Source organism: Poecilia latipinna, unplaced genomic scaffold (genome assembly GCF_001443285.1).
Source record: "Poecilia latipinna isolate Pla-1442-1.1 unplaced genomic scaffold, P_latipinna-1.0 Scaffold152, whole genome shotgun sequence".
In the NCBI taxonomy this organism is placed as follows: Eukaryota; Metazoa; Chordata; class Actinopteri; order Cyprinodontiformes; family Poeciliidae; genus Poecilia; species Poecilia latipinna.
The window spans coordinates 53,707-115,897 of NW_015112768.1; the positions used below are offsets into that span (position 1 = coordinate 53,707).

Consider the following 62,191-nt stretch of genomic DNA (forward strand, 5'->3'; position numbering starts at 1 on the left):
AAAAAAACAACAATAAATTAACATGTTACAAGGTTTGCCGCAATTGTGCCACACTATAAATTTGAGATGTTGGAGTAAACAAGTGATATGTTTAGAGTTTTCATGTTAACTAACATGACCTTTGATTTTATCACTGACCTTTGTGCTATGCTTTTTAGTCTTTATGATTCTGCTTCTTTAGTTTGCGGACCTCTGAGACCATCATAGTTCGGCTGATGCAGATATTAACTTAAACACACAGGTGAAATCTTTATTGCTAATTCGGTGTCTGTTTTTATTATCAGTTGGTTTCACTGGATTTTTTTAAGCTATCACAGTAGATGTTGCTGGATACATTTGTGCCTGTTTTATTTGTAATTTTTTTTTAAAAACTATTTATTTTTTTACTTTACAAAAATATACATTGTGTGGTGTTAGTCTTGCATAGAAAATCCTGCAGATGTCATTGAGGTTTGTGACTGAAATGCAAGAAAATCAACAGGTAGACTACTTTTGCAAAGTAATGGAGAGATGAAGGAAATGATGTACCTCAACTTTTAAAACTCTCAAAAGTGAGGTCATACTTTAAGCATAATGCACAGAAGCAGCTTACTAACACAATATTTAAGATACATTTTATTCATCTATTTATTTTATTAGATGTATTATTAAATATTTATTTAGCCAGATAAAAACCCATTGAAATCAAAATATCTTTCACAAGGATGACCTGTCAAGAAAGGCAACAGGACACGTCGTATAAAACAAGACAAAATAGACCCCAGCAACAACTTAAGGTTTAAAAACAGTAACAACTCAAAATAAAAAAAATAAAATAAAAAAAAGAAACGATACTGTTGAAAGGATTTGCGTTGTTGTTTTTTTAAAAATGGAATACAGAGCGTTCTGTGAAACAAGTTCTGTCAGTTTCAGCTCAGACTGCAGAAATACTCTTTCTCTCCCTTTTCTGTTCGCACACGAGGAACAGAGATGCAAACTGCCATTATACCTTAAGGCATAACATGATATCAAGTTTGCATACCTAACAATAAATAGGGGAAGTTGGTTTTAGGAATCATTAATACCCTAACTGTTAGAGCTACTTCTGTCTTTTTTTTTTCTTTCTTTCTTTCTTTTTTTTTTTTTTTAAAAAAAGCCCCTCCGCTTTGAACTCTCGTATCCAGAAGCGACACCTCGACACAGCGATCACAAGTGGGCGGGACTTCCGGTGAGCGGACCCGGAAGATTCAGATACAAGTTTCGCTGTTGCTCCCTGCATCCATATGCTCGCTACTTTAAACGTATTAATGTAATTTAGACGTTTTTTTTACTCTGTAGTATTAGCAACAATGTTATCTTTAGACTTCCTAGACGACGTCCGTCGCATGAATAAGCGGCAGGTAGGTATCGCAGCCAGTTTCCGCTCATGTAACGTCTGCCTCTTTGTACGATGACATACCTCAGAGCTAACCACAACTAGCCGCTTCATAATTTCGCTCCAGACTGAGTTTCCGTTATTAACCATCTGCAAAGTTAATTGTTTTCTGTATATGTGTGTTTTAAATTATTTATTTTTAATGTTGCATAAAGCAAATTTCCACATCGAGAGTAAATAACACTCCTAACTACACTATAACGGGCAATTTCCCCTGGTTGTGACACAATACTGTCGATATGGTAGCCAGATGAGGTTCCTAACAAATCTTGTATAAATTAAACTGCCGTTCCGGTTACTGCTTTAGTCATTTGATTGCAGATATTTGTAGATATTGTATATAAAGACTATCTGTTTCACCCTTGTGACTGTTCTCCCCATTGAATGAGATATTTTTGCTTCCAGCTGTATTACCAGGTGCTGAACTTTGGTATGATTGTGTCTTCTGCTCTGATGATCTGGAAAGGACTGATGGTTGTCACAGGCAGCGAAAGCCCTATTGTTGTTGTTCTCAGGTAAATTTAGCATCATTATTTAACAATGTTCAAAGTTAGGCTGCATCACATTTTCACTCCCTGCTTTTCAAATTGAACTCCTAACCATCTGTTTCTAAGGGTGGGGCATCCTTATTGCAAAAATTAGATCAGGTGTGTTATCAGCTATTATACACCAATTATAAGACAAGTGATGTTGTTCCTGCCTGCACCATCCCCTCAAAAGCAGAAACCCTCAAAATATAATTTATTTTCTATTTTGTCATTGTTGTTGAGGATTATTGCTGAAGTTTGAGTCTTACAAAATTATGCTTGATTTACCAGAAGTTTTTTAATTTAAAAAAATGGTAAGAAAAGGTGTTCAACTTCATATATGTCAAAAAATAACTAAACAAATCCATTGAACGTGTTTTTAATTAGCCCACAACGATGTGGTTTCCAGCAAGAATTGAAGCTCTTACCTAAACAAACTGCATTTTAGCTGTTCACATTGAAAGCTGCAGAATATATTCTTTTATCATTTTTAAATTTAAATGTTACACTCTGAAATTACAAACTTTCCCTTTTTGTCTAATGAAAGGACTGTCAAAACCTAATTAAAATGTATTTTAACCACTAAAAACATTTAAACTGACGAGGATTAGTGTTGTGCAAAAATAATAATAAAACAAGAATTCTCACTTTAATGTCAGAGTTCTGAGATCTAACTTATTTTCTCAGAATTTTGACTTTAAGTGGCCACATAAAAAAAAATACAAAGCACTTTATTGCTATGTGAAACTAAGAAATGCTATCTTTGTTATGCAGGAGAACCAGACACTTAGTTCTCCTGCACAACCTTTGCAGATTACAACAAAATTGAACAATGATAACAAAATTACACAATGAAAATCCATCCAACTGTCCAAGTATATCATTGGAAAGCAGAGTTTAAGTATATGCTACCTGAAATACTATAAACATCCAGATAGTTCATACTTATTCTGATATTAAACACATTAGAATTGGGATTTGAAATGTGATATTTGGTGTTACTGTTGATTATTTTTGCAACATGAGCATAACAAAGATAGCATTTCTTAGTTTCACATATTTTACTATCACAGCAAAAATTATAATGTATAGTTTGATGCATGGCAATGCATTTTATTGTTTTCCATCTTTGTCAGCAATCAGTCAGCATGATATGTCTAATCAGAATAAAGTGTCGCATAACCTTAAAGAACCACTGTAATGTCTGGTGTGATGCATTGTGATAGACTAATCTGGCATTTAATAAATGTGATGGGAATACAGACTGATCATCGATATAAGTATAGGAAAACAACACCTAAAATTTGCTATTTTGGAAGTGTACCAATTTGTACTTTTGCTAGCAAATTGGAAATGCATAAGTGAAGACCCATATATTTTAAGATGTATTGAAACACATTTAGTTTTGACTACATTTGACATTTAAATTTTTCCTGAAGATACATAAAAATGATCTGGGCTAATAAATGTTTACATTTCACATACAGGCATACTAAATCATGCATGTTGGCGTAGCTGGAGAGATATCACGTCTTTGTGGAATATTCTAATCATAACGTAGGGCAATAACATTTAGAAATTAGTTTCAGTCTCATGTGTGAAAACGGAGCCAACATCCTCTCAGTTATAACCTGCAGTACTTAAAATTACACCAATACCTTAAACAGTTTTCTTAGGCAGTTGGTGCAGTTGCTGCTTTATTTTTTCCTCTAATATGACTGTAGAGTATTATGTGGATGGATGTGTTGTATCTCTGTTGTATGTGTACATAGCGAACATTGGAGAGACATTGCTTAATGAAAGTATCATTTACATGTGTAGTTTTATGCATAAAATGTCATTTAAAATAAAATGACATGGATCAGCATGCAACCCACACTAAAAGATCAATTCATTGATTTAAAAAAAAAAGCTAGAATTTCTTTACTTATGAATCAATACTGTACACTATAATGAAAATATTTTATTCTGACTAGTATAGACATTTACTTTGTGGTAAACGTAATCATTCTAATCACTTTTTTTTTATCTTGTTTAATTTCAGTGGGAGTATGGAGCCGGCTTTTCACAGAGGCGACCTGTTATTTTTGACAAATCGAGTGGAGGACCCCATCAGAGTTGGAGAGATTGTTGTCTTCAGAATAGAAGGCAGAGAGATCCCAATAGTACACAGAGTGCTAAAGATCCATGAAAAGTATGAATTCATGTTTTGGTGTAATAACTTTTGAGATTCTTTTTATCAGAATTTTCAATTTATAGCCATCAGAATGACTCTCATTTCACACCAGCCATGAATTGAGGTGGAGAAAAACACATTTTGAATTCTCTTTCTGAACATTAAGCTGGTGTTTTGTTCACAGACAAAATGGAGACATAAAGTTCTTGACCAAAGGAGACAACAATGCAGTGGATGATAGAGGGCTGTACAAGCAGGGCCAACATTGGCTGGAGAAAAAAGATGTGGTGGGACGAGCCAGGGGGTGAGTGGTCGTTTTAGAAAAAATAACTTGTGATTTAAAGTAGGTTTGTTCTTTAAAAATCACAAATTCTATCAGCTATTGATTTATGACAGAACAGTTCATAGTTCTGATAATGACTAAATATTTTAGACTTACCTGCTTTCTTGTTTTACTTTGATTGCTTGTTCAAAAAAAAAGGAACCATTACAACAAAAAAAGTAGTTTGTTAATTAATAAATGTATCTTGTCATAATCATCACCGTATCCTTTAAAAGAGAACACACATTAGGAGCACAATGGTGCGTTGTTAAAGGATGTGTTTAACAAACAATAGATGCTTCATGCCCAAATGAACAGAGACAGAACAGATTGTTAGACTTGAGCCATTGGTCATTTTATTAGTGTGTACATTTGGGTGGATGTGTAAGCAGAGCTGCATAATGGCTTCCAGGACAAAGTTAAAATTCTCCAGCCAATTATTGGCTGGGGAGTTAAAATTAAGCTGACTGAGCAGTCAACCACCTGGACACACAGATTGGTAATATTGTGTCATGTGTAGTAGGTGCTGAGCAAAAAAAACAAAAAGGTGACTTTGTTTTCAGGCTTTCTTTTAAATCTATTGGTATACTTTAAACAGAATTGGGTCTCTCAGTTCAGAGGTGGTGTGCTCCTAAACTGTCCTCTGCAGCAGAGTTTAGAAGCCTGCAAAGCAGTGTGCTGAAAAAGATTGTCCTTCATTCTTTATCATAAGACTGAATAAAGCAATTGTAAACAAATATACAGGATAACGTGGGATTTAACAAGTAAGGTTAGCAGTGCAACACAGTATTTTGCAATGTTCTACACTATAAAATAGATGGGTTAAGCTGGGGTCACACTACATTACTTTTTTTTTTTTTTTTACCTGAATTTGATCCCCAATTAGTTTGAACTTCTTGAGGTGGATCTGGATGTTATTTGTTACTGTACAACATCATGGATATAAATGCAAAACAGCACTAGGCATAATACAAACCAGATGGTATCCCATTTCTTAACCAGCCTTTGTCTCAAGTCAGCCAATGTGATTGTGTTGGTCTTACTAGTGCAAACAGATTGCATACAATGATCCTATAAGTGATCAATGAGACCGAGGCCAGAACTACAGGCAAGCCGTTCTATCCTCCTCACCCTGAATGGTGGAACTAGTTTCTGATAAACACGCTTTGTGGGGCGAACACTGACATTTTGGAGGATGGGGTTTGGGATTGCCACTCCTTCTAGAATCTCATCTCGATATTTCTTTCCATTGAGACTGTCTGCAACCTTTTTTTTTTCTTCCAGTGAGGGACATACTGCCCTACTTCATCACGCTGCCTCCGAGAATAACTGTTTGCGATTAACAGATAGGATTTGGTAAATGGTTTTTGTGGGCACAATACACACACTGACCCGTGCTGTTCAACCCACAAATACATTTTCCTTACATATGTTGCACAAGTCACGGGGAAGTAAACAAGCTTTCCAATGGTGTGAGGTTTATAACCAAGAAGCATCGCTGCAACAAGACAGTATTTCACCAAACAAAAATGTTCTTACATTTTGTTCCAAGTATATATTTTCACATGGAAACCCAGATGGCAGAGCATTATCCCAATTGGCCCTGATATCGTGATCATTATTGCTTTCTTTAGTTTTAACAAGTTATGTCCAAGCCATCTTGTTAAGATTATAACATGAGGAAAAGTTGTTTTATGCTAGAATGGAAATCTAATAGGATAAATGTAGAATTTGAAGTTTTATGTCATCCCATTTGACATAATGCTTAGTGCAGTAAATAAACTAAGATGTTTGCACGCTGGGGTGACTGTGGATCAGTCAGTTGAGTGGTGAGCTTGTAGTTTTAATTTCAGCTTCTTCTACATGTGGAAGACCCTGGGCAAGGCACTTAACCCAACGTTTCCTTCTGATTGGTTTATGAATATGTTTTCCATTCAGTGAATGTTGATCTAGAGTAAAAGCCTGTTGAGTGATTGGCATGAATAGAAGAGTGTGATACAAATTCAGTCCATGTTTAAGACATTAGTACGATTGCCTAACAGCGTTTTTATCATTTCCAGGTTTGTGCCATATATTGGAATTGTCACCATCCTCATGAACGATTACCCCAAGTTCAAAGTAAGTTCACTGTTCCTTTAAATAAGTTACAGCTAATTGCTTTCTTTAGTTTTAATCGTAATTATACAACACATTGTGTCTGAGAATTTGCTGTGTTTGTTTCCTGCAGTATGCTGTTCTCTTCATGTTGGGTCTTTTTGTCTTGGTCCACCGGGAGTGAGGCGCTGAAGCTTCAGCACTGATGATGGATAAACTACGTCCAGAAAACCTCAGTCATGCCTTTCAAAATACATTTGCTTTTCGTTGTCAAACCCAGCTTGATATATTTTTTTTTGTACCATTTGTTCAAGCATTTTGTAGAAATGTGAATAGAGTGTTTACATTTTCAAAAGTCCAAGCTTTAAAAGTATTTTTGTGAGGGAATTCACTAGGATTAACTTTCAAGTCGATTTAGTATGTGGTCTTCAGATTGTTAAATTGCATTCTTTAAGTTAAATTTAAATTAGCTTTTGTTAATTTCCTCATTTGTTGCTTCTGGAAATATGGAAGTGTTAAAATATATTAAATTGAATATAAAATCTGTTTAGCATTCACTTTGGATTACACAACCTGTCTTATTTCATTTGGCCCTTCACAAATGGATCATTTTCTATTAATGTAAAGAGTTCATTCTTGTGGGGAGACAAAAAAAGAATTCACTTCAGTTTGTAGAATTGTAAGAAAATATGTTTAGCCAACCTTTTTACAACCCTATATTGGAAATGAAATTTGTGTCTGTCGTTGTTGAGAGACTTGAATAAAAACAAACATTTTAAAGCTTTTTGGCAAATTTATAATTGATTATATATGGTTATAGTTCCCACTCATAAATATTAAAATTTTATGTAATATTCACATTTAAAACATCTAATTTAGTTAAATATGACTAAATTGTATAAAAGGTAACTGTCAGATTCTGGCAGATTCTCCATGTGCATGCGTGGGTTTTCCCCGGGTTCTCCGGTTTCCTCCCACAGTCCAAAAACATGTCAGGTTAATTGGCCTCTCCAAATTGCCCCTAGGTGTGTGTGTGTGCATGGTTGTTTGTCTCTGTGTTGCCCTGCGACAGACTGGCGACCTGTCCAGGGTGTACCCCGCCTCTCGCCCGGAACGTTAGCTGGAGATAGGCACCAGCAACCCTCCCGACCCCACTAAGGGACCAGGGTGTACAGAAGATGGATGGATGGATGGATATTGTTTGTTTTTTTTTACGTTGCCATCAACACCATCCTACCCACAATCCTTAGAGACAAGCTGAAGTACACAGAAGTGGCCTGTGTATGGAACATGTTTAAAAAGCAAGCATCAAAGCATTACACAAAAGAAATGGATGTTGAAATACAGATAGCACAGATATAAAAGATTTACATACTTTGAACTGTTCATTTGTCAGATTCTTTGATTAAACGTTGCTGTAAAACAACTTTTTTCAGTCTTAATGTAAATGAAGAAAGAGTTTCTGCACATCAGAGGTTTTTGGATAGTTTTTGTTCCAGAATTGAGGAGTAAAAAGAAGTACACGTTGTCTGAACTTGTATAGTTTCGGTCCTGGAAAACCTGACAGATCTCAATGGTTTGTACTTACCAGACACATCTTTGGGCCCAAGATCATGAAGTGCTTTATAGACCAATATGAGAATTTCAAAATCACTTTTGTCAAGCACCATCCCTACCATAAGACTCAGTGGTGCCATGACCTGGCTGTGAGGGTGCATTTCTTCAGTAGGGACAGGGAAGCTCACCAGGGATAATGATAAAATTGAGGGTTTTAAATAAAGGGGAATCCTGGAATAATACCTATTAGAGGTTGCAAAACACTTTAAACTTTAAAATTAGGACAATCTTTACAAGTTCACTTTAACATTATTTCCTTCCTTGTGTTGATCTACCACATATAATTGAAATTATTGGTTGCAACAATAAAAAAATAATTTAAAAAAAGACATTTAGGGGGAGTTTTGCAGTGCTCTGTTTCTAATCATGTTTCGAAATCAGCCTTACATACTTCGAAACAAAAAGTAGATTTTCCAAATTCAGTGTTAATTCAGACTCTGTTGGTGCCTTATTTGTAAACCAAAGCTGTTTTTAGTAGCTATAAACCAATTGTTTTGTATGAGGGGGGGGAAGGGGGAGGAGGAAATGAAGAATTATTTTTGGCACCAATGGAGCCCAATAGCTTTGAACCTGGCCAGCCACTACCTTAAGGCAAGTGTTGCGCCTTGGTTCATTTAACTTCTGAGCTTGGGCAGTGTGATGCTGTGATGTTCAGACAGTCTTCTAATTAGACTGACATTCAGCTCTGCAGAATTTACCAAATCTCAATATGCGTGTTAATGTCAAAGGTTATTAAAAGAGCAAGACAGAAGCTGCTGCTCCTCCACAAGACTTTAGCACCCTGAAGTGACGAAGAGGCCATCTGTCCTATCAGCTCTAAATTAGCGGTGAGAATCAGCGGGTTCTCCTGTCCTCGGAGGACTGATGACGAGCGCAGTAGCAAGCCTCGACTGGCCAAATGTCACGCGGCTTATTGCAAAAAGGGCCAAACTGGGCCCCTGGATGATGGGATCTGGCCAGTCGGTTTTGTTCCTCCGTGACGCACCCAAAGCCGCAAAACGGAACATTTATGGGACTGGTCCTGGAAATGGAGTTAAATGTTAAGTTTTCTGAGAAACCGAATGGAGTTTCATTTGCTGTGCCATAATGATGAAAATGAAGATTTGAATATAATATCTGATCCTGGGTAATGAATATACGTTTTACTTTTGAACTCAACAACTGAGATGAATACATTTATTCAAATACACCTGGAAGTGAGAAAGTTAAGTCTAAAACATTTTTGATGCTTTGCTTTTTGTTTTATAAAATGCTTCACGTTGCCACTTCGTTTGATGCTTAAATTACGCACAAGCATCACAATGAATTGGCTGATGTCATCTTCATTTACGCAGCCTAGTGAATGAAAAGTAAACGCAGCCCATCAGGAGAGCCCACCCCGTCCAGGAGACCCTATAAAAGCAGGACGAGTCTGCAGCGATCCAACACTAACAAAGAGCCACTTGGAAAAAAAAAATTGCGCTCAGGAGGACAGATCCGGAGTTCGGGTTAAAATGAGAGGACTCACGCTGACTAATGTTTGCCACTGTGGTTTCTTCACATATCTCGTTTTTATGTCTTTGAGCGCAGGAGACAGTATCTCTCTGACTGATGGGAGGGGTAAAGTTCCGAAATTCAAAGTGACTCCAAAAGGCAATCTTTGGGCAACAGGTAAGAAACTATTTCTTTTGAATGTTGACCTTCCGGTAAAGTCCTATGACATCAGGGTTTTAAACCTTTACGCATAAATAAAATCATGTTCTCTATAGGTTTTTCCTTTCCATTTTTCTCTCAAAATGAAATTAAGCAGATTAATTTAGTTTGTTGTTGTTGTTGTTGTTGTTGTTTTGGTTTTGCAGGGCATTTCATGGGAAAGAAAAGTGTGATGGACACCCCTTTGCTACGCTCACCCGAGGACCAGGGTGGGAACGCGGTGGACGTCAGCTTCCCGGCTGAGCAGACCTCGCTTTTCCAAGAGTTTCTGCGGGTGGCGTTGAAGGCGCAGATGGACACAGAAGAGAGCCGTTTGAAAGATCAGGTGAGCACAGAGGACTCTGTCTTCGCTACCTTATTTTTTTTTTTTAATGCACATATTTTTCAGTTTTCTTCATCTTAAATCTAACGTGATGTTTTTCAGGAAGCGGAGCTGCTGGCGAAAATCTTAGTAAACTGATGCGGAGGTCGGAAGAGTGGCGCGTATGGACCGAAGACCTCAAGGGATTAAAATATATAAATATAAATAACAACCAGAAACAACCTATAATTTTTCTGCTGATTCTGATTAAAATCATCTGCAACATTCCAACAATGTCCCATTTGCAACAGGTTTTTTTTTTTTTCTTCTTCTGTTAATTAATGTTGAATTTATTTCGGCTATTTGTATTAAATAATAAAACATAAAATGAAAATGATGTGTAGCAGGTATTTTATGAAAGACTGAGGTGTTTCCATTTTGACCCTCCAGACAAAACATGTTTTTTTGTTTTGTTTTGTTTGTTTGTTTTGTTTTGATTTTGTTTTTTCCCCACATCACTCTTTTATTCTTCCTCTGGGCAATGCAAAAAAAGAATATCCTAAAATCCCCTTTGGCTAAGAGTTTGACTCATGCTCTACTTTTAGCGAAGAGGTAAGCAATTTAACAACAGGGTCTGAAATTAACAAAATTAATTAAGTAATTACAGCATGTTTCAGAACATTTCAGAATCTGATGTTAGATTTTCCTCCACATGGGGTTTAATGTGACCTTTAATCGTATTTATAGACCCATTACAAACATCTATTTGTTTCATTATTTTATGATTCTTCATTCTTATATAAATACTTATGTAGGCAGCTTACATAAATCACGTTGCTTATAGCTCCCTAAGCATTTCAACGAGAAATCAATAGCTTTTTTCTTTCCTCTGCATACAAGGATGATCTTTTCTCTCAATCAATAGAAGCAAAGGGAGATGGTTCATGCAACTTCTTTGCCTTGGGCGACCGACTGTTGGATTAAAAACAGCTGGGCTATTTCAGTGTCCTTCCCACAATGCCCTGTCTGTCTTTCTTTTTATATATTCAAAGTGTAGAATTTTTGCTTCATCAGAAACTTTCAGAGGTCTGAGTTCAGGAAACACTCAGCTGTCTTTGGGTGACACTGCAAAGCCAATCAGGAAACTCTGTTGTGCTCTAAACAGTCTCAAACCGCTTTGTTGAGCATCTGCAAAACCGTAGTTTCTGACAAATGTCTGTTAAACTGTCAGAGCCACTTCTAAAAGATGTATTCATGGTGCTGATGAGATTTATGACATTGCATTTAAAAAATAGGACAGTGTTCATCTAAATTAAATTTTCTAATGCCGTACTTTATGACTAAAGTATAAACCTTCAAATTTGCAACGCACACAGCCGATTAATGCAGTTTCTTACAACCAAAGTCTTGGTGAGTACCTCTAAGTTACACAAATATTGCTTCCCAAATCATCAGCTTTGAGAATCCATCTACAGGTGCAAAACTAGGAGGAAGTAGGTTAGTAGGCTGTAGGAAATGGCATTCGATTTATTTAATGAGAGGACACACAATAGGTAAGAAAAATGATTTAGCAAAAGTGTCTTTTTTGTATGTATGGTGTTCAAGATTTTCTGTTAGCAAACCAGAATTTTTCTTCCTGTCAGTAGCAAAATTTCACCCTCTATATAAAATTCAAGGTAATATTTTCTCATTAATCTAAAATGGCAGGCAGTTAGGCTTGTTGCAAAATGCAATTAAATGTGTTGATAGAATAATTATGCTTTGGCTATCAGTGTGATAGAAATGTGTGGAGGGAGGTGGGGTGGGTGTTATAAATGTGTAATTATGTGTCTCATGACTGAAAGTTGCAGATCCAAACATTGCAAATTGTTATTTGTTGAGCTGCTGTTTTCACACGATCTGAACTCGTCCTTCCTCGCTCCTTTGGGACTGAGAGAGAAACGGTCTGATTCATGACGATTGACTACGCATGATCATTTCACATCTATAGCACTGTGAAATATGTATATTAATCCTTACTTCTGCCATCTTTTCTTCATAAATAAATACCAAAAAAAAATCATTCTTGCCAAGTGACAATCATCTTTGAACGGATGATCTGTCCATCCAAACATTCTGCTACCTAAGTGGGGAGGAGCTTATGTGAAATATATGAAGTAAATATAAATCAGATGAAAGGAAGAGTTTTTTTCTTTGACACAGTTAAGGTGAGGACAGGGCACAGGTTTTTATCAGAATTCAGTTTTGGCAGCTGTTGATCAGAGAGACTAGACAAATAAGGAGAACCAGTGGCCACCTGCCTTTCAGGAAGGTTGTCAGTTTGATGTCACCTTTTTTCCTCCACATGTCAGACGGTGCTTTGTTATCACAGTTAAACCCAGATTTTCCCCATCCTGTGCATGAATAGTGATTAGAAAAGCACTCCATGAATGGCGTTTCCATTTAACCAGTTTGCTTACGACTGAAACAGAAAGTCAATATTTTAAAAGTCCTATGTATAAAACAGACATGCAACAAACTGACCTGATAAAAGGAGACATCTTCTCATGTGGTGCATTTGCAACTGTAAGTCTTGTTTTTTTTTTTTTTTGTTTTGTTTTTTTCCGTCTGCTAAGCACATTTAGAGGCTGTCGTTTTTTGTTATAGTCCCATTTTCTTTGCAAAATAACACTAGCTCAGTTGGATTGGATGGAGATTATCTGTAAACAGTAAACTTTAATATGCAAGCTTGGCTATCCAAGAAGAAAAGAAATCAAGAAAATATGTTAATGTTTTTGGTTGCTGCTTTAATGTAAAGAGAGGAAAGTTCATATGTGTTGTCGTCACTCAGCATGCCATTTCAAACACAGTCAAATGGATCTTAAAAGGATAATTTCATGTCATGCAGAATCTCCAATCCCCGTGTACACTGAGAGGCATGTTGCTGCTTACTAGTGTGATAAATGACCTCCTCTCCTTCACATTTTAATAAGTAATAAAGTGTAAATCGTATTAGTGCGAGTTTCCTCAACAGTTTTGTTTTTGTCTAATCAAACAGATTTTTATTTCACCTGCTTGTGAGAACATGTGTGATAGCCTTTGCTTTTAAATAGTAAGCTGGTTTCTTATAGGCCTGCCTTTAAGTTGTTGTGATTGAGTGAACTAAACATCAATGTTCATATATTAACACACAAAACTATGAATTCTACCTTCCGTGGGTGCTTCGGTGAGACTGACTTTTAAATTTAATTTCAAAGAAGTTGTACTTGTTTGTTTTTGTTTGTGGGATCCCATTTTATTTCCTTTTTATCTAAGCTTGTCTGCTTTTTGCCATTGTTGTTTTAATAATGAATCTCATAGCAGCCTACAGGTACATGTCATGCAACGAGACTGTCGGCTCTGTCAGCAGAAAGGCTCGGCTCCTGGTGTTTGTTAGTTTCACTCTTGTTCAGTTTGAACACCAACAGCTGACAGAGACAACTGCGGCAATAAAACAGAAGCTTTGGGCAGCGGCTAAAGTCATTATTGACTTGTGCCACAACTCTTTTACTAATGTGTTAGTCTCAGAAGGGGTGCACGACATGGATGTGCCATGAATGTATTCACATCTAAAAGATTTATGCTATTTAAATGAGAATCCCTGACAGGCTTGTTTTCCCAACATTCCAAATCTTCATCATTCAGTTTCAACCCTACAGTAAAACTAGTGATGATATACTGCCCCCCTCTGGCATAAAAAAAAAACTAAACTGCATTGGTGCTGACTTTCTTTGTTGATTTGTGTGGTATAAATATGATGTGACACAGATATTTATTTCGTCTTGCTGTATATTCTGTTGAAAATAGGAAGACCAGAAAAGCAGCCCAACCAGTTAGTTAGATGTGTATTGATGGTTAGATCATATCCACATATCCAAAGTCATCTCTCTTCCATGGCCATCTCAGTCTGCAGATATATTCCATAGAAAACCCATGGATGATCTGAACAGTGAAATCATAAGACATGATCTTCTAGGAGATCATGCAAAGATGATCGGATGAGTGAAAGAGTAGGACATGGCTAAAATAATATGTTACAAACTAAGACACTATTCAGGTCTGATTTGGATGAAAACTGGTACTTTAAATTAGGTATTTTACTTTCTGAAAAATACACTGAAAGGCAAAGGTCGCACTTTAAGTGTTCAGTGTAAGGCTAAGCAACTGGTGCCAATTCATGTCTATGGTGCTATGTGGTAGCTCTCCCCAAACAGGGAAATATATAGTAAAAATAGAAATAAATCTATTTATCAAGGTGCAATAGAGATCTATCCAGGATGTTGCTTTGATATTTTGATCATCCCAGATATTTATAGAGCAATTTTAATATGCCTGAAACTGAAGCAAGATTTTGCGACTTTGAAACAAATAGAACCATTTCTTGCATGTGTTATTATCACAGAAACTTTTAGATTTCTTGTTAAATGTTCTCAGACACACTAAAATTCTTGAATAAATACAGCATAAAAATGTGTCAGGTACAGCTGTTTCTGAATTGATATGGTTAACAGTAATGAGGTTGCACATGATTTTCTGTAAAAATATAGTACAGTGATCTGCCCCACTGAACAAAAAATATGTGGTCTAATGTAAGGTTTTATTATTTGGGTGTAAAACTTTAAAAAAATAAAAGACTAATTTCAAGGCTTTCTACACATTTTCCAGTATATGGTTGTTACCTAGAGTGTACAACCATATATACCTTATATATGGTTGTATATACCATATATTTTATTAAATATTAAATGGAATATTTAATAAAATATACCATTTTATTAAGTGAAATGGAATATTTTTTCCATCGGGATTTTGAGAAGAAACTTTTAAAACACTGTTTCTAAAATGTTTGAAAGTATGTGTTACAAATTTACAAATAACTTTTGCAATTATTCCCGACTGCTTGAATACAGCAGACTGAACAGGCAGCGTCTTTAGCAATGGCCTGCTCTGAATTTGATTTCTTGTGGAGGATGTTCATGCTGAACAGCGAGTATTCTAGTCATAAAATGACCATAGCATATCATTTCTACAATAAAAAAAACATGTTTTATTGATTTATGTAATATTCTAATCTTCTGCGAAAGTGAACATTAGGTTTAAATGAGCCGAGTTCACTAAAAATAATAACTAAAACATGTTTATTGGGATAAACCTGCCCACATTTCAGTGCAGAAAGCCTTCAGGCTGTTTGTTTTGAATGATGATGTCAGCATGAGCACGTGACCTCCAGCCTCTGTTTGCAGCGATTTCATTGGTCGAGCCCGGAGGAATCTGAACGGTGAGGCAGACCGAAGCCATTTTATTATTTTAACTGCAAAGGTGCAGGTGCACCGAAAATTGTCACCCAAACTAACAATAATTACATAGTTCCTGTTTGAAGCGCTCGCGTTACAATGGGACAGTGCGGGATTACGTCGTCCAAAACCGTCCTGGTTTTCCTCAATCTCATATTTTGGGTAAGAAAACGACAGATGGTGGAACAATGTGCAGCATCCCGATGATGAGGCCGGGGATTGGGAGCGTTAGCAGGGCTGCAGACTGCGCCAGAGATGGGCTGCGCTGCGAGGAAGCGCTATTTTATAAGGCGGGGCCCAATTGACGTGTTGCGAGTTTTAGCGTCACCGTGGGGTCGGTCGGGGTTGACTGGAGGCTCGGTCATGCTTTGGGCATCTTTGTGTTGTGTTGATGCAGCTCTAGTCTTAGCAGCAGTGATGTAATGCATGCAGCAGTCACCGGCAGGTAGCGACAGCTGACTTCACCTCTAGCATTATGTGATCCACAGAGCATAAAGGAAAATTAAGTGAAATAAGAGAGAAATAATCCCTTTTGTGTTACCTATTTCTCTGAGTAAAATGTTGCAGAGTTGCTCAGTTATTGTTCTTTTAGCATATCAACTATTTATCCATCCTCTATATTAGAGCAAATCTGTTGTCAGATTTATTATAAAATACACGATTGCCCTAGTTTTTTGGCCTGCCTCTGACCCCTGTCCCTTTGTCTCTCTCTGCAGGCTGCTGCTGGAATCCTGTGCTACATTGGAGCTTATGTGTTCATCACCTATGACGACTATGACCACTTCTTTGAGGATGTGTACACTCTGATTCCAGCCGTGGTGATCATAGCTGTAGGGACTCTGCTGTTCATCATCGGTGTGATTGGCTGCTGTGCAACAATACGTGAGAGCTCCTGTGGCTTGGCAACAGTGAGTTTCGACAGCTTTGACTTAAAAAAAAGAAATGGCAGAAGAGATGTAAATGTTTTCATGTGTATTTTGCGATGCTGATGAATAATACTGATGGACTGAAACGGTAGCCTGCATCTTTTGAGTTTTAATCCTCAAAAAATCCAAATATATTCCTGAAGATGACAGCTTTATAAGATTTGTTTCCTCATTCAAGGATCTAAAGTCTGAACTCAACTTGACCTCAATCTCTAATCACTTCCTCACACTCTTTTCTGCACTCCTTCCCCGACTGCTGATTCCTCACAAATAGGAATTGGGTTTTTGCAACCCAATTCCTATTGTTTCTTGTTGTGGGCAAAGACACATTTACACTAACTCTAAGGCACATTACAGACATTGGGCCACCACTTCCTTCTTTTGTTGGCCTTTATAAGCCTTTCATAAGCCTTTATTTGTCTCTAAGTTCCAAATTATTGTTGCATTGTGGTAAGTAAGCATTGCATCGGTTGGAGAGCGGTGCAAAAGCGAAACTGCACACACGTCCTCTCCAATTATCCAGCTACTCCAGCATGAGAAGGTTCTGGAGTAACTAGTTTAGAATATATGATTTGTACTGCTGGTCAGCTGGCTGAAACAACACTGCGAGTTTCTTTTACTTACAGGAACAATAACTTTTCCTGTTTCTGAATATTTCTTCTCACGGAAAATAAACAGGTTCGGAAATTCCATCATATGTCTGCAGGCTCCACTCTAACAGATTGAATAATGCCAGCTTGTTGTCTTATTTTGCGATACTAAATGCAGAATAATGCATTGGTATAATATTCCACTCAATAAGCACTATTAGACTTCAACTCAATTTTAGTGGGAGTTTAGTTGTTGCTTAGTCTACATATCAAACTGCAGATATTTGTAACTTCAGTGACAGATTTAATCATGCATCCATGTTGGTGATATTAAAAAAAAACAACACATGTTTAATGTAAGTTGTCAGTCAACTAAACTTATCCATACTAGAGTTAAATAAATTGACTGAATGATTATGTGTTTAATCATTTAAGCCTTTAATGACTAAGAGCAGTTAAGAAGGGAGTTGGGTTTTTTTTTTTTGCTGAATTTCAGCTTGTAGTTTTCACTTAAAGAGTGAGAAAAATGACTGGCTGGTAGGATTTAGAGGCGGGGCTGTTGCTGGGTTATCTTCTGTTCCCTGGCATCATTAAGTACCGCCTGAAGGTGGCGCAGTGGTTGGAGGAGCTCAGGGTCACTTTGCTCAAGCTTAAATGCAGAAATGAGTAAGGTGCATAATGTAAAAAGCCTTTGATCGCTGAGAGACGGCCAGCACCTCTGATTACTGCTGCTGTTGTTTAGTCAACACAATGTGATCTTAGTAATCAGTGAAACACATTAAAAGAGCAAATGGAAATGCTTATTGACTAATTTGCTTATTTGTCTAGCGGCTTGCAAAACTGTAAATACCCTTCAGCTTTTTCACATTTTGCCACATTTGTCACCACAAAGTTCAGTCTAGTTTATTGGAAACCAACAGACCACTGAGTTAAAGCGGAAGACAAAATGACATATAGTTTTCAGGGTTTTCTATGTCATTTTATATATATGAATATATAAAAACAAAAAACTATCTTTAAAAAAAAGGATGATTAACATCTTTTCAGCCCCAAAATATGATACTTTGTAATACCTTTGGCAGGTATTATATCTTTTGGAGAATGTCTAAAGTAGCTTAAAACATCTTTAACCCATGAACTTTGCTGCACTTGCTGTTCATCTTAGAAAAACCTAACAAATTTGATGTGCAGACATCAACAAAATACATAAATTAGGTGTCTGTACATACTCCAGTTTTGTGGTGAGAAATAATTTGAAGTTATCTTGAGATTTCCTTCTCCTTTTGTTCAGATTCAGTTGACTAATACTATTGTTTGCTTCTCGCCGTTTCAGTTCGCGGCGATCCTTCTGCTGGTGTTTGTGACGGAGTGTGTGGTGGTTGTTCTCGGCTACATTTACAGGGCGAAGGTAAGCACGGGCTCGTTCTCCTGCAGACGGGTTTCTGTAGGTGAAAGATTGAATCTCTCACTGCTACACTGTGGATACAGTTGAACGATATCTTGCTGATCATTTGTGGCTGTCTGACCTCGGCAGGTAGAAGATGAGGTGAATCACTCCATCCAGAAGGTTTACAACGAGTACAGCGGCCCCAACACGGATGCTCCCAGTCGGGCTATTGACTATGTACAGAGGCAGGTGAGGAAATGTGCAAAATTTGGAGGACTTTTTTATTAGTTTATGAGCATTTTATAGACATTGGGGGAGTAAAAATCAAACATTAATGATTTTTTTTTCTCTTTTTCTTGATTATTTCTCCATAGCTTCACTGCTGTGGTATCCACAACTACTCTGACTGGAGAAACACACGCTGGTTTAAGGAGTCTAAGAACAACAGCGTCCCAGTGAGCTGTTGCCAGCCCAACATCAACAACTGCACCGGCACTCTGACCCGACCAGCGGATCTCTACCAAGAGGTACAAACAAGAACTAATTACGTTTTCCGTTCAGGATGCTGCTAGGGAAATACTGCTGCATGTAAAACCTCGTGCCTCGTGTCATTTATGTTCTCTCCTAGGGCTGCGAAGCACTTGTGGTAAAGAAACTGAAGGAGATCATGATGTATGTCATATGGGCAGCATTAACTTTTGCATCAATACAGGTAAGATGCACAATGCTGAAAAGGCAGAAATGTCTAAGAATGACTCCAAAATGTCTGTTTAAATGTTAGTCTTTGTGATGTACAAAAAAACAAAGCCGCGATAAATCTTTTCAAAATGTTTTCCAGGTACAGTTCATCTACAAAACACACAAATGTGTTATAATACAAAATTTAGCTCAGAGCTCTGGCATGGCCTTTCATCAACTGCTGAAATTGGTCCAGTTCATCCTTGTCTCTGAAGTTACCCTAAACCAAAGGACGATGTTTCAGTGGGGCTGTACAGAGGTTAGGCACCACAACCGCTGAATACTGGAGACTCCCTCTTAAAAAACTCTTCTGACTGCCCATTTTAGTAGTTTAAATACCAAATATGCATTGGTATGCATTAATGTGCACAATGTAAACCATCAAGAACTCTTATTTGTCTCTGCTCTTGGGGATGCAGCCAATCCGCTCAAAGGAAAATGAATGGTGCTCTTGGATTAGCTGCTTTGCAAACGCCTGCCAATAGCATGTGAAGTAACATGGCTCCTGAGTATTTCAGCATCCCAAGCTGGGATTAACAGCATTTTATATTTTTTAGATATGCTCTATGAAAAAAATCTATGTCTGGGAAAATTTTCCATGAAATTGGGTTACACAGAAACAGATTTCTGGAAAATCCAGCGGGGAAAACCGAACAGCAGATTATTGTGGGTTTTTTTTTTTTTTTTTTTTTTTTTTTTTTTTTTTTGTTCATTTTGTTTTGTTTAGGTGAATTGTGGTGGGTAAGTTCATCTGACAAAATAATTATTTATGGAAAAAGTTTTGAAATGATTTATATTGGTCTCAGTTTTTACATCATAAAAAACCTGGTGTTTCATCAGGGGTGTATACACTTTTGCGAGCTGCCATATATAAGCCATGATGTAGAATGTATTTATGTAAATTTTTTGAGTTGTCCTTTATTTCCTATTCCGTTTTCTTGGATCCATACTTTATGTAATATCTTAAAAATCGCATCTCAGGAACGACATCCTCAGTTCTAAATACAATTGAATATCACCTCTTCTAGTCCTCCACCTCTTTTGTGAAATAATAACAACACAAAACATAGTAATTTTTGCCTTTTTTTTTTTTTTTTTTTAAGTAATCTGAGTCGAAAAAAAAAAAAAAGAAAAACACAGTCGTAAAGTGTGTTTGAACTTCTGCGTTTCCTGTCTGCAGATGCTGGGCATGCTCTGTGCCTGTGTGGTGCTGTGCAGGAGGAGTCATGATCCGGCCTACGAGCTGCTGGTTACCACCAACAGCTACGCTTGAAGGACACGGCCCAACCGCTTTCAGTAAAACAAAACAAAACAAAACAAAACAAAAAAAAAATGTCCAGGAGCTTCACCAGACATGTTCACACTAGATTCAGCCGTAGTTACTCAAGCTCAAGCACACCTTGCACAGCTCATGAAACAGTAGCGAACACTGGCGATGAGGTTTCAGTGGGCGATGGCTTCAAAAGGAAAAGTGGTTATTTATTAACATGCTCTCTGAGTTGCAGTTTTGTCTTAGTCTTTTGTATATAAGCCAAAGCTGTAAATGGCTGATAACTCAAATTCATGTTGCAGATATTTTACTTGTGTTGAAATTTCAATTTATTCAGTGATCATGATGATGAAGAGTTCTTAGAGCTCGTCTATAAAGATAATGATTGTGAGTATTGTAAGGGACGTTTGCACAATGACAGGAACCCTTGAGACACTTAGTTGTTTAGTTGCATAAGCTATTTCTCGACTTCTATAACCATACAGTAACTGTTTAAAATCACTGACTGTAAGTAATATTAAAAGCATAGTGATTTTTTTTTGTTTGTTTGTTTGTTTTTATCTGTTGTGTTGCAGCTACGTATCCTTATTTGTTCCCAGATATTTAGGTTGTAGCTAACGTATTTTCTGTTTGGGTGTAGATGTTCTCTGAATCAGGCTTCACTAGTGAGCCGTTGCCAGTATAAACTGCAGTGCCATTTGTACCATTCATCAGCAGTGTTACATAAACGCTTCAGTGTGCATTCAGCTTGTTAAATTCACAGGATGACTTCAGTTTGTTTTCCTAGTTAGAAACCTGATGCGAAGAACTTTGACATGTTATTTTATACCATGTTTGTGACGTCGTGTACTGTTATTTTTTTATTGGGCTGCTAAGTTGATCCCGTAGATATGACTAGTGCTACAAGAGAAATGTGAGACACTTAAAAAAGTTGTGTTTGACTTGAGAACACACTAGAAACAAATAAATTCAAATATTTAACCTGGACTGCTTTTATTTGCCACCTCTTTCACAATATATTATATACATAGCAAATGCATTTAAATAGGAAATGAACTATGTGTGCAGCAAAACATTGGTTTAAAAGATTTAAATGTTTAAATATCCACATTATTGTTCATATATTCACTTTCCCCACAAGTTATTTTGTATTTCTGTTTTAGACTGTCTAGACAGGCGAAGCTAATTGCTGATAGAAGTGCAACTGCTTGCACTTGTGCTAGCAAACCGATTCAGAGTATGTCTAAGCAGAACACAAAAGAAAACAATACAGCCATTGCAAATGCTCACAAACATTCACCGTCTACTCAAAAGTAATTTAAAATACCACAAGTCAAACCTCACTTCCTTGTACCAAAATATCAGATCTGCCTTTATGAGCTTTTAACACTTCCCGAACACAGTTTTAAAACCACCTAATAAAAGAAAGTAGTTTGTTTTTTCCAGCATTAGTCCAAGCACATTATTGTTGCTAAACAGAATGAAACCTCTTTAATTAGTGCAGCTAGCAGGATGGAAGTGTTATCTGAACACAGAATGCGCTGCCCAGTCAAGAAATGCATTGTGCCTCATAAGTTGTGTTGCCTAAATGGGAATTGAAACTGTTTAAATACATTTCTTCTGTGATTTCCTCAACCTTCCACTAAACATTTTTTCTAAAAATCTGCCTCTTAAAGAGCGGTCACAGTCGTAGAGCCTCTAACCATAAAGCTTAAAGATGTGTCTGAAAAAGAAGACTTAAGAACAGAGCCGGCCAGAGGAATGAGTGAAATATGCGGCTGTCCTGACACGAGGGCCCCAAGTGGTCTTGTACACGACTGCCAGACTAAATTAGTCACATAAACAACCTTTTTTTTTATTCAGGGATAAATATTTGCCTGCAGTGTCTGGGACTTGCCTCCTGTTTTTACAGCCTGTAAACAGGCTTCAGTCACATATGTAATCATATTTTTGATTAAACTTATGTCAGGGCTGCAATAAGGTCTCTAGAAGCTATCATTGATGGAAACTTGTCTGTATAGTTTGGGTTGGGGTTAGATTTTGTCCAGATAGTTTCCCGGCACCAGCCCACTGTACCCGTTCCTCTCCACTGTCCACCAGCCATCTTCTTCTTTCACCAGGACCTGAACTATGTCCCCTCTGCTCACAGACAGTTCATCTTGCTCCTACAAATCAAACAAAAAAAATAAATAGAATTGAGCAACGAGTAATACAAAACTGATTGCGGATCAGCTTTGTTTGCATCCTACGAGGATCACCTGTGCTGTGTACTCATAAAGCACAACATAGAACTGTTCGTCCTCAGGGGCAGAGGGTAATAAAGGAAGGGGCGCATATCCATTATCATTTGTTTGGCCTGAAAAAGAAGAAAGAAATTACAAATGAAAACCAGAAAACTTAACAGAAGTAATTTGCCGTTCTTTGGTTTTTATCACAGGATTTAATTTACCGGTAGATTTCCTAATGCAAACTGACCGATGAGAAATCTGTTTTAAAATGTTTGCATAAAAATAAACTGCACTTACTTTCTGCAACAGACGGCAGGGTGGGCCGTGAAGCTGTGGGGCTTTCGGTATTGCTGCTCACAGACCTTCTGAGTAAAGACTCTGAGCTCCTGTGTGATCCACATAAACACAAAGACATTTAGGAAACACACAGTGGCTTCCTCAGATTCACCAAACCGCCACCAAAAACCTGGCACTGGATTAAGGCGGTTTCAAAGGGGCCCTGCTTTGCATCTGTTAGGTGTCGTACCTTCTTGACATGTCTTCTTGAGGAAAAAAAGCTTGCCCGTTGCTGTTCCTCTTCATCCCAGCTGAGTTGCAGCTTTCAAACACTATGGGATCTGTTAGAAGAAAAGGGAAGTTGCCCATTTGAGAAGTGTCGACTGTTTTCTTAGAGTGAACTGAGAGGAAAGAAAAGGTCAGAAGTGGAGCAGCACAGTAACTCCTGCTCAGTTTGTTTTGCTACTTCTCTTTAACTCACCTGGTGGCTTCGATCCCGTCTTTTTCATCTCTATAAAACAGTTGTTGTCCGTGGTGATGTCACACAGCTCCAGAAGCATCCTCACTGCCTCGTACAGCTGAGTTAGAGCAAGCAGGAAGTCAGGAGTGAGCGATGCATCAGCATGAACCAACACGCTCTGTTGGGGTTTTTGTTTGCTAAAACCCCAACAGAGGTTGGGTTTTTTGTTTTGGCAATGGTCAGAAAGAGTGAATGTTGTAACAGCTCAGTGTATTGTTACACCAAGTGCACAGTAATGAGAATATATCTTTGGCAATTATCCAGACTTAAGGTCAGTGTGTTTTTTAATGAGTCCTCCAACCCATTAGGCCACAGCATTGGTTAAAGAGTCTCCTGCTGTTCCACTGATAAACTTATTCTAGAGACAGAAAGGTTTAAAATGCACTGCTATGTGTCCAGGATTTATCCTGCTCATAAAGCCGTTAAAACAACTGCATTCAGTACCTTTGAAATACTGACAAAAGTTCTATCTCATAGAAATGACTATTAATATTAATAAAATTGTATTTCATTTCATGATGAAAACTTGTCAAGGCCTAGAAATCAAAATTTTGGATCTGAGTGGTAACCTACATGATATTTTGAAACACTAATTGACCATACATGCAATTTTGAGTTTTTAATATTATGAGTTTTTAATATTTCCTCTGTATTTATTTATTTTTTTCACAAAAGCATCATCTTGGTGAATGTGAGATTGAATGGTGGTTTTTGTAAATAAGAATGATTAAAAGTGTGACTTTGAGCCAGCATCATTCAGACACATTGTGGGTAATGGTAAAGTTTGACAGCTCTTCAGACTGAAGCTGTGAGATCTAGGTGCAAAACAGAGCTAATATGACCTTTTAATAAACTTTCACAAATTAAATAAAGGTCTTATGGTTCACAAAATGCGATCATAGCAGTGTTTATGGGAGAGTTTGGTTGTCTTTATGTAAGGGGATGGTTGAGTTTGTGCACCATTGTAAGATTGGGCCTCTCATAAATCTGCTGTAGAGGAGAGACAGAAGTGTTCATACCCCTGAACCTTTCTACATTTAGTTAGGTGACAACCACTAACTTCTATGTTTTTTTTTAGGAGGATTCTCTGCCATTAAACCAACAGTAAATGTGTTATAAGCATGACACGGAAGGAAACTGATGCATGGTTTTCTGAAGTGCTTTTTTTACAGATCTAAATCTGAAATTCTTAGTATCTATTTGCGTTCAGCCCATTTTATTCTGATACCCTTAAATAAATTCAGGGCACAGAACCTTCTTTAAAAGTCACCTAATTAGTGAGTCGACCTGTGTTTAGGGTAATTTCCATTTAAATACAGCTATTCTGTGAAGAGTTCAGAGCTTTTAACATCTCAGAGAGCACTCCTCAATCCATCACCCGAAAATGGGAACTGCAAGACTGCAAATCTATGAAGACTTGACAGGCAGGGCAAAGAGGCCAACGCAACTTTGGAGGAGCTGTTTAGGTGGGAGAATATTAATTGCACAGTCTACAAAACCTACAAATTTGGAAGAATGGCAAGAAGGAATCCATTGCAATGAGTGTTTAATGCATTATGCATAATGGGAAATAAGGCAGACTTAATGAAAGCTGCTCTGATCTGATGAGACCAAAATCACACTAGCTGCACATGCATGCTGTGTAACAGAAAACCGACTCTTCACACTACCCTGAGCACACTTTGCCAAAAGTAAAACTTAGTAGTTGGGCCATCCTTTTTTTTGGCAGGGTCAAGAAAGCTGATTATTAATGAGAAGATGGTTGGAGCTGAATACAAAGTAAATACAAAAATGACTTAAGATTGCAGTGGAGCTTCGCCGGCTAACAGGACAATGAGTTTAAATAATGTCAAAGCTGCACTGGAATGGTTTTGATTACAGCATAGTCATGTGTTATAATGGTCCAGTCAAAGTGCAGACCTAAATCTAATGCTGAATCTGCGGTTAGACTTGATACTTGCTCTTCACTGACATTTTCCATCTATTTTGCCTGAGCTTGAGCTAATTTGGCACAAAGAATCTACAAAGTCCAAAGTTCTAGATGTGCCCCTTGCCGTGCAAAACATTGAGATTTTCATCAGTGAGGAATGTTAAAAGCTATGCAGTATTAGTCTTTTCACAAAATATCTCCATAAAATGGAATTAAGATTGAAACTGTAGTGAGACAAAATGTGACAACTATATTAGCAAAATCCTTTATACCAGAGGTGTCAAACTCCAGTCTTCAAGGGCCGCTGCAGGTTTTAGATATGCCACAGGTACAAAACACTGAATGAAATGGCTTAATTACCTCCTTCTTGTATAGATAAGTTCTCCAGTGCCTTGCTACTGATCTAATTATTCTATTCAGGTGTGGTGCAGCAGAGGCACATCTAAAAGTTGCAGGCAGTGGCCCTCCAGGACTGGAGTTTGACACCTGTGCTTTATACCAATTACAGTATAAAGCACTGTAATTGCTTTATTACTGCTAATGACTCTATTGGTCATAGAGTCATTAGTTCTCTATGACTAATAACTAATGACTTTGGCCTGTTTTGCAGGCACAGCACTTGGGGTCCATTGATTTACTCATGGCAACTTTGTTAGCCAAAGCAACCAAGAGTTGAGTGAAAGCCCATCTGTGTAACAACTAAAGCTTTGCCCAAATTAGGTCACAGAAAAAAGATCACAATTTCAACAGCAACCCTACCGCAGAATGCCTGAAATAGAAATGAATTAGGGTGCTGCAATGGCCCAGTCAAAGTATATTCCTCAACCCAATGGAAATTAGTTGTACAATATCAGGAGAACTAATGAACAAAGGTGCAGAAAACGAACATAATTCCACCACAAAAATCAGAGACAGATCAGGTTTCGTAGACGTCTTCAAGTCACTGCTACTGAAGGAGGTGCTACAAGCTGCTGAATCATGGAGTAAGTTGTTGTTTTTTTTGTTTTTTTTGTCAACACCAGCTTCTGCATTTTACTTAAAAAGGTAATGAACCATTTGCTGGTTGAAGATTCAGTAATATGCTATTTGTAAATATCTGTTTTGTGAAATCCAAGCAGGACACCTTTTGGTCATTTATTTTTGATTAAAGTAGAGCAGATTACCTCATCGTCCTTCACACACTGCATGGAGAAATGGTTGCAGTGATCCCAGATGGCACACCTCAGCATGTTTATGCGGTCACCCTCCATCTGCTGGAAGACCTGAAATGCAGTTGACATTTTATCTTTTTTTATTTTTTTTTATTTTGTAAAACGAGGAACAAGAAATGAGGAACAGGAAACTTAAAGAACATTTTCATAAAACACCCAAGCTACCATATAAAATAATTGTGCAAATAATATAGTTTTTCTATCAGAATAATTCATAACAATTCATTCTGTCACGTTCTGTGCAACATGAAGTAAACTTCCTGTCTGGTCAACACACAGAGTGTTTTATTTCTTCTATAGGATGTGGTTTGAGGTTCGGTCTGGGAGTTAAGATCTTAATGGTGGATTAGGAGAAGGTTAAAGATCTGCTAACAGGAATATGCCGTCTACTGTACCTCACATGTGCTTTTGTGGGTTTCTTCCCAGTCTCGACGAACGGTTTCGAGCTGATCGATGTTGGTGAGGTACATTCTCTCTGCAAGGAAGTCAGAATGTTATGGTGGGTGGTGGTTAAAATCAAAACTATGGAATGAAGCATGCAAGCACACTGAACACATTTTTCTTTTTCTGAAAAAGCTACATTTCCACTATGTGGAATAGATCCTGAGCTTCCCTCCTTTTAATTATATTTTAGTTTAGTGGAGACTTTCTTGGGAATTAACTGACTTTGTCCAAGAATAGTGTGTTATATTTCAGGAACAATAAGAGACTGAGATTCAGTGACAAGGCAGCGAAACAATAATGTTACTGCATGTTATGGCCATGTATGGCCTACACAGTCATGATAAAGACTGGGTTGAAGGTTGAGCAGCAGGTGGTCACTGACGAGGGGGATTAGCTACAAAGGTCACTAGTACACAAGCTGGCAGATCCCAGAGTGCTGCATGCAATAATATCAACGGAAAGTGAAGCGAAAGGAAAATGCACAGTAGAGAAAGGTGCACAAGTAACAACAGCAGACAACAACATGCAAATGAGCACAAAACAATGCAAATGAACTAAAGGTTAGTATACTGAAGTGCCACAAGTTGGTCACATTCTCTCACAATGCAACAAACGGAGTCCGAGCTAAGTATATTGAGTGCTTACACTGTACAACAGGCCAACATTTCTGTGTTAAAAGGCATTTTTAATGTTGATATTTAAGGGTTTTTTTTTTTAGAAACTAAATTTTGATTATAGCTGTAATCCATAATCACCAGAATTGGAAATAAGCACATAAGAGCTTTTAACTTAAAGCTGCAACAGCTGGAGCAGCTGAAGCACGCTTGGTTTTCTCATGTCCTGTGTCAGATTGCTGCTCTCTTCCTGTTTCTTAAGGACACTCGTGTCAGAAACTGTTGAGTCGCTTTAGGTAGTTATTCAAAGCTGCCACTTCTTCTTTTCTCATCTGCGTTTTCAGTTTCCTTAATTTATGAAGTCAACGCAGCACGATGTGCAACACTTTGTGGCAGATCTCAACCAGTTGGACTGAAACCAATGAATGAAGCGCACAAAGCACAAAGACAAACGTCACCGATGGCTCTGAGAGATTATAAGAACAGTTACTCTGCTGCTAAAAAGTAGAAACCTCAAGTTATGAAATGTGACTCGTACCTGCTTCGGTGGCAGCTTGTCGACACTGTTTGACCTTGTGACGCACCTGTGAATCAAATTTTAAACAGGAACGTTATGTACATGCAGCCTATTTGGGTTTTTAAAGACGACCTGACAGCTGACAGACTAAATAGAATAATTTGCCTGTGAGTTAATGCGTTCATAAGGAGCTGACGTGAATTCGCACAACAATTCTGCCCTCTAGTTGTTTCCATCTCTGTTTTTCTTGCAGTTGTTCTCTAAAAGGATTGCTAATACAGATCCTCTGCCTCCATTTAACCTCATCTCTAGTATCCTCTTCTGTCATAACAGCCTTACCTGTGGTCTTACACCTTCCCACCTACACAGCCACTGCGTTTTTTGTCGTGCGACGTCCTTCATACTGCGCCTTGCAGAAATCTTAACACCTCTTGCAGTTTTCGGAATTTCATCACATAAATACAACAAACTTATCATTTTTACTACTTTTTTTTAAAACATAAACCAACATACAGTATGAAATAATGCATGATTATGAGGTGGAAGAAAAAAAATATGTAATTTTCAACATTTTCTATGAATAAAATCTGAAAAGTGTAGTACAAACTTTTTATACACTAACCCTAACCTGAGTCAATATTTTGTGGAGCTACCTCATTTTTTAAGTACAGCTGCATATTCTGGAAAATGTGTACGTCTTAGTACAGTAGTATGCTGCGATCCAAACCTCTCCATCGTAACTCTGGCTGTAGATTTGTGGTTGTGACTTTAATCCCAGTCTCAAGTCTTTTGCAGGCTTTGTAAAATGCTTTTTATATTATACATTTTAAAAACTGTCAATTCAAGACCTATTTGATGTGTTGCTGTGGTCTATATGATGTTTTTATTGATTTTAATTGGGGTATCAGATATTTTGGACAAAATACTAATTTGAAAATTATTAAACCTTCCACCACAAAGTTATGTGGTATTTTGTTAACCATATTTATACAATGAAATTCTGGCAACCACAGCCATAAATTAGAGATGTTTGGGGGCTTTTTTTGTTTGTTTTTTCTTTACAGTGCAGACATAACCGCAAGATATTTTCACCTTTTCTTATCTGGTGACTTCATCAGAATATGAACAGAACTGAGCTCATCATTAATTATCATAACCAGGGAAAATGTTTGCCTAACAATTTTTGATTTCAACATATTCTGCAATCTGTCTTTTACTGTATTTGCTGCTATAAGTCTTAGACTTAATAGAGAAATGTTGTATATCAGTGAGCTGATTTATGTGTATGGGTTACCTTTTCAGCATTTTTGGCTGGAACATTTGTTTGCTCAGCTGACTCTGCCTCGTCAGCCTCTCTGCACTTTACTTCATAGGTCTTTTTAGACTGGGGGAAACAGAAAGGAAACACAACAGCTAACCACAAGAACAGACAGAAAGCTTATTTTGTGATTCGGTTTTGTTGTATTGATGTAAAATTATATGTTGTTCTCGCATTTAGAGCTCATTACTCTTAGAGTTTTGCAAGTTAGCGTAACGAGTAAATGCAACTTGTCAGGGAATAAGTTTTCTGAGTTTATTGAGAAGTCATTCTAGTGTCTTACCTCCATGGTCTTCTTGTACAAGCTGACCTTCTTCTTTTGAACTTTCTCCATGATGCTTTCGAACTAAAAAAAAAACAGATATATTTTCAGAACCTAAGATTAACCTGTGCTAACTAAAATGCAGAGAAGAAACAGGTAGTTACAGCAACCAGCTAAGTTTGTGCAGAAGGATTTGAATGGCATTGGAGGGAACCATTAAGTGAAGTGTCAGTGAAATATTGATTGGGCAGAAAACATTTCAACCACTCACATATCAGATTTTAGTCAGTTGCAAGGAAACAACTTTCACCCAGTACCTTTTTCTTCTGCTCTTTTTGACGTTCTCGGAAAGTCTCAATCTTTTTCACCTCCTCTTTCAAGAGATCAGATAATTGGATGTGAAAGTTGCCAATGTTCTCTATTTCTGAAATAAACAAAAATGCAGAGGGCAAAACTCAAATAGTTTCACTGTCATGTCCCAGCACAACCTGGCAAGGTGATTCTGCAGAGAACACAGACTTACGGGTTTTCAGTTGTTCAAAGGACGATCTCAAAGTGCTGGGAAACAAATCAAAGTAATGATTATGAGATTATTTGGTCAAACCATGTAAACATAGCTTGAAGGCTGACATTTCAGGAAGCATAAAGTGCAGGTGAAACAGTGAAAAATTACATCTCTGAAACATCTTTGGCTTTGGTTTATTCAGTTGGTTACTTTTTCCACTGCTGTTGCTCACAGTGAACAGGAAACTGATATGTAATGCCTTACAGTACCCAGAGAGGCAAACTGTCAAGTCGATACCTTCACACACATGCGCACAGACACGGCTACACTTTTTTTCTTTCTTTTGGGCTCATGCTGTTCTAAAAAAAGAACGTGACTCAAAGGTAAGAGCCGGGGTTTTGTATTTAGTGTTACTGGTCAGTTCCTTTAGCATCCATATCTATCACTAACTGCTGTGACACTCTGGTTTCATAATTTATCCATGGTTAATATGTCAATATGTGCTGTGCTCGATTTAACATTGATTTTTTTTTGTTTGTTTGTTTACCTGATTTCTGTTTGTCCTCCGGCTTTCCGAGCAATTGTCACCAGTTCCTTCCCGTACTTTTCCTCTGCCACTGCCCTGTGTAGTAAAACACGTAAGAATCAGTAAGAATCAGAGAACTTACACTTGGTTTTTATTAAGCTGCACAACCTGGCTAAAATAAATCCGATGCACGCCGTTGCTTCACCTTTGTGCACGTATTACTCAAACGCGTATTAATATTATCTGTCAAAAGTGAAGTTAAACATAGGTTGTTGTATCTATTATTTTAAACCTGACGGTTACCTTAGATAGAATATTTTTTATAAAATGATTTTATAAACAGAACATGACCTTACTCTGTTACAGATTAAACTCACTTGTACATAACTGTATTTCAACCTGTCCATTTGATTGAACTGTTTTGGGTTGATGTCATTATGCTAAAATCGTGTTTTCTTTTTTTTTTTTTTTATAAGATTCTGACCTTTTTTGTCCTGTAAAGTATCTTGAGATGTTTGTTCTTAATTGCTGAATTATAAATTAACAAAGCATCTGAACTAAAGTAACTGGGTGTTTAGTTTTGCATCTCACAGTTATAATGAGCTCTAATTTAACATTAAAAGTCAAGCATCACGAGTTGTATTATCAGTGTGTGTAAAGTGCGCTGCTTTTACAGTAGTACAGGTATGAGTTATGGTTTGAGTTTAGTTGGTGTGTGTGATTATGAGTCATATGCTCCTTTCAATCAAATGAACAGTTATGATTCCTTTTTTCCAGATCTTTTGGAGGTTTTTTTTTTTTTTTTTTAATTAATGTGATAAATAAAACGCTGAAACTGCTAAAGTGATCAGATTAACGATGAAAGCAAAGTCTTGTGATATATTCGGTATTCTTCACAATGACTAATTAAAATGAGATAATTTCACAGTCTCAGCTGTTTTAATGGGTGCAGTTTAGTTTCAGTCACTTGAAGAAGAAAAAAATCCACCTCATCTTCAAAAGCTCCTCCATATCTTTGCACATTTGCCTCCCATCGCGGAGCCTCTGGATCATGGCGTCGTACCCAGCGTGGCAGGTAAAGTCTGAGCTCTGCATTTAGAAGACAAGCTAAAGAGAAATGCTTCAACAAAAAGCAAAGCTCAGCTGCTGTTACAAAATGTCCCTTTTTTTTTTGATCTTGGACTCTCTGCGAAGTAAAAATGCAGAACTAACATTTGTACTTGGTAAAAAGTAGAAATATGTCACCATGTCACCACTTTCCTGAGTTGTGCTTAGACATTAGCAGAAAAAGTCTAAATTACAAAGTTATTTGCTACTATTGGAGCAAATAGCTTTTAACTTCTCTATGTGATTAACATCAGAGTTGTAATGATGTAATCATTGCTCCTTGTACATTTAACTGTTTAGGATATTTTACATGCTATAAAAATGCAGCACAATTAATTCAACAAAAAAAATATCAGAAGATGAAAAGGAAGCATAACTTAAATCGCCCTTCTCTGTCTTAAACAATGACAAGACCACAAGAAGTGACTTACCCAAAACGCGTCTTTAAACATCAAAGGAGCCATCTCAGCAGCCACTTCCTCAGTTTGCCCTTCGCTTATTTAACTTCTTATTTTAAATAAGGATTTGTGTGTTTGCAGCCTACAAGCAGCAGATTGAGGCTTTGAAGACCTTCGGCAAGATAATCTGTGTTTAAAACCTGCAGAAGCCCGAATGCCAGCGAGTCATTTTGGGTGTTCTGAATGAGGAAGAGCTGCGTCCCATGATGTCACTGACCACAGGCAGCTCGGCCCCCCCTCCTGAAATGTAGTTTCTTTTACTATCATTTGCTGTAAAAAAAAAAAAAAAAAGATTGCATGACACTGTACAGTTTCAAAGTTATTAGGCAGATATCTGTGTTTTATCAATGTGTTCAAATCCTTCAGTGTTGCTTTAGTTTGACCATTAACAACATAAAAAAGGAAAAGTATTTATTAAAAGTGTAGTTTCACTCAACTTAAATAACTGTAGTTTTATCACACACGGCTTTTTAAGGTTGTTTTGCTCCTGTATGTGTTTTATGAATTCAAAGTTTATGGCTCAGACAAAAGGAAATACTGTCTTTTTACAGGTACATCTCACTCAAATTTGATATCATTGAAATGCACATTCATTTCAATGATTCAACTCAAAATGTTAAATAAATATTTGACTCAATTTAAAAAAGTGATTTTTAACACAGTAATGTTATTTTGTTGCCATGTTGTGGCCATGATTCAGCCCAAATCCAGTCCTCAAGAGTCACTATCCTGCAACTTACATGCATCTCTTCTCCAACTGGCCGGATTTCCTCATCAGCATTCAGTCGTTCAGCTCTTCAGGTGCCTGGCAACAACCCATCCGTTTTATTTAGGCTTAGTGGACAAACAATGCATCTAAAAGTTGTAGGAAAGTTGATTTTGCGGACAGATTTTCGTCTTTACAGTCATGGGAGAGAGACTGCTGTCTTGCAAATTGTCCAGCAGCCAATCATTGAGCACTTCAACCAGGCTCACAATGATAAGCAGAAAATTACATAGTTTGAACTAATATCATCAGAAGCATAGATCATTTACTATCATAAATTCACCAGTATTCTAGACCTAAATATACCAGGGGGACAAATAACTTTTTTAAATATCTAAATACAATAATAATAAAACTATTTATGTATGATAATCCGGCTTAATTGCCTTTCCTTTTCTCAAAGTATTTCTTAACTCATCCGTTTTTTTCTGTAATGGCCACAAGAGGGAGACATAAACCAGAACATCAAAGCCGAGCCTGACAACATTAGGATCAAACCCACCTTTTGCACAGAGACAATAGCTCCTAAATCTCCAAGGAGGGACGGACATCAGAATCCCAGATCTCCTCAGTCAAGCTCAGAGGAGTACAAATCTGAGCCTCGGGCATTTTTCAGGGAAGACACCGATCCACGTGAATGAGCACACGGAGGCATCTTATTGATTTTCAAAGTGAGGAGGAGAAGGACAGACAGTGGCGTCTCTCACCAGCCGCTCAATGAGATGTGTGAAAATCTTTGGGCCTCTCAAGAAGTCCAGGGATCGTTCTGTCACACACCAAACAACATGTTAAAGGGACAGTACAAATCAATACAGCCAACTGAGAATAATGGCTAAAGTGTTTTTGTTTATTTGCTTTATTTATTTTGAATACATATATTTTGGGGATAACGGTCTCATTTAACTCTGAAAGCTTTTTCAAGTTAATCTCCACAAATGAATAGAGTTTTGGTTAAAGTAGTGTTATAACACACCAGGTAGTTAATCCTGTTTTTATTTATAGAGCACTTTCTGATTCATTTATGCCACACTATGTGCTTTGCAGAAATGAAAAAGGACACAACAGGAAAAGGGATTAAAGTACAATAATAATTACATTTTAAAACAATCAGTGGAAATATAAAAATCTAAATTAAAAAATAATTTGGAAAAAAATGTTTAAGAAGAAGTACTTGAGCCAGAAGATTTGTAATATAGCAGTCATAAAATGTAAACAAAAAATAATAATGGTATTAAAATTAAATAAAACATGCAATAGAACTAAAGACTGGCGAACATATAATAAAATGAAGTGAAAGTCAAGCTAGATATATCCTCAATTCATTTTCAAAAAAACTCAACACTCACATAAATACTATGTACAGGTTTAACTGTATCTGATGTACATCTAAATATGACTGTGTTTCAATGAATTGTGAACAAATATGTCAGATTTGAATTGTGACTTTTATGTTCTTTGAAAGTGTTTTTATTTAAGCACAAGCTGCAGGCCCCATCTGGCAGAGGGTCCAACTGTGGAATCCTGCACAAGGTTAAATATTTTATATTGCAAAGAAATTTAGTGAAATATAAAAATAGAAGAACTTAATACATTTTTAAAAAATAAATATTAACGCTACCAAGTACTTTTAATGTTTGAAATCTGTTCTTTAAACGCCCATATAACCATCCTCCTGCATTCAAAAATGCAGATTTTATTTTGATTTCACCACTTGATCAAAAGTCTCGGCTTGAAGTTTGCCATTATTCTAGAGCAATGATCTTTGGGTTCAGAAAGAGAGTAACTATTCCCTCTTGGAGAACCAAACATCTACCACTTAGAAAGGAAAAAAGAAAAAAAAAAACATTCCTTCCAGGTCAAGGCTTACACGTTTTCACTTCTCAGTGTCTGAGTCTGTGGTGCTTGGCTTTCGCCATGACCCTGTTTGAGGCCTCAAATGGAAGGACAAGCCCTGGGAATCAGCTGTGCTTCCAGGGGTTGAGCACACTCTCACTCACCAGGGTTGTAGCTCACATACAAACACACACAAGTACACGCACACAGCTCCCCGCCTTCTCTCACTCATTTTTTTTGTCTCTCCCTCACACTCCCTGGAGTGGCAGTTATTGAACTGTGACAAACGAGCCATGTCAGACCAGCCCCCCCGTACCTGGGGGATTGGGTAAATGACCTTTCCATTACCCAACCGCTGCTGTATTCCCCCTCCACAGATAGAGTTACCCACACAGCCCATTTGCTGAGACCAGTGTCACCGTTGCGCCTATTTGTGGCTACATCTTATCCTCCATGCATCAAGATGCAAACATGTATGAACTACACATTTATTTTAAGTTTCCTTAACTCATTTTAGTCTTCAAGTTCACATAAAAAAATTGTATCAAATGTGCAGAGTCTCTGCATTGTGAGTGTTGAATACGTGATGCAAGAAACCGAATGTGGTTAGCTGCTTTTCTGTCTGCAAAATGTGTGAATTACCTGTACTTCTGAGTGCAAACTGGTTCCCCCACGTTTCCCATCCTCTGTGCTTGCTAATCTCCTGCTGACCAAGCAGCACAAGACCCAAGTCTACTTTGGGGAGAATGTCTGAGGGAGTGAGAGGAGTGCAGAGAAAAGCTTCAGCTGGATGAGAATTGGAAAGAAAAAGACGGGTAACTGTGGATAAAGATGATGTAAGCAAAAAAGGATGAGGTAAAGACGAATGTGAAAATGACAGAAAACAAGGATGTCAACTGAAGTGTTCAGAGTTTAGCTAAGAATGTAACAAACAGAGTCCTTGGCCACTACAGTGGGAACCTGTTGGGGAGCTGACAGATGGAGAGCTAATGACGTTGAGGCACTGGCGCTGGGTCTGTAATTGTGAACGAGACGATCTGTAGTTCTTGTCATAATACAGCTGAAAGCCAACAGCGGAATGAGAAAGAAATGAGGCAGAAGGAGGAGCAGGTGAGGAAAAAAAAGAACAGAATCCTCTCTTTTGATCTCCACGTGGCGTTAAATGAAACATTCAGCTGCTTTAATCCTCAGTAGGACGGCTAAGAACTTCGGCCCTAATCAATCTGATCCTCATGGGTTTCGCTACTCCCTAATGGGTTTCTCTGAACACTGGGATGAAAGTGCACGCAAATAGTCAGAATCCATGTTTGTATGGATTTTTTTTCCTTTTTTATAAATATTTAATTAGCTCTGATGCCATTTTTTTTTTCTTCAATTCATTGTATATATTTCGTTCATGGGTTAAAAGTGCAGTCATATAAAGCATGTTTCTTTTGGTAAACAAGGAAAAAAAAAACTGCGAATGATGACATGTAAGTGTTTAAACATTTTTTGGTGCCAAGTGCAGGTCCTGACTCTGATAAAATGAATGGTATTACACTAATACACCCCATAGCTAAAGGATGCTTTAACATTGCTCCAATCCAAATTGCATGACCATCTTCCTTTTCTTCACACCTCAACTTCACAGTGTGATCATTTTCCTTTTCTTATCTCGCCTCTCTCTCATGCCCCCCTACCCCTTTTTCTTCACAGATGGGTCTCTCAGGTCCAGACCTTTTACCACCCTGTGCTGCTTGTTTGTAGTTGCACATGTATGTACCTTTGCATACCTGGCGGTGTATGTGCACGGTATGCGCTCGTACATTTGAGATTAATATTTCTTCATTTCACCCAAAAAGGAGACCGGCACAATGCAGACCGGCTTCCAATTTTGGTCTGATTTTCTATGACTTCAAAGAGTGCAAATGGATTTTTTCACTGTGTGTATCTGTGTGTGTTTGACTGTGCATCTAGGATAGTGTCCGGTTGGCTGCGGATAATGGATTGCATGTGCATCCATCTGCTTGTACACTCTCTTTTGTGTTTGTAATGTTTAAGGAGCCATAAAGAGAAGAGCAGTCCATCTTTGACAAAGTGTTAAAAGGTATCAGGTTTGTTGTTTTTGGCTTTGAGCGTGGACGAGCCACCTTACGGTGTTGACCACTATCTCACTTGGTTAACTTGTCTCTCAAACTAATCTGATCTGAGTTTTAGCAGGAATGCTGACACCATTTTCTGAAAATAAAAAAAAAACAAAAAAAAAGAGACAAGAAAGTGTTGAAAATGCACTTTAACTAACTTTTTACACTGTCTGAACAGTATTTAATCTATCATTTTAAATACTGATTTTGCTGTCATAAAATGAGCAAAAAGATAAAAAGTTGTAAATAAGTTGTGTATGGCACTATACTACATATTTACTATATATATTACATGTCTCATAACTAGTGGTCCCACTACAAATTGCCCAATATAATCATAAGCTAAATGATCAAAAGCAGCAAAGTATTTTTGTATTGTTTAGAAACTGCAATATGTAACTTTTATTAATATATTTTTTGCATACTTTTTAACACTGCCACTATGTCATGATGTAAAAAGCAGGTAATCTGTTAAAAATTGAACTCCTTTTCCTAATCACAGTGTGCTCAGTGCTAATTGCAGAAATACACTGCTCGATTAGAAACAGCCAATCAGAGCCAAGAGAAGAGTCATACTGTCAATCTACATGTGTATGCGCTGCTCACATGTTCCCTCTTCTTCTCTGCTACACCACAGCTTCTTTCTGATAGCAGAGTCTGTCATGAATGCTCAAGGCAGTTATATGGGCACCAATGATAGAGAGTAAGCAGTTTTCCTGGGGTATGTTGTTTATCCGCCATTAGCACATTGAGCAGCAATGTCCTTTGTCCTTTGTAAAAGGACTTAAAGAAATTGTGAATCATAATGCTAAGACACTTCTCAACATTATTGTAGATTACTGAGCAGCTATTTAACCCAAAACATCCTTTGTTTTTAGCGTTTTTTACATTTTATTTTTCTATTTTCTTACTCATCTGTTGTATCAATTCACCTTTCTTTTTAGTTAATTGTTCATTCTGTACCCATTCCTCTAATTTCTGAATTTTATTTGGATACTTTTTAGTTTTACTGTCTTGGGGTTTAAAAAAAAAAAAAAAAAAAAAAAAAGTACTTCCTACATCCGGGTATTGTGTCGCCATCTTGATTGCAAGTAGGAGAACTGCAGTGGTTGGATATTGTTGGATTCGGTGTAAAAACAAACGCGATAAAACAGTAAAGCAAAGTTCTCATTACATTTCATAAAGGTGAGCAAACTTTGCTACCAAGCATCGCGCATCAGCAAGTGTGGCTGGCTAATATTCAGAGGAAACACAGGACTATATCTATGTCACGGGTTTGCGCCGATCATCACTTCATTTACGGTAAGAATATTTTCAAAAGTTCCGAAAAATATCCCAAACTGTGATGCTGTTATTCGATATTGTATTAAACTTATATGACAGGTTTATTTTCACAGAGTATGAGACGTTAAATACAAAATGCAAACATTCATGTCTTGCTGCAACACTTAGCTCGATCACTGCTATGGCCATATTTACAATCACATAATGTTAGTTTGCTTAGATTTACATTCCGATTGTTATGCATCACACATTTCAGGTAGTCGAGAAGGAGGCAAAATGGCAACTTCTGTTGGGTAACCACATTTTAATCTTGTTAATGTTTTAGTTTCATTTTTTTTTCCTGTTTCTGGTGCTTACACTTTCAATATGCTCGAGTACTAAAGTGTGCATCAAGCTAATCACATTATTATTTCTCAGCAAACATAAATGTTTTGTTTACTATTTTCATAAGATGTGATATTGCTAGACACAGAACTAAAAAAAACCGAACTTAAGCATCGGTAATGCTGCTCATGTTTAGCGATTGCTTACCAAGACAAATACACTTTAAGACATGAATAAGAGTACACCTCCAAGTAGTCTTTCTCTACCAAGATGGCGCGTTGCCGGGGTAACTTACTTCCGGTCCGGTCTTGTGAAAGCTATCCATAGTAGCTCTAGGAGACGGTGGAGGAGCTTGACTTTTTCCCACAAGTGATCTGTCTCATATCATACTGACATGACATAGTGACAGTTTTAACAAATATTTTTTAAATATATATTTTTTATAAGTTACATACTGGTAACTTTTGCGATTCTGTGATTTATTGACACAACTAAACAGCACTATTTATAAATTTTCTTTGTGCTGCCTTCTGTTAAAAAGATTGATGAAACAATATATACCATACAAAAGGGTTTTCACATCACTCAAATCAAGTAAAGATTCAGGTTTTTACTGTTTTCAGTATCAGGTTTCAAAAAGGGCTGTGTTGTGTAAAATCACAAAATGTCAACAAGTTCACACTGTGACATGCTCAGAGCAAGGTCACAAATTACAATGACAGAGAAAATGTTCTCTCCCTTTCCTGTGGCTACAGCAGGAGTCTCTACTATACCCTCTATGGTATTTAAAGCCACCTTTAAGTCATCTTGTTTTAGTTTTCTTTATTTTTGGTCTTTTTTTGGGGGGGGTTCAGTTTTATGTTAAACATAGGTGATCTTTTCGAGCACTTCACTGGACATAATTAGTCTATGAAACAGCAGGTGGTGCTGTTGTTTTCCAAACTCACAGATTGAGTTTGGTGTCTCTCGCATCTTCATCTATTCGTTTAGTTGTTTTATCAAACCAGATGATGAGCCCTTCTCTGCTTCTGCTGCAGCAGACAGAGGAAAAAACTATCAATCTAGACAGAGTATGTAATCCTACTTACAAAAAATAAGCAGTTGAGATAAATAATAAAGAAAAGCCAAAGGTTTCACTGTGACATCTCTTTGAAATCATACATTTCTCTCTGCTGTTATATTATTTTATATTAGATATAAATTATAACAAAAATCTAAATTATTGTGCATGTCATACATGATTTGCATTAGTTTTTTTTTTTTTTCAAAATGTCAAGAATCACATTTTAAGAAGTAGAAACACATGTACAATCCTAAATGAGAAATGGATGTTCCTGACTGTCTCACCCTGTAAAAGCATTATTTTAATGTGATCATATTTTGGTCATGTTTGAGAAAAATGCATAATAATACTCGTGTTCGTAGATGAAGGACTTCTGTGTCAGCAGGTTTGTGTGACAGTTTGTCTTTGATGCTGTGCTGCAGTGCAAGGTTTGTAGGTGGTGATCCATCAGACGTTTTATTACCGTGGTAAAACAAAAGGACGACACAGGTTGCATTTTACAGTATGTCAGCCTGGAGAGAGATGAAGGCAGGTTCTGATTACCAAAGATTCAGAGATGTTTGGCTGTTGTCTGTGGTCTTCAGTTCATTGTCTCCTCCTTTGTCAAGTTTGTTAGGAGGTATGTGTCTGAAAATTAAAGTATATTGTTAGTATTTTTCCAAGTATGCAGTGTGTTTAACAAATAAGTGTCTACTTATTTGGCACTTTTATGTTCTTTAATGCACATTTCACTTATAGTAAAACTGAAAGAGGAAAAACATGGATGTGTGTACGCCAATCTGCCTTAAGTGGTCTTGGTATTGTAGACCAGTTGTCAGAATTAACATCTTTCATCTTAAAAAAAAAAAAAAAGACATTTTGCTGAATATTTGTGTGTGCACACCTATATTAGCTTCAAACATATTGATAATTTATGTTCAGAAGCTTTATATTAAATAATATTAGGTTTTTAATGGCAATGTCATAATTTGTTTGGGGGGAATCAAACAAATTATATTCATTTAAAAATTATTCAGCAATTATTATTTAAAAAGTTAATTTGATTGCATTTTAAGACTAAGTGTGCAGAGAAAAAGCTTTCTAATTGAAATGAATGAATTTTGCACAGCTTTTTATTCCGGCTTTAAATAGATAAATAAATACTATTAAATAAACATAATGCATTGGGAGAATTCTGCTTTCTGTCTTACGTTTAGGTTTCTAACAGAGTAAACTTCAAAGGCAAAGTATAATATTTCATGTACAGCCCATATTCATTCAAATGGCAAATCAAAGGTTTTACAAATGTGTCCTTATTTCCAGGTTATAAATTACTCTTAGGGTAAGCTTGGCTCCGTCCAGGCGTGTTTGTTTATGCAGGCAGGCAGGCAGGCCCAGGTATCGTAGTTACAGTGGTGTTGTGCTATGCGGTGGTGTGCATGATTATCGACCAGCGTGTCATGCAGGATAAAGCCCAGTGTGCCTCTGTTGACTGCTTTGCGGTCAGAACTGCAGGGAGGAGGATTGTGGTTAGCCTACAGACAGCCAAGGCCGTGTAAGAAGATCGGCTTGGCGTGTGTGTGTGTTCGTGTGTGTTCGTGTGTGTGTGTGTGTGTGTGAGTGTGTACGTGCACCATAAGTACTTTAAATTTTGTCTTCAAGTTTTGCCTCTGTGACTTTGCTTTATTTGTTTTTAATATGAGACTTTACCTTTTCATTTTTTCCCAGTTTTGTCAGCGAGACATGTTTTGCTTTTGCATATTTGAAATTTGTCTCATACTTTGAACAAGCCACCAGCAGTGTTGCACCGTTTGTGACCAATCGCTATGCTGCTTGGGTACATTCACACACAAAATATAATAAATATTTGTAATCTTGTCTATTATCTTTCCTGTTGTTTTGAATCCGCCTTCTTCTTCTTATTGAAGCGACTGCAGATGCATGCAGAAGTCGGGTCTCTGAGGCTAATGGATGTCTCTCATAAATGGCCGGAGCTGTGCTCACTAAGGGCAGAGATGTGGTCTTTGCCATTCTCTGATTCTTTCCTGCCCCGATGATAGCACCATTCCAAAGAGCTTCATCAATTCTTCATAGATCTGAGCGCTAAACACAAACAATATCTGATGGAGGTTTGCCAGGGGCATGCTCAAAGCAAGCCCGACCTCCCCTCTCCCTGTCCCCTCTCAATGTGTTTTGCAAGCTTGAGCGATTTCAGTACACTTGTGGTGGAATGGGGACATCTTATTTAACATCAAGTCAATTGTTGGATGCGATGTATTTAAGCTTGGTTTTCCCCAACTCTTGTCATGACAGTCAGGACTATTCATTGTGGTTTTGTTGCTACTGTGACATTTTTACAAGGAGTCCGGCGGTTCCCCTGAATAGATCTACCAAAAAGCATCCACTTCCTGAAAGACCTTAGGATAAATGAATATACATGAACAAAACCTGCTTCATAAGTCTGAAACAGCATTATGCCATATTTTCTTTTTTAATTGACACACTTTTGTTCACTTATTTGCACAGTTTTGTCTCAATTCACACTATTACATTAAGGCATTGTATTGAAGATACAGTGTCTTACAAAAGTGTCCCTGCCTCTTGAATTTGTCACATTGCAAAAACAAACTGGAATGTATTTTATTGGGATTACACATGATAGAAGATCAACACAAGACAGTGAAGAACTCTGGAGGGGAAGGAGATGACACGTTTTTTCTTTTTTTCAAATTGTTTTACAAATAAATATCTGAAGAGTATGGCATACATATTTATCCTGAGCAAACCTTTTTATAGCCACCTTTCACTGCAATTGCACAAGCTTAGTCAGTCTGATTGGATGGAGAGTGTTGGTGTTTCTAGTCTCGCCACAGACTCTCGTTTGGACATAGTGAATGACTGGACCATTGAAATCCTATCAAAGTGTGCAGTCTTTAATTGTAGCTCTGACTGTATGTTTAGGTTAGTTCTCTTACTGGATGTTGTATAGACAAAAACAGAGTAGTACTGAATAACTGTCAGATCATTCATTACTAGTTTTTTTTTGATAATTTAACAGCGATAAAACTAAAACGTTTAACGATTGGAAGTTAAAATATTCCTCAAGACATAAAATATATCTATCGTCCCCACTAACGAGTGTTGTTGAATGTCAGAATAAGCTGGGCTTAATTGCTTAAAACCCACGATCTACCAAATTGCCAATAAAAATGGGTTTTTGGGTTTTAACATGACAAAAAGTAAAAAGGTTAAAGCAGAATGGTCTGTTTTAGAAGGCACTATGTGATGCGACCCCAGTTTGAGGTTATTCTCTTCTGTGCTTGAGCAACATCAGCAAAAAAAAAATCAGAACTAGATCAGTTATGCTTTCATCTGCATATCTTGTCTGCTGACAAGCACACAATGATTAATGCAAATGTTTGAATAACACAACGACCACTTTGACCCAAAGCATGAATGGCTAATTTGTTTTTTCTTTTATCAAATCCATCTCTTCCATGGCTTTGATTCATGTCACCTCGTGCATTAAACGGACACAGGCCACCTCTCGCTGTCTTGTCAGGCGATGCTATTCGCTTAATTTGTAGCAAAACACATCAGCACTGCATTGGCCATTAAACTCATCTTCATTCCCTCCCAGTTAGCAGGATCTTAAACCTGCTCAGGTACTTTGATTGAGTATGCTCACTGATAAGCAGCGCAACTTTGTCTTATGCTAATAATAAAAAGCCTCATTCCAACAGCTGTCTCATGGTGAAAAATAGTAACGGTATTGATTGTGGGTCCCCTGTAGTGATTCTGTTCATTTGTTTCTGCTGCTGATGGCTGGTGATGAGGAGTGCGGTGAGATCAGATGTTTTCCTCATACATTTTCGTAGATGAAGAGGTAATTTCTTTGCTTGGATGCCTGGAAGGCTCTTAGATCCTCAGAAAGCAATCTGTAGAGCGAAAGAGCTACATGCGATTGTCTTACAAGTTGTACTTTGGTTTTAGGCCTTTCATTAACTGTTTTACAGTGATGTTCCTAAGACTGTTTCTTCCTCGCTACTTCTCACTTTTTCCACAAGTATTTCCTGATCATTGTTACAGCCTTCAAGCGTCAGTCTTCCAGGGCCAGTGTCCTGAAGCTTTTAGATGTCTCTCTGGCTCCAATATTAGCTCTGTAGAGCTTCATTGAATGGTAAGTGAGGCAGTTTCACCATTTCATTCAAGTGTGTGTCGGACAAGGGACACATCTAAAAGTTGTAGGACTCTGGCCCTCGAGGAATGCAGTTTGAGACCACTGATGTAAAAGGTTTCATTTTTACAACTTTTTTCTTTTTACTAGACAAAGAAGTGATAGCAAAATCTCCTGCCCAAATTAGAGTTCATAAAGTGAAGATTTATATGATGAGAGAGAACACCAGAGAAAAGGTCAGGAGAGGAATTGACTGAGTGGAGGAGGTAGGGAACCTAATAAACCTGCACCCTTTGGATGCATTTAAACGTGATTACTCCCAAGAATTTATCCCAGAATTTACTCGAGAGTAAAAAGACTTCACAAGTGCTAGGAAAGTGATCAGAACATCTGATTTAATATTTGATGTCATCCTACAGACAAAAAGTACATAAGTACAAAATAACAAATTAAGGCAAAAATAAACACTTTTTCCCAAAAGAAAACTTGTTAAATTATTATAGGATCATATGTATGTTATCAGGGTAAAGTACTTCCAGTTCCAGTTTTTTTCTATTATATTTTGAAGATAATACTTTTTTTTAATACTAAATTTAGGATTAAAAATTTAGGATTAAATTTTTAATTTAATCCTAAATTAAAAATTTAGGATTAAATTTTTAAATAAAATTAAATAATTTTTAATTATTTAATTTAATTAAATAATTAGCTCATTATGTGAGCTAATTATGTGTTTGCTCACATAATTAGGTTCGACCATTTGACACTTCATGATGTTTCTTTGTTCTGAAACAAAGCTTGTCTGAAAATATGTGACATTGTAATTTGCTGCCAGGCCACCAATTGTTTCCTAGTATCAGTCCTCCTTTATTACCCGATGAGTCTTCTTCGGGCATGACCCTCTTCCCACTGTTAACCAGCATCCATAATAAGGAGGGTGGCAGGGCAAACATTTCTCAGCAGTCGACTTGTCATTAACTAAAAGCATTGTGGAGCTTTACTCCCAATTACCACTCCCCTCACAGCTCACATAAATCACGCATTGTCGACTTTCATGAGCTGCGGTCTTGTCTGATTCTCTCTGCCTCTCACAATCCCATTTTGCATCGTCTGTGTTCTATGGAAAACTTTTGGCACTGTAAATGTTATACAGCATCGTCACGAGGAGTAACTTTATTTCCCAACTTGTACTTTTTTATATTTTGTGCAAACAAAGCTTTGATTGCAGAGGGTTTAGGCTAGAGCAACAACAGAGACCTCATCATTTAAGCTGTTATGATCTTTTAATGGTCTTCTATTACTGTATCGTTATCCTAAAAGCCAGCAGTCGCTGCCGTGGGCTCTCACTTTGATATCGCTTTCATTAAGAGGAGGCCAGGATCATTTGTAGTGGCACTTAAGTCATTTGTTGAAAGTGTGTGAATGTGTTTATGAATCGGGGTGTGTGTGTGTGTGTGTGTATAAAGCAGATGAGCTGAGGTGCAGTGTATTTTTATCTGGACCATCGATCTGTTTCAACCTCTGCTTCTCTACTCCTGGGTGTAGAAGTCTTGACCTTCACTGTGGGAGGTATCAGTGAGCCATGTGACCTCTGCTGCTGCACAGTTTGCAAATGCACACATAGTCACACTGCCCTGCATTTGCATGGAAAATGGTTCTAACAATGTACATCAAAGGAGAAAAGGTATATGTTGTGAAGGTTTCCACTTCACAGCCTGCACTCCAACTCTGTCACTCCAGTTGCTGCTTGTGAAGAAGAACTTGCATTTTGGTTGTTCTATATTTCTTTTAAACTTACACACACACACACACACACACACACACACACAGATGCACTCATGCAAATACACACATCGATGGGGTCAGGGTCTCGAAACACAAGATTTCAGTTGTCTTTGTTTGTCGTCAGCACCTTCTCAGGCGGTTGGGGTTTCGCTCTCTCCGGAATCAGCCGAGCGATGCGAGGGGGTCCGTCTGTGTGTTTGCTTTGGAGCGTGTGAGTGTGTGTGAGGTATTGTGTGTCTAAGTGTGTGTGTTGAGGAGGTGAGGAGCTCAGTAGCTGCAGGGCCCTGTATTGATGTCCGCTGCCTCCCCCCGGGGCCCGGCTCTGTGGGATAGTGTGTCAGTAGGACAAAGGCATGGCGCCATCCGTCCTGCTCTACGGGCCAGTAACTAGAATTAATTACAAACCAATCGAATCCGCTGCAGCCAATTGGTAAACTAATTGGTAATTCCAGCTGCCCATCTAGTCACGGATGGGCATCAGGCTGTGTTAGCTGGTGCTGCCGTTCTAGCTGGAAGGCCCTCAGGTGGAATTTTGTTGTCTGTAGTTGTGCCCAGATCAAGTTGACCTTTGAGGTTCAGGTTGGCCAAACCAGGAGCTTTGTTGATACAGAATTACTGAAATCACTGAGGACCACAATGCTTTCCAGCGATTCAGAGTTTGGTTATCTTACACTGCTGAGAATAAATCTTTCCTTGTTATATTCAGATTTGTAGCAGCTGATTATTTAGCACTTTTATTTTACATGACCGCGTAGGAAAACTTTTCCAGAGGGACTATAGGTCTAGTAATGTTTAACGTATTAGAACACTAATACACCATCCTATTACTGGATATTGATCAGTTTTAAGTTGACCTCACCCAGGTCAAAACTTATTTCATGTTCATATCTCACCTGCTCATGTCCCAGGCTCAACATGATCTAGCTCTTGTTCATTCCTATTTTTCATGAAATCTTCACAAATTTTTATGTCTTTCAATTTCTTTTCTGTTCTCTTTTTGCTCACAAAAGTAATAATTGTAGTAATTTACAATACTACTTTTTTGACAGAAAACCACAATGACTTCAAAGTTTTGATAGAAATGTGGTTCTTTGAAGTTACATTTTTTATTTCCATGCAAAGTTAACACCTGTGTTTTTACTTTGGCTACACCCTTCGGTATGATTCTCAGAGAGAGGTGCTAGAAACGACACAGTGCATAAAGTCCTTTTTACAAATATGTAAATAGTATATTTAACCAGGATATCTATCTTGGATTAGTGGGCATTAGTAAAGTACTTAAAAGTGATAAAAAAGATTTAGAACTTTAGTTCTCTTATTCCCTTTAGAGCGATGCACATTTACGTGTCCCTTAGTGATATATAGTCATTTGTGTGATTTGACATTATGAGCTAGCACCAATGAAACAATCCCATTGGGACCTCAAAAGAAAAGCTTACCCCACCACTGAACACAGTGAGTTACAGAGATTTTCCAGATCCCTCTCGGTCACATCTTGAGCAAAGAGTACCAGTCTAGACATGCATTAGTGGAACTTTGTCTGCCTGAGCTTCTTGTTGGCCGTGTTGTAGAAGTGATAGACGTAAGGTTCAGGTTACAGCCCGTTCTGACACGGTGTAGTGATAGGGAACGTGATAAAGCTACTGGCCCTACTAAACCCCTCCAGACATTCTCCACAAATTGCCCTATTAGCTGAGACTGATGCTCTATTCTTTAAAACCATTCAAGGATGCTTTTTCCCTTTCCGCATTTTCGTAGTGGATAAGGTAGGGACTTAAATTGGTCCTGCAAGAACTCATTTTCATTAAACTCTCTGATCGTTTAGACACTAGTGCCATCCCTGGTGTGATATGGCTGACAAATAAAAGTCATCAAAAAGGACATTTGTGTATGTTTCAGTAAGTCGTCAATGTGTCTGGCTCTTGCTGTGTGGGAGGATGTGCACAAGGAAGGATGAAAGGCATGTCAAGGTGCCAGGTTCCTGAATGAACATCAATCTCCCAATTAGGCCTAAAATAACCTGGCCTACACTGACACTTCCTGTCTGCCAGAGCATGAGAGGGGGAGAAAAATAGAGAGATGTGGGCAGGAAAAGCAAAAGTGTGGCAGATGAAAAATGAACCTAAAAGGAAGAAAACTTGGCATTAGTCCTCATTGAACTCATTAAGACACTTATATACAGTTCTCCCAATTAACATTTTTTTCTTTAGATAAAAATACAACAACACAATAATCCTCCAGGCTAAAATCAGCATATATTTATTTCAAAAATGAACTTTTTTATGAATATTTTTAAATGTTGGAAGTGTCTTAAGTGAAGACGTGGTTCACATGAGATTGAGAAGCACAAAAGACTGTGGCAGTGCTTGCTGGTGTGCAATTTAAATTTGCTTTATATTTTTGCCTCTTTTTATTTTGTTGTTCTTAACACAAGCTAAAATCTCCACTGGGGTTTGTCCCATTGATGTGTCAGTGTTCAGTCAGATTCAGGAATTGGCGAGAAGAAACATTCTTTCAAAATTCACAAGAGTTTTGTGGTTGTATTCTGACTTTCAACATGTGAGTTTTGCGTAGGATGTGTGCTTTGTGTCTGCAATTCATTTCACAAACTGCACGAAACTGAACCTCAACTATGGAGCTTTTCTACAAAACACATAGATGTTTCTCTACAACTCTAAAGACCTGAATCACAAAAAAATAAAATAAAATCAGATAAAAATCACTGACATGTTTTCATAGTTAAAAAGATTGATTAGCATACGTGAAATATACATGACTATAATGTGTAGTCATGTAAAGGTGTGGGTATTTTCCCTTATCAGAAAGAAAAAGAACAAAAATCTTATTTTTTCTTTTTTTTACTTTAGCCTAAAATACACAAATGCTGTGATTTTTATGCCAAATGCAACATCAGAGCCAAAATTGTTCACAGCACTCCTAAAACATCAAATAATCCAGTAGAAACCATGGGAGGGTTATACCAGGAAGTTTCTTGGCATAATTCTGAACGAAGCGTGGACGTCTAAAACCACGGCTAGTTGTATTGTTGTAGCTACAACTTTAAATTGCAGTCTACAGCTAAGTTGGTTTTGTATTTTCAACAACAGCTTAACTTTGTATTTCAGAATAAATTATAATTTACTTGCTTGTTGTTTTCTTCTTTTATTACTGATGCAGTAACATCACCTTGAATGTGTAAGGTCATCTTTGCTCAAAGGATATGAGAAGTCATATGAAAGTATGTACCCGTCATCATGTCAGAACTCTAGCGTAAACAGAATAAACACACTCCCATACACACACGACCGCTACAACTTCCATCATAAACACAGGTGGTCAATAGGCAAAGCAGTATTTCAAGGTAATCCACCGGTTTATTGGCTTAAACAGAATGACCGGTACACCCATAAATTGATTAAAGCATAAAAGTGAAGGCTTTTAAGTAGGTACCCCCTCCCCGAACTTTTGCTTTTAGCACAGACTGTACATTGATTGCCCTACTAGTGCTTTGCATGGGTTCTGACCTTTTTGTTTCCCATAAGGGAAATAACTTAGTTTACTGATGTAGAAATGTATTTTACATGAGCTGGTTGGCAGTATTACAAAGATCCCCAATGGGCAGAGGTGGTAATGGGGCGCTCCACTCACCATCATCATTACCTCTCTTGTGTTTCAGCAAAAGCTTCCTCTCCACAAAATCAAATTTTCTGTCGTCCTTTAAAGTGGGAACTTACTTGAACAAAAATGTATGGCACTTCTTGGGTTTGATCTTTGACTCGTCCACACAGGTAGAATCAAGATGACGAAATCTGGACGTTCATAATCATCCAGATTTACAGTACTTACCGGCGAAAGAAAATGAGAGTTGATTGACAATAAATTTCACATAATTAGTGCCAACAGAAAAGGTTCAAAAAGTTAAGTAGCCATTATTTAAATCCCAGGTGAGAGTTTCCAGTTTCAGGTGAATTAATGTCTCAAATCAAAAGCCTCTATCATGAGCAAAATACGGAAATTCAGTTTTAGGGTGGGACTTCTCACAGTAGCAGCTAGACCAAGACTTTCCAACAATTAAGTTAACTCTGCTGATCTGTGCAGGATAAACAGGAATCACAAACCACATTAGAGGCACATTCGCTTCTCAGATGCACAGTCTGCACTGTTAGGATCTCCCAGTTAGGCCAGTAGAGCAAGATGGATGATCAATGACTTTCCTGAACATCATTTGTTTAATTCGATTAGTAGGGATTTTCTCTCCTTCAGCAACGGAAACGGTGGACGTTTGGGAGAGGAAAAACTGTGGTGGGAGTCTGCTGAAACATCGGTTCAATATGGACATTTTTCTGAAACCTGACACTACAGGAAATAGATATTGATCAAGATGACCATTTACTCACTCTGTGGCTACATGGTGGACAAAGTAAGAGCTGTGTAGAGAGGGAACCATAGAAAAGACAGCTGTGAAACTCTACAGCAAAGCAAGGATACCTTCATTAAGCATATGGCTCACACTTGCTTGTTTGCTACCCATGTGGGCCTTTAACAGTCTTTTCAAATGTCCTATTGAGACTACAGAGTGAGAAGGCAGACAACACAGTGCTGGCATGTGGTGTAGGAATGCATTCTTTTACACACATTTCAGTTCAAGAATGTAACAGCTACAGGAAACGATGCAACGATGGATCACTTTTAAACCCCCATTATGGCATCATATGGCACATAGGTGCAAAAGCAGGTCTGAACTCACCTGTTATGGCCTTGTAATTTATGCCACACACACTCTTAATTTATGTAGGTGAACAATTGCAATTTTCATATGGCTAACAAGAGTGTCATTCCATTAAGGGGTTGCCAGCACACTAAAAAACCCCAATAGGTTAGCCTTGAATGTGTTTTTCTTTTTATTGTATTCAGCTGGAGAATCAGTGCTCTCTTGTGTTGTGGGTACTTGTTCATGTCTGCAGGATGCTAATAACACTGAACTTGGTATCTCTAAATCATCAATATTAGATATCATAGTTGGTGTCTGTGCATGTGATATTTTGGCATGTCAGTCTGAAAACAGAAAAAAAGTGGGTATTGTGTACACAAATAATGGACTTGCCCATGCAACCGTACTACTACAAAAACGGCCACTGATTTAGAGCAGAAATAGCTTAAGGTACTGAGCAAAGTGGACATCTCAGTTGACATGTAATGAACTGTATGGGTCTTACAACCACTAATGAAGTGGATTGATTTTCCTTTGGTACTGAATGTTATTGATGTAACATACCTTTACATAAGCCTGCATCTTTATGACATTGATCCCAATCATGACATGCATTGACTACAGGGAGGTTTGATATTTTCTCATATATTTATATGTTTTTCTTAGGCTTGTTATAATCCATTGTACAAATTATATTTTTTGTTCTGTTATGGTTGTGTTATTCAAATCTCTGGCAGATGTTTTATCAGACACTGGAAACGTGCTGATATCGGCTTTGGTAATATTTACGGTTTTCTATTTGAGGGAGTTGTATGTCTGTGATCTTAAAAGATTCATAGAGGATCCAAATACTCAAACTAGTCAGGCATATAAAAAAGAAAACAAAAAAACTAGTTGAGTACCCCTTTAGATGGTCTGGCAAGTCTTGTTGAAAGCAGACTATTTATTCATTCATTTATTTAAGGTATTTAACTCTCAACTTGGCTCATAGTTTTTGTTTTGTATTTTGTATCTGCTTTCTCACATGTCTGGATTATCCAAAGTTTTTGCGGTCATTAATTTGAAATCCAGTCAACAAGCAGTACTGAGAACACATTCATTTAGCCCACGAGGCTGGAGATATTCGCGTCTAAGTGAGGAAATGTTTCCTCCAGTCTCATCCTGGGAATTCCATCAGCATTGATCTGGTTAGCAAATGAACAGCATAAGTGCACGAAAAGGCAAAGTATCCAAGAGCGTTAATCTCAGTTAATTTTCTGTTTGTAATGTTGACTAAAGGGGGGTCATCTGTAATAAATGACAAAATATGAGGTCATAAATGTGTGTGAAAAATCAATACAGGAAAAAAGAGGTGTCTTTTTCCTGTTTGGGTTGATCCTTGGGAACATGGCTCCTTGTGAAAGCTGAGAATTTCACACACTGTTCACAGGGCAGAAAGTGCGGTCTGAAACATTGTATTGGGTTCAAGAACAAATCTGGATCAGGGTTTCCTATGACCTTTAAGTGTAGAGAGCTTGTCTTTAGCTTCGTTGTTGACTAATTGTCAATGAAAAGTCTATGAGACAGGAGGCTGTGTACAAAGAGCACACTATATCATAGAGAAGCTGGTTCACAGTAAAATTTGCATTATGTTTTTAATTTGTTGTTGTCGGCTTAAGAGGGAGCTCTGACATTTCTTGCTGCATAGTCCGCAAGTTGATGGTGGTATATGATATACTCAGCTGTCTTCATATCACCTTTGAGTGAAAGAAAAGTACGTCATTCTTTTTTTACAGAGCCAGTGTACAGTGTTATCCGCATCATTTTCACAGGGTGCGTTTTGTAAGTCCTGCTCTTCCATCTGCTCCCTTACAATATTAGATGTTTTAAAAACAATTTCTTTACAACTGGAGTGTGGCAGTTTGTTTTAATTGAAATCCAATTTTAATATTTGTAAGTTGACTCAGAATCAACCATCATGACAAAAAAATATTTTATACCCTATGATTATATGCATGACATATAATCATAGGGTATAATTTAAAAACCATAACCATAAATAAAATATACAGGTTAAAAACTGAAGTCAGTAAAGCAAAAAATATCACATGTACTTTGTGAAAGTCATCTGAAAGTTATAAAAAAAAAATGGGCATGGCTGAAAAAAAAAGTTGTTTAAATTACATATACATATACGTAGAAATACATATATTTCTACGTATATGTAGAAATATACGTAGAAATATTTCTACATATTTAGATTGTGTTTTTCCACATTATTAGATGAGCTAAATTGGGGTATTATTTATTTTTAAGCTTTAGCATCTTATTGCGGTTCAGACAAAAAATATAGTCTGTTTACTCTTATTTTTAAAGTTACTTTTTAAAAGCCCATCTAGGGACAAGTGCTGCGAATTAGCTGTTGCTATTGCACCATGATGCAAACATGGGACTGCTGTTTTATTCAGTTTGTCTATGTCAATGTGTGTCCGTCCCTATCAAATAAACTTAAAAAAAAAACATTCTATATTATGAAATTTCAGTTAGGAAATGGTTTCATTTTTTTATAAAAAAAAAAAAATGAAACCATCCCTCCCCGGATAAGGGAGGGATGTTCAGGGAAAAACCTGAACTTTGTTTATTCCCTTACATGTCACACACTGACTCCGTGAGGCGGCTCCATATGACATTTTAGAGGTTAAATTTACTTACATCTTTCAGAAGTCCGAACTTTAATTAAAGTGTAGCTTTTATTAAGAAAAAACAAAAGTTTTCAAAAATCTTGGTATTTCGAAAGTGCCTTGTGCAAATGATGTTGAAGGTTTTTTTTTTATCTTAGCGGTTTTCCAAGACTGATGTTAAAATTATTTTCAAAACACTTCCTAACGGCAGACTCAGGTGAAACTTAAGACACTGTAAAGGCACTGCTTGAGTCTTCAGTTGCTGCTGTGTCTAATTACAGAGTGTAAATGATAACATCTCTTAAACTGTAAAGTAAATGGAGTCTTACAGTGTCATGAAACATATATAAGCAAACACCCAAGCTGCTACACAATAGACCCCTTACCACTGGGCTGCTGAGATATTTCCGTCAAAGTGCGTAGAGAGATGAGGACTGAGGCTGTGTGGGGGTTGAGTTCACTCCCACAGGAGACTGTGACGCCTAAACAAATTCGATAACCTAACCTTGTTACCCCAAGTCGCATGGCAGTGGCCCCCTTAATACCCCCTCCCTTTTCAAAACAATAGCTTAGGTAGACGGGCAAGACAAGTTGTGCATAATTTACACAGTGATGTGCACGCCAGCTCACACACTGAAAGCCGCAAGGGCAAACACACACATGCACGTTGGGGATAATGAATGGGCGGTTGTGAATGGATGGCAATGTGCACTTAGTGCTGGGAGCAGCTAAATTCAGCCATAGATGATGAATTGGCAGCAGCTTGTTGTAGAGGCAGACAGGCCCTGGATCACAGGAAAGAAGAGAGGATAAGCAGGGAAAAAGTGGAGAGGAGAGTACTCACTACTGTCCAGGGCAGGATAGCTAAGGAGAGAAGATGGTTGAGGGGAGAAATTCAGTCGAGAAGAGTGAGGGAGGACTCCGCGGGGAAGGTGATGAAGCATGCAGCTCAGGTTTCCTGTCTCTGATGTAAGGCCAGTCTGGATCGATGGCTCCGCTGGGGCCCGGCCAGCACACTCCAACCTGCCTGCTCTCTACAACTCTCGCTCTCACCCTCCTTTGTCTCAATCCTTATCTCTTTTTCTTTTTCCCTCACTGTTGTCATCTGTCTTTAGCTCCTCTCTCTCCTGTCTTTCTCTCTTCGTGATCTCAGTCATAGCACACGCTCCGAAAGCCCACTGGTTACTGCATCATCAGAAACACACAAAAATCACTTTTGCATTGAATGTGACTGGATTTTCAGCACAGTACTAACTTTAATGTAACNGATGGATCACTTTTAAACCCCCATTATGGCATCATATGGCACATAGGTGCAAAAGCAGGTCTGAACTCACCTGTTATGGCCTTGTAATTTATGCCACACACACTCTTAATTTATGTAGGTGAACAATTGCAATTTTCATATGGCTAACAAGAGTGTCATTCCATTAAGGGGTTGCCAGCACACTAAAAAACCCCAATAGGTTAGCCTTGAATGTGTTTTTCTTTTTATTGTATTCAGCTGGAGAATCAGTGCTCTCTTGTGTTGTGGGTACTTGTTCATGTCTGCAGGATGCTAATAACACTGAACTTGGTATCTCTAAATCATCAATATTAGATATCATAGTTGGTGTCTGTGCATGTGATATTTTGGCATGTCAGTCTGAAAACAGAAAAAAAGTGGGTATTGTGTACACAAATAATGGACTTGCCCATGCAACCGTACTACTACAAAAACGGCCACTGATTTAGAGCAGAAATAGCTTAAGGTACTGAGCAAAGTGGACATCTCAGTTGACATGTAATGAACTGTATGGGTCTTACAACCACTAATGAAGTGGATTGATTTTCCTTTGGTACTGAATGTTATTGATGTAACATACCTTTACATAAGCCTGCATCTTTATGACATTGATCCCAATCATGACATGCATTGACTACAGGGAGGTTTGATATTTTCTCATATATTTATATGTTTTTCTTAGGCTTGTTATAATCCATTGTACAAATTATATTTTTTGTTCTGTTATGGTTGTGTTATTCAAATCTCTGGCAGATGTTTTATCAGACACTGGAAACGTGCTGATATCGGCTTTGGTAATATTTACGGTTTTCTATTTGAGGGAGTTGTATGTCTGTGATCTTAAAAGATTCATAGAGGATCCAAATACTCAAACTAGTCAGGCATATAAAAAAGAAAACAAAAAACTAGTTGAGTACCCCTTTAGATGGTCTGGCAAGTCTTGTTGAAAGCAGACTATTTATTCATTCATTTATTTAAGGTATTTAACTCTCAACTTGGCTCATAGTTTTTGTTTTGTATTTTGTATCTGCTTTCTCACATGTCTGGATTATCCAAAGTTTTTGCGGTCATTAATTTGAAATCCAGTCAACAAGCAGTACTGAGAACACATTCATTTAGCCCACGAGGCTGGAGATATTCGCGTCTAAGTGAGGAAATGTTTCCTCCAGTCTCATCCTGGGAATTCCATCAGCATTGATCTGGTTAGCAAATGAACAGCATAAGTGCACGAAAAGGCAAAGTATCCAAGAGCGTTAATCTCAGTTAATTTTCTGTTTGTAATGTTGACTAAAGGGGGGTCATCTGTAATAAATGACAAAATATGAGGTCATAAATGTGTGTGAAAAATCAATACAGGAAAAAAGAGGTGTCTTTTTCCTGTTTGGGTTGATCCTTGGGAACATGGCTCCTTGTGAAAGCTGAGAATTTCACACACTGTTCACAGGGCAGAAAGTGCGGTCTGAAACATTGTATTGGGTTCAAGAACAAATCTGGATCAGGGTTTCCTATGACCTTTAAGTGTAGAGAGCTTGTCTTTAGCTTCGTTGTTGACTAATTGTCAATGAAAAGTCTATGAGACAGGAGGCTGTGTACAAAGAGCACACTATATCATAGAGAAGCTGGTTCACAGTAAAATTTGCATTATGTTTTTAATTTGTTGTTGTCGGCTTAAGAGGGAGCTCTGACATTTCTTGCTGCATAGTCCGCAAGTTGATGGTGGTATATGATATACTCAGCTGTCTTCATATCACCTTTGAGTGAAAGAAAAGTACGTCATTCTTTTTTTACAGAGCCAGTGTACAGTGTTATCCGCATCATTTTCACAGGGTGCGTTTTGTAAGTCCTGCTCTTCCATCTGCTCCCTTACAATATTAGATGTTTTAAAAACAATTTCTTTACAACTGGAGTGTGGCAGTTTGTTTTAATTAAAATCCAATTTGAATATTTGTAAGTTGACTCAGAATCAACCATCATGACAAAAAAATATTTTATACCCTATGATTATATGCATGACATATAATCATAGGGTATAATTTAAAAACCATAACCATAAATAAAATATACAGGTTAAAAACTGAAGTCAGTAAAGCAAAAAATATCACATGTACTTTGTGAAAGTCATCTGAAAGTTATAAAAAAAAATGGGCATGGCTGAAAAAAAAAGTTGTTTAAATTACATATACATATACGTAGAAATACATATATTTCTACGTATATGTAGAAATATACGTAGAAATATTTCTACATATTTAGATTGTGTTTTTCCACATTATTAGATGAGCTAAATTGGGGTATTATTTATTTTTAAGCTTTAGCATCTTATTGCGGTTCAGACAAAAAATATAGTCTGTTTACTCTTATTTTTAAAGTTACTTTTTAAAAGCCCATCTAGGGACAAGTGCTGCGAATTAGCTGTTGCTATTGCACCATGATGCAAACATGGGACTGCTGTTTTATTCAGTTTGTCTATGTCAATGTGTGTCCGTCCCTATCAAATAAACTTAAAAAAAAAACATTCTATATTATGAAATTTCAGTTAGGAAATGGTTTCATTTTTTTATAAAAAAAAAAATGAAACCATCCCTCCCCGGATAAGGGAGGGATGTTCAGGGAAAAACCTGAACTTTGTTTATTCCCTTACATGTCACACACTGACTCCGTGAGGCGGCTCCATATGACATTTTAGAGGTTAAATTTACTTACATCTTTCAGAAGTCCGAACTTTAATTAAAGTGTAGCTTTTATTAAGAAAAAACAAAAGTTTTCAAAAATCTTGGTATTTCGAAAGTGCCTTGTGCAAATGATGTTGAAGGTTTTTTTTTTATCTTAGCGGTTTTCCAAGACTGATGTTAAAATTATTTTCAAAACACTTCCTAACGGCAGACTCAGGTGAAACTTAAGACACTGTAAAGGCACTGCTTGAGTCTTCAGTTGCTGCTGTGTCTAATTACAGAGTGTAAATGATAACATCTCTTAAACTGTAAAGTAAATGGAGTCTTACAGTGTCATGAAACATATATAAGCAAACACCCAAGCTGCTACACAATAGACCCCTTACCACTGGGCTGCTGAGATATTTCCGTCAAAGTGCGTAGAGAGATGAGGACTGAGGCTGTGTGGGGGTTGAGTTCACTCCCACAGGAGACTGTGACGCCTAAACAAATTCGATAACCTAACCTTGTTACCCCAAGTCGCATGGCAGTGGCCCCCTTAATACCCCCTCCCTTTTCAAAACAATAGCTTAGGTAGACGGGCAAGACAAGTTGTGCATAATTTACACAGTGATGTGCACGCCAGCTCACACACTGAAAGCCGCAAGGGCAAACACACACATGCACGTTGGGGATAATGAATGGGCGGTTGTGAATGGATGGCAATGTGCACTTAGTGCTGGGAGCAGCTAAATTCAGCCATAGATGATGAATTGGCAGCAGCTTGTTGTAGAGGCAGACAGGCCCTGGATCACAGGAAAGAAGAGAGGATAAGCAGGGAAAAAGTGGAGAGGAGAGTACTCACTACTGTCCAGGGCAGGATAGCTAAGGAGAGAAGATGGTTGAGGGGAGAAATTCAGTCGAGAAGAGTGAGGGAGGACTCCGCGGGGAAGGTGATGAAGCATGCAGCTCAGGTTTCCTGTCTCTGATGTAAGGCCAGTCTGGATCGATGGCTCCGCTGGGGCCCGGCCAGCACACTCCAACCTGCCTGCTCTCTACAACTCTCGCTCTCACCCTCCTTTGTCTCAATCCTTATCTCTTTTTCTTTTTCCCTCACTGTTGTCATCTGTCTTTAGCTCCTCTCTCTCCTGTCTTTCTCTCTTCGTGATCTCAGTCATAGCACACGCTCCGAAAGCCCACTGGTTACTGCATCATCAGAAACACACAAAAATCACTTTTGCATTGAATGTGACTGGATTTTCAGCACAGTACTAACTTTAATGTAACCCTTAAGGGAAGCTGCAGAATTTATTCTCATAAATAAGACCATCATGCTTTGCAGGGGGTTATTAATTCTGCTTGAGCAATCAAGCAGAATTGAGCAATCATTTGGAGCACCCGCATAAACTTTGTTGTGTCCTCTTCCTAAATCAGTTGTAGTTGTCCCTTGGCTAAAGTAAGTAAAGTCTTTATTGCCATTGTACATTTCCGTTCAGTGTACGCAAGCACAACAAAATTGGGGCACAAATCTCTCCTTAGAGCAATTATATTAAATAATTAATAAAAACAGAAACAAAAATAAGTAATAAACACACCATAGACAAAATAACAGTACACTTAATAGTGTCAAATATAATTAAAATATTCCACCTTTTTATAATGCTGGGGAAAAAGTGTTTCTATTTCAGGCACTATTTTGTTCAGTTTAGGTGAATTCTGATCTTCATGTTTATATGAATCTACCCCATCTTTAATGAAGATGATCAATCAATCAATCAAGTTAATTTGTGCAGCACATTTCAGCAACAATGCAGTTCAAAGTACAAAGTTCTGTGTAGCAAATGTGCTTGCTATCTCCTATTTTGGTCCATAAATGGGTAACTAACTACATATCCGTTCAACAGAATTCTATCAAAAAGCCTTTTTTTTGTTGTTGTTTTTTTTGTTAAGAAAATAGTCTATTCTATAATTACCATAAGAAATTTTAATGATGCTACCACAAATGCTATTTCTTCATTTATATAATATGGTGGTGCCATCAAGTTATTATGGGCATGACTCCAAAGGCTGTTCCTTTTAGAAAAGTGTTTTAAAATGATCTAAGAATTAAATTTATTGTAAATAGCAGAAGACTGATTTGGATCTATTTATGTTTTATACGTTCAAGATTTAAATATTTTCCAACGAGAAAATGACAGCGTGTAATTGTAATGACATCTGCTGCAAAAATGCTACACAGGTGATCATAAAAAAAATTATAATCTAAGCAGCACTTTTAAATTGGATGTTGAATTTTATGCAATATCTATAAAAAAGACTCGGAATGAATCTTTTTTTTTTATGTGTCTTTTTCTAAGTTCTTTTCCTAAGAACTTGTATAAGAAATACTTTTCACCAAAACCCTTAATAACTGCAAATTTGTAGAGATCTTTAAAATAAATGTATCTGTTGTTTTGTATGTTTAGAACATGGATCTTTTGTAAAACATAAATAAAAGGGCAGGAAATACTAACTGATGCTTTTCACTGTTAAAACATCACAGTATTAAAGCTGACATACTCTAAAAGGCTAAAATAAAACAAGTAAGTCTTGATGCACATATCACTGACTGCCATTTGTATTGAGATAAATAGCTTTTTAATAGCCTTCAGGGATTGATGCTAATCTAAGGAGGCTGGTCTGGCTCTTTCTCTCTCTGTGGGATAAGACTCCTGATAAGGTGGCAACAAGGAACAGCAGCCTATCACTGCTTTAAGTCACTGTTCAGACCACACTTTTGTTGTATCACCCCAGCAAAAGTTATTCATGTCAAAAAGCAAGCATTGCAAAACTTTTATACTAAAGGTTTCAATAGATGGGATGAGACCCATATTGCTAAACATTTATGATTATAATTTCGACTGGATTCAAATATTTATGCAGAGGTATAGTATGTTTTCCTCCAGATTTAGCTTTTAAATGTCTGTAGTTGCTCATATATTTAATATAAAAGATAAAAGAACATACTATATTAACTTCTATCTTATTTCTTGTGACTTTATAGAAATTACTATTAATAAACCAAAACTGTAACACCGATGAACGTAGTCGACATTAACCTGAGACCCGTTAGACTAAAAAAACTGATTGGGTTTGGCAGACCTTCAGGTGTAAATTTAGTTTGAGTAAAAACTTTTCAACTCTGATGAAGGTCAAGGTGCTGAATGAATCCCATCTATGCTTGTCCCTACAGCTAATTAACAAGACAGGTTCAGTCTGTCAACTGGGGGTTAAGAGATTCAAAACGAAGCACAAGTTTTGTAATAATAAGTAATAAACTTATATTACTTATATATAAGTAATATATATTCTTTATTTTGTGAATTGTTTCTTAAAGTTTTGATGGCTAGAATGGGGCTACTTCAGTTATAGTAACTGAAAATGATTCTGAACAACAATAATAGAATGTTGTGCAGAATCAACATTCTGCACCGCATTCTCGTATTTAGATGTTTTATTCTTTTTTGGGGTAATACTTTGATTAATTGAAAAATCACTGATAATTTCCCCTAACTTATTTCTCCAGTCTTATGTGAGTTTTAAATTTTTATATCTTGTACATTTGCCAATTTATCAAAAGCATCAGCAATGATGGTTAATAGTAATGACCTATATATATCTTCAGTTTCTGTTATTTTGTTATACAGTATGACTCCCTCTTTTCCTCTATGAATAAAATGTAAGAAAATATTCGAATATAGCAGAAGATATGGTCAAATCTGGTAAAAAAAAATAAAAATAAAAAATCGTACATTTCAGTGACGCATTCAGTAATTACCAATGAATTCCAGTCCTCATATTGGAACCTTATTTTATTTATTTAATTTTGAAGATATGAGCTTTCACCCGGGGCAGAGATGATATTAGCCCTGGCAGACTGCGGCAGCGTGAGAGGGCCTATCCGTTACAGTTTGTGTCTGAGAATGCCCTCTCGTCAGAGCCTAATCTAAACCTATCTGACATCCAACATAACCATAGCTGACACATCGGAGCTGATAACGCATGAGAGGCCAGTCAGAACTCATCTGTGTGTTTATGGTTTGCCCTCATTCATTCACAAACACACAACAGAAAAGCCAGGCGACCATCTGCACTGGCTATTGCTGGCCTTATAAATATTTTACCTATAAGATAAATTCAAAAACTAAGATGGCAAGAAGTGTTGGAGAAGAGACCCCAGCAAATAATTCATGCCATCTGATGTCAACCACTTTCTCCATACACGTGGTTCCACAGGGTGGTTCTGAGAGGCACCAAGGACAGAACGACAGAGAGATGCATTGTTTACTTTGGGTTGTGTTTGTGCTACTGGTTCAGTCCTAGAGGGTGAGTGGAGGCAATTAAGTAAGGTGAACTCAACCCACAAAACGAGGACTGTGTTGACTTCTCACCTCAGGATGGTGTTGTCTTGGCCACACGTTGACAGCGCTATGGATGTCCTGTCTGTTGCCAAAAGTCTAAAGGTGCAAAAGCCTATGGACAGAAAGGAACTGACCCTTTTCTACCCTAAAGTTGGTTGAGTGCATTGGCAACATCAGCTGAGAAGCAAATGCTTCTCTGACAAGTTTTAAAAAGAAGTTAAGCTAAAACCAACTAAGAGGCAACAGAAAACATATTCACTGCAAGTTGGCTTGCAAAAGGAATTTACTAAAACATCTGTCTTTCCTCTTACTGCCCTAACGACACAGCATTCCAATACATTATTTTACAGGAATAAGTGAGATTTCTAGTTCTGATCATTGTACCGACATTGTTTTTTATAAAAGAAAATAATATTATAACATAATATAAAGGAGCAGGACCTTACAACCACAATGAAGGCCAAGTCTCATCATGATGCTTGATGCTATGGTGTTTATTTTTTCTGCCTTTTATGTAATGGTGGAGGAGACAAAAGCACTTTTTAAACATACGAGTTAAAAATGTGAAGGATACTAAAAAAGAAAATAAAAAGTTGCCACTACACATCAGAATAAAACGGATGCAGTTTAATTTGAGGCCATTGCCTTTATTGAAGGAGACAAATCAGAAATGATCTGAGGAGTTTCTCACTTTTTTGTTTATAGTATGTTGAACGGCAACATCATAAAACCATATCTAGTTGACCAGAGATTTCAGTTAAACACTCACAATAATTATCTTATTTTCCAAATGCCATTGTAAGTTTTGTTAATATTTTTCACAAAATATATGATGTAATGTTTGGCAAATTAATCACAAATAAGATGA

General features: G+C 37.4%; 4 protein-coding genes across 4 annotated transcripts; 3 read left to right on the plus strand and 1 right to left on the minus strand.

Annotated features, from left to right (window-relative positions):
- Window positions 1-1,175: 1,175 nt before the first annotated feature.
- sec11a (SEC11 homolog A, signal peptidase complex subunit) lies at window positions 1,176-7,317 on the plus strand. The gene is made up of 6 exons (XM_015029369.1): window positions 1,176-1,379; window positions 1,820-1,929; window positions 3,986-4,135; window positions 4,302-4,421; window positions 6,500-6,557; window positions 6,667-7,317. Exons 1-6 carry the CDS (start codon window positions 1,329-1,331, stop codon window positions 6,715-6,717), a joined length of 540 nt encoding a protein of 179 aa, XP_014884855.1. The 5' UTR covers window positions 1,176-1,328; the 3' UTR covers window positions 6,718-7,317.
- A 2,242-nt stretch (window positions 7,318-9,559) lies between these two features.
- nmbb (neuromedin Bb) lies at window positions 9,560-10,434 on the plus strand. The gene is made up of 3 exons (XM_015029370.1): window positions 9,560-9,800; window positions 9,989-10,167; window positions 10,267-10,434. Exons 1-3 carry the CDS (start codon window positions 9,644-9,646, stop codon window positions 10,300-10,302), a joined length of 372 nt encoding a protein of 123 aa, XP_014884856.1. The 5' UTR covers window positions 9,560-9,643; the 3' UTR covers window positions 10,303-10,434.
- Window positions 10,435-15,445: 5,011 nt separating this feature from the next.
- On the plus strand, window positions 15,446-20,430 carry LOC106945591 (tetraspanin-3-like). The gene is made up of 7 exons (XM_015029372.1): window positions 15,446-15,617; window positions 16,172-16,363; window positions 18,305-18,379; window positions 18,506-18,607; window positions 18,733-18,885; window positions 18,987-19,070; window positions 20,277-20,430. The coding sequence occupies exons 1-7, from the start codon at window positions 15,555-15,557 to the stop codon at window positions 20,367-20,369; spliced, it is 762 nt and encodes a 253-aa protein (XP_014884858.1). The 5' UTR covers window positions 15,446-15,554; the 3' UTR covers window positions 20,370-20,430.
- Window positions 20,431-21,229: 799 nt separating this feature from the next.
- LOC106945589 (proline-serine-threonine phosphatase-interacting protein 1-like) lies at window positions 21,230-32,519 on the minus strand. The gene is made up of 15 exons (XM_015029371.1): window positions 32,256-32,519; window positions 31,706-31,806; window positions 30,739-30,813; window positions 30,210-30,244; window positions 30,004-30,110; window positions 29,708-29,770; window positions 29,401-29,490; window positions 28,128-28,173; window positions 26,927-27,006; window positions 26,484-26,582; window positions 23,352-23,448; window positions 23,121-23,211; window positions 22,892-22,980; window positions 22,625-22,722; window positions 21,230-22,531 (listed from the first exon to the last, which is right to left on the minus strand). Exons 1-15 carry the CDS (start codon window positions 32,286-32,288, stop codon window positions 22,400-22,402), a joined length of 1,236 nt encoding a protein of 411 aa, XP_014884857.1. The 5' UTR covers window positions 32,289-32,519; the 3' UTR covers window positions 21,230-22,399.
- Between the last annotated feature and the right edge of the window lie 29,672 nt (window positions 32,520-62,191).

Coding starts and splice junctions, on each gene's coding strand:
- sec11a (XM_015029369.1), top strand. CDS start 1,329: ATGTTATCTTTAGACTTCCTAGACGACGTCCGTCGCATGAATAAGCGG. Junction 1,380..1,819: donor GTCGCATGAATAAGCGGCAG/GTAGGTATCGCA, acceptor TTTTGCTTCCAG/CTGTATTACCAGGTGCTGAA. Junction 4,136..4,301: donor GTGCTAAAGATCCATGAAAA/GTATGAATTCAT, acceptor TTTTGTTCACAG/ACAAAATGGAGACATAAAGT.
- nmbb (XM_015029370.1), top strand. CDS start 9,644: ATGAGAGGACTCACGCTGACTAATGTTTGCCACTGTGGTTTCTTCACA. Junction 9,801..9,988: donor AGGCAATCTTTGGGCAACAG/GTAAGAAACTAT, acceptor TTGGTTTTGCAG/GGCATTTCATGGGAAAGAAA. Junction 10,168..10,266: donor AGAGCCGTTTGAAAGATCAG/GTGAGCACAGAG, acceptor GATGTTTTTCAG/GAAGCGGAGCTGCTGGCGAA.
- LOC106945591 (XM_015029372.1), top strand. CDS start 15,555: ATGGGACAGTGCGGGATTACGTCGTCCAAAACCGTCCTGGTTTTCCTC. Junction 18,886..18,986: donor CAGCGGATCTCTACCAAGAG/GTACAAACAAGA, acceptor GTTCTCTCCTAG/GGCTGCGAAGCACTTGTGGT. Junction 19,071..20,276: donor TAACTTTTGCATCAATACAG/GTAAGATGCACA, acceptor TCCTGTCTGCAG/ATGCTGGGCATGCTCTGTGC.
- LOC106945589 (XM_015029371.1), bottom strand. CDS start 32,288: ATGGCTCCTTTGATGTTTAAAGACGCGTTTTGG. Junction 28,174..29,400: donor CAGCCAAAAATGCTGAAAAG/GTAACCCATACA, acceptor TTTGATTCACAG/GTGCGTCACAAGGTCAAACA. Junction 22,981..23,120: donor CAAGAAGACATGTCAAGAAG/GTACGACACCTA, acceptor TGGATCACACAG/GAGCTCAGAGTCTTTACTCA.